This window comes from Bidens hawaiensis, unplaced genomic scaffold (assembly GCF_021521415.1).
Source record: "Bidens hawaiensis isolate Kalapana, Puna unplaced genomic scaffold, B.hawaiensis_p1.1 tig00054765_1, whole genome shotgun sequence".
Taxonomy (NCBI): domain Eukaryota; kingdom Viridiplantae; phylum Streptophyta; class Magnoliopsida; order Asterales; family Asteraceae; genus Bidens; species Bidens hawaiensis.
This window is the reverse complement of record NW_027506301.1, coordinates 35,453-107,541: the sequence shown is the minus strand read 5'-3', so window position 1 is coordinate 107,541 and position 72,089 is coordinate 35,453. Positions and strand designations below refer to the sequence as shown.

The following is a 72,089-nucleotide window of genomic DNA, read 5'->3' as shown; positions in this document are numbered from 1 at the left end:
CTTCAACCAAGTACAAGCCCTAGGACGATTTCCACCATCCCGAAGCCTCCGGTTCATTCGTTCATCGCATGCTTTCATCCTCTCATCAGATAAGCGAATCCTTCGTGATGCCGATGTCAGGCTAAACCATTGTATTCACTTTAGGCTAGGGTTTTGTGTAAACTAACTTTGATCAGATTCTATGTTTTGAATGAGTATGAACTTAATTGATTGTTTTTAATCTTGTTTTACATTATGAATTGATTGTTTAAATAGTTTATGATTTTGATTATCAAACTTTGCATCACTTTTCTGGTTGTGTTCATCACATGTAAGGTTAGCTCTTATGTCATTGAACCAATAATCGTTAGTCATTGCTTATAACTGATTTTCATATTTTAAACTGGTAATTGGGTAAACCGGAGTTCAGTTGTGTCAACAATTCGGTTAGGGTATCGTTTGTCCTCACAACCCAAATATTAGGTTTAGTAATTACTGCGCAATTAATCTTATGAATCTGTGATTAGTCGGTCATCACATTACCTGAACCTGAAGTGAATCGTTTTCTCATTATTGTTTAAAAACTTTTCCAAGTAAACGTGTGTTTTTATTAAATCATCTTTTATAAACCGCTTGACATCGTTTGTCCACCGTAGTTAATTAGTTAATGATTATGAACTTTACTTGCACTTTCCACTGATTCCCTGTGGAGACGACCTTACTTACCCATACTAGTTATAGGTATTTAAGCTTCATAAATACTTGTTTTTGAATAGAGCACGACATCTACGTCAAAATGGCGCCGTTTCCGGGGAATCAACGCGCAAAGTGCTAGTTTAGTGTTTTGTTTACTTTTAGTTTTATTTTATTTTTGTCAGTTTTACGTTTGGTATTTGTGTGTTTCATGGGTGCAGGTAACTCAGGATGACGTGGAGTTGGGTGTCTGACCCACATGAAGGATATAAGTCCATGGAGGACGATGACTCGTACCGTACACATTCATATCATGGCCCTCCTTCACCAAACTCTCAAGGCTTCTACAAGTCAGATAACCATAGGAGCTTCAACCAGCAGGGTCGCAACATGCGGTACCAAAATTATTCATCGCCTCAATCTGATTATAAGGGTTATTATGGGTCAACAACAGGTAACCATGAAAACTCGTATCAAAGCAATTCTCAATCTCAGAAGAGAATTAATTGTTACCAGTTTGAGGATGATTCGGAGTATGATAGTGAAGGGTCCGATACGCCAAGTTTTGTAAGTTATCAAGAGGAGGATGACTACTACTACAATGAACATCCTCAACCAATATACGAGGAAGTCCCTCAACATTATAATCATGGTGGTACATATCAAATAAATTATCAACAAGATCAAGAAGATTCTTCGGGTAACAAAGAAGTGTCTTGGAAAGATGTTATGGATTTTCTGAAGGAGATGAAGAGAGATCAAGAAGCTCACAATAAGGCTTTAAATCAGAGGTTAGAACTCCAGGAGACGTTTAATGACGCTCAAGATAAACTGGTGAGTCAACTATTTGAAGAGGTGGCTCAAATTGAACAAGAACAAGAAACGTTGGCTAGTGGTGCCTTGATGAGGAAGTGATATAAGAGGCTCTTGATCTTTCAGAGAATGAATTTGAGGATCTGGTTTTGGAGAATAATACCGCATCAATTCCTCTAGTTACCGAAGATCCAATGAATGCATCAGTTGTGGTTGATGATGAGGATATAAAGGGGGAGAGTTCGGATCTTTTGGGGCATGAAGTTGAATGTTTAGACCCGATTGAAGACATAGTAACCTTTAAAGAACCAGTGACTGAAGTAACCCAGGTGAATCCTAGTCGTTCTCCCATTTTGGTCACGCATATAAATGAAGATTGGGGTGATGGTGCAAGTTCAAAGAAGAGGAAAGTGAGTTTGTAAGACCTTGAACAAAATATGGTGAAGTGGCCTTGTATTCGGTTTACACACATGTCCACCACAGAGAAGAAGGTATGGGCACAAAATTTTAATTACCGAGCATACACGGGAAATTCGATGGGAAAATGTTCGGTTCGACCACGATCGAATCCTAGTGTTTTAATCTCAAGAAAGAGGGTGCGGGCTCGATGTGTGGATTACCGGGCATATGTGGGAAAACTTGAAGGTAAATGTTCATTCACACCGACTCATAATTGTTTATTAGACATCTTGAACATGAAGGAAGAAGCGGAGCCGAGATGTGTCAACTACCGAGCTTTTATAGGGAATTCGGTAGGGAAGTGTCCGCTTAGACCACCGTAAACGTCATACCAGGTACTGGTCCGGCTGAAGACCTTAACATAAACTTAGCGCTAACCGGGAGGCAACCCGGATTTTAGTTTTTGGTTTGTATTATTATTTTTTTTCTAGTTTTGTATATTTGTAATCTCTTGTCTCGAGTGTTTAGTGTATTGCAAAGATCGAGTGTGGGGAAGACGCAACGCAGAGTGTTTCTCGGGTGTGTTGGTAAGAAAAACATTAGGTAAACAGAGTGCCAGGTAAGTAATTTAAGTTAAAAGGTTGAAAAATGGCTAAGGAATTCAAGAAAATGAAAAATTTTGAAAGATAGAAAATTTTTTCAACATAAAAAAAACGGCCAAACTTTCTGTTAAAAGTACGTTTAGCGCGGTGCTAACATCACTGGGTGAAGCCCTTAGCGCGGCGCTACGATCTTCTCATTTGTGTGCTTTTCGCGCGGCGCTAAAGTCTCTTAGGAGATGTCAGCGCCGCGCTAAGGTCTACCTGAAAAAAAAATTATATTTTTATTATAATATGGGCTGCACGTGGGGCTTACCACTGAGTTTATATCTCCTTTATCATCTTCTCCATTCATTCCACCCAAACACCATCCATCACAAACGCCGTACACCGCTACACCCCACCACCACATTACACCCCACCGCTGTATTTTGTGTTGTATTAGCCGGGATAATGAATCCATTGAAGATTTTATTACCAGGTTTAATGACGAAAGCCTGAACATTGGTGGGATAAGCAAGGACATGCTTCGCGGTGCCTTCCGCAAGAATGTCAAGTGTGACGAATTGATACGCACACTCACTGGCCGTGATGGAATGCCAAAGGAGTGGGATGATCTTATGACCGCAGCAAAGTTATTTGCTAATACTGAAAAAACATTGGGGAACAACAGTTCAAGACAAAAATTCAAAGTTGAGTTTCAAACTCCACGACCCAATAAACTAGCAAAAGGGCCAATTTGGTCAAGACTTCAGCCAAATACAGAGGCATCAAAGCCATTTAATGCAAGATCTCTTATCGGCAACAAGAACAAGGCAGGACCAGCAAGTCGAGGTCCTAACAAATGGACTTCTCATTCAAAAACTCCCGCTGAGATTCTCACCACCGAGAATGTAAATTTTCGAAAGCCACAACCTCTCACAAGGAGATCGTTCCTCGAAAATAAAAAGCATTGTTCGTTCCATAATGACATTGGCCATAATACAAACGAGTGCAATGCTTTAAGAAGTGAAATCGAAGCGGCTGTGAAGTTCGGTAAGCTAGGACACCTGGTGAAAGACGGAAAGTAGGGGACTGGTAAAGCCCCTATGCGGGACAACCATGGCCCATCCAAAAAACAAGTCAAGAACTTGAACGTTCATATGATCCAAGGCGGACGAAAGACGGGAGGAAAGAGAAGAGAATATGACGAAGAGGAATGGAAAAATGAACCAGTAATTTTTCCACGAGTAAAGGGCGGACCCAATAACAAGAACCCCCTGATCATTACCGCCCTCTTCGGTCATTATCGTTCTCAATATGTGTTCTTTGACACTGAGAATACATCGGATATCATGTACGAACAGTTCTTTGAACAACTTGATGATGAGGACAAATAAAGATTGAAACCCATCCATGCTCTAGTTTCGGGGTTTGGAGGGGAAATAATGCATCCGCGAGGGGTGATTTCTTTCCAGTCACCCTAAGCGATGGAACTCATTCAAGGACTGAGGAGGTCGAATTCTTAGTTCTACCAGAAACATCGAAACATGACATCATTCTCGGACAAGAAGCCATTGGGGACTTCAATGCTCATCCGTCAACTGCTCACGGCGCGGTAGGAGTTCCAACACCCTCCGGCGTGGCAATAATTCATGTCAATCGACATTTCTTTGCAACTGAGAGTTCAAAGCCCAGCAAGATTCCAAAACAGGCTCAACGAACTGAGCCTGAAAAGTGGGTTTTAAACAAGAATTTTCCTGATCAAACTGTAACAATCGGACCTGCTATATCCGAGATAGTAAGGACTTTCCTGAAGCAGCTGTTGTCAAAGAATATTGATGTCTTCGCGTGGCAACCCGCGGACATGTCTGGTGTCCCACGGAGCATTGCAGAACACAAATTGAGGGTAAACCCTATGTTTACACCGATCGTTCAAAAACAGCGTAAGATGGGTCCGGATCAAACAAAAGCAATGAATGAGCAAGTTCAGGATCTCTTGCAGGCTGGAATTATCCGACCAATTCAGTATCAAACCTGGGTCGCCAATCCGGTTATAGTTCCCAAAAGCAACGAGACGTGGCGGATGTGCATAGATTTCAAGGATCTTAATAAGGCGTGCCCCAAGGATTGTTATCCTTTGCCTGAAATAGATCTCAAAATTGATGTTGTGGCACCATTCAAGTTCAAATGCTTTCTGGATGCCTACAAAGGCTATCATCAGATCCGCATGGCTGCAGGCGATGAAGACAAAACAGCATTTCGCACCGATCAAGGCACTTTTTGCTACAAAATGATGCCTTTCGGATTAAAAAATGCGGGTGCCACATATCAACGGTTGATGGATATAGCATTTAAAGGACAAATTGGTCGAAATTTGGAAGTTTATATGGACGATCTTGTGATCAAAAGTGTTGAGGAAGACCAGATGTTGAGGGATATCGAAGAGAAATTTGAAACCTTGAGAAGCATCAACATGAAGCTGAATCCAGCTAAATGTTCGTTTGGGATGGAGGAAGGAAAATTCCTCGGAGTAATTGTCATGGGTGAGGGCTTCAAAGCTAATCCGGATAAAGTCCAAGTTGTAGCCCGCATGCCTTCTCCCTCTTCTCCTAAGGAAGTTCAAACACTCAATGGTCGATTGGTTGCTTTGAATCGTTTCTTGGCGAATCATGCAGCCAAGTCTTATCCCTTTATATCAACACTACAGAATTGCCTCAAGAAAGCACAGTTCAGATGGACCGCGGAAGCAGAATAAGCCTTCTTGGAGGTCAAAAAATGTTTGATGGAATTGCCTACGTTGACAGCACCTTATGCGGGGGAATCTTTAACAATGTATTTGTCAGCATCAGACATTGCTATTACGTCAGCAGATAGAAAAAACGTTCAAACACTGATCTATTACTTCAGCAGAACACTGTCAGACCCGGAGACGAGATATTCCATGCTAGAGAAACTAGTCTTGGCATTGGTCTATGCAGCACGATGCCTCCGCAGATACTTTCAGGGGCATCCCATCAACGTTTTAACCGGATACAAGCTCAAAAACGTCCTCAGCAAGTCGGAATTGTCTGGGCGATTGGCCAAATGGGCCATCGAACTAGGTGAACACGCGATAGAATATAAACCTAGACCAGCAATCAAAGGGCAGGTGTTGGCAGACTTCGTCATTGAAGTCCCGCAACACAAAGAGAAAGAATGTTGGATCGAGCAACAACCTCAAGCGCCTCCGGAACAGGGACAGATTTGGTCTTTGTTCACGGACGGGGCTTCAAGCAGTGAGGGATGTGGCGCAGGCCTCAGGCTAGTCAATCTCGAAGGCCATGAGTTCACATATGCCATAAAGTTAGACTTCAAGAGTACTAACAACGAGGCAGAATATGAAGCTTTTTTGGCAGGCTTACGGATAGCCAAAAAGCTTGGGGTTAAACATTTAGAAGCTCGTGTGGATTCCATGTTAATTGCAGGGCAGATTAACGGCACATATGAAGCAAAGAATGACATCATGGCTTCATATGTATCACAGGCGAAAGATTTGATGCTTCAGTTCTCCTCGTGAAAGGTCATTCACATAAAAAGAAACGAGAACAAATCAGCAGATGCTCTTAGAAAATTGGCTTCAACAAACTTCGAACATTTTGCCAAAGATATCCGCATCGAAATATTGGACCGCCCGTCTGTCCCGCAAAATCAAGTTTTAGTGATCCAAACAGGAGTAGAGTACTGGATGACACCCATTACAGCATACTTGTCATCCGGAGTTCTTCCAGAAGGAAAATCCGCGGCTCGGAAGATAAAACACAAAGCCTTGAACTATCAGTTACACGATGGTGTTCTATACCGACGTTCCTTCCTCGGACCATTACTTCGTTATGTGGACGCCGAGGATGCGAATTATCTAATTAGAGAAGTTCATGAAGGCATATGTGGTCTTCACGCTGACCCGCGCATGGTCGTAGCAAAGATAATGAATGCCGGATATTATTGGCCATGAATGCATGTGGATGCTCTACACGAAATCAGAAAGTGTGATTCATGCCAGCGTCATGCTCCTAACACGCTACGACCAAAGAACGAGTTAGTTCCAGTCACTTCGGCTTGGCCGTTCCAGAAATGGGCAATTGACATAATGGGACCTTTCCCCGAAGCCCCCGGGCGTGTCAAATTCTTGATCGTAGCCATCGACTACTTCACAAAGTGGGAAGAAGCTAAACCGGTTGCTTCCATAACAGCAGCAAGTCTTAAGAAATTCCTGTGGGAATTCATAATATGCCGGTTTGGTCTTCCTCTTGAACTCGTTAGCGATAACGGAACTCAGTTCGCGGACAGTGGGCTACAAGAATGGTTAAAAGAGTTACACATTTCTCAAATCTTCACCTCTGTAGCCCACCCGCAAGCGAATGGTCAGGTTGAGAGAACCAACCGGACGATCAAGGAAGGAATCAAAGCAAGGTTAGGGACTAAACGGACGGGCTGGGTTGACGAAATGCCCCATGTACTATGGGCCTTACACACCCAAAAGAATTCCAGCAATTCTGAAACCCCCTTTAGTCTAACATATGGCACAGAGGCCATGATTCCAGCCGAGATTGGAATCCCATCCGCCCTAGTTTTACTGATTGAGGACAATGATCATGAACTCCGGATGAACCTTGACCTCCTCGAAGAGAGGAGAGAACTAGCATCGATCCGCGAGCACAATTACAAACGTCAGTTGCAAAAGTATTATAACTCGCGGGTCCAAAGATGTGAGTTTGATGCGGGAGACTACGTTTTCCGCAATAATGAAGCCTCCGGGCAAATTGGCCCCAACTTGGGAAGGTCCCTATAAAATTCAGAAAGTTTTATCTAAAGGTGCTTACAAGTTAGAAAAGTTGGATGGGACTGAGATCTCTAGAACTTGGAATGGGGCCCAACTAAAGAAGTGCTACATATAGTTTGTTTTTTTTTTGGCCTGCGTGCCTAATTAGATATTCACAACTTATGTAATTTCACGTCTTGTAATTCAGCTTATGCCTCATTTATAGAAATTTTCATTTCAGTCATTTAAGACTTGTATTGTTATGTAATCCTTTATTGGCCTACAAAGAAGATCCTCCAAACACTTATATTATGAAAAATAAACAAAGTGTATCGGATATAAAAATAAGCCTTCTTTATTCATGCAAAAGGGATTACAAGACATGGAAAGTTTAATTACAAAGAAAAAGAAAAAAATCTATCTATGGTGCGACATCATTATATCCCGCACCCTCGCCTCCCGCATCCTCAGCATCTTCTTCATCAAATTCAAGAAGAGATTTTAACTGCTTGATGCTGTCCTCCTTGTCCGCAAGCCCGGATATCTGCCCCGTCAAAGAAAATTTCAAAGAATCAAAATCCTTTGTCTTTTGTTTAAGGACGGCAGTAGTATCCTGGCCAGCCAAAATATACTCCTCAGGAACCCTAGAAGTCGAGCCAAACTTGTAGCCTTCATCAAAGCCTAATTGGTGGCCAGCTTGCTTAGACGCCTTCAGGAGAACAGCAATACAGTTCCCAAGCTCGTCACTCGCCCGAACATCGGCGATGACTTGTTGGAACAATTATGCATAAGTAACTCTAAACACTTAGATTATTTATAATAAAAACAATGTACGTACTTTGGGGATAGCTTCCGCTAGTAGCCATATCTGGTCTGCCTTGGCCCGGACAAGCTCCATCTTATGACCGGCACACTCCAAGGCTTGGTCTCGGTTCCTGGCGTTAAGTTCAGAAAAACGCTTGTCCTTGGTCACCGATTCAGCTCGAAGAGCCTCCATCAATTTGGCTTGTTCATCCAATTGTTTCTGGAGAACAATCCTGGCCTCCTCGGCAGCGGATCGAGCAACCTTCTCCGCTTCAAGATCCTGGCGGGTTTCTCGAGCCTCGTTTATAGCTTTAAGAGCTTCCTCCTTGGTGTTGGATGCAGAGGCTGCCAACTCATCCCATTCCTCATTCATCGCCAACCAGTCCCGAGTTATTTCTTGACTGGTGGAAATAGTATTCTCCAAGTGGTAAGAATTGGAGTTCAGCAATTCTTGGCGAATACTACGACGACGTCGCTCCCTTTCAGCGGGAGGAAGACTTTCCCGCAGATATTCAAAGCATAAGTCCACATCGCGAAATGTCGAATCTCGACGAAGAGACCAACGTGGACGATGCGGAGTAGGATCTTCCTCCTGAGGAGCTGGAGAAGTCTGCGGGGCATGAGGGAACATGCTTACACCTCCTTGATCCCTAAAATGATGGACATTATAAGAAGGCTATACTGACATGATCAGTATAGTCAGCCTCCTTGTCCTTCAAAGGAGAGTCATCCGTCACCTCAATCGAATCCTTCACGCTATTATGTGGCGGTGGCGGAAGAGGAGTTGAACCTTTCAAACCTGTAGCACCTCCAGAAAGGTCATACAGGTACACTGAAAAACATTAACAATGGGTTAGAAACATTCTAATCCACAGCAGCTAACAAATAAAAAGATTTTGCATACCTAACGAAAGATCGTTTGCGTCAAGTTGGTCCAAACGCGTTTCCAAAGCAGAAGGCTTTGCCTTCTTAGACTTCTTCTTAGGGGCGGCCTTGGCAAGATTAACCTAGCGTTTGCCAGCCACCTTTGAAACGTCCGCATCGGCAACTGGACGTTCACCTTCAATACTGACATCATCAGGTTGGGGAAGGCTTTCCCTTGCAGCAGCGTCAACATCATTTTGACCTGCTGCCTGGCTAGTAGTGGCTCTCTGGCGGGTAAGACCTGCAGTTGAGTCCACAACGTTGTTAGCATCGACTGAAAAGCTTCCTTCGTAGAATGACGAATCTTCACTGGAGGAAAAGAGTACAATCACTCGCTAGAAGTAATAGCAGTCACAGGTCAGGGTTTCAAAATTCCCTCACCTCTCTGGATGCAATCTTTAACATACTCCTCACCTTGGGCGTACATCGCCTCGGAAACTATTGGTTCCGGGCGAAACGCGGTGCGAAACACAAAATTGGAGTGGGTGCGCTTAAGAAAAGGCGCATCCCTTTCAGTGATTGGGCGGCGCACCATCATCCCGCCCTCATGATCTAACAAAGTGCTGAAGGCGGAACCCTCACCTACATAAGTAATGATAACAGTCAGAAATCTGAGGCATATTAAAACAAAAGAAAAAATATTCCCAAACTTACTCTTGTCAGTCCGTTCGTAGTAAGGTTCCAAGGAAGGAAATGGCCATAGACAGCTCATCTTCGCACTCACCATTGCCCCCTCATGGATCGGGCGCATGGGAGTTGGAGTGGCAGTCAGGGCTGTAAACCAAGCAAGCCCCTCGTAGGCAGCAGCCGGAACCACGGGCATGGTCTCTTCCGCCTTTCGATGGGTCATCGGAAACGGAATAACTTCTTCCCGGATCCAGAAGAACTTAGGCTTCCAGCCATGAAGACTGCGGATCCACTCCGTGCCTATAACGTTCTTCCCGGTGGAAGCAAAACTATACCATCCATCGCGGAAGGTCATTTTTTAGAATACGACAAACATGCCGACAGACGGTTCGAAGTCTCGAACTTGACAGCAGAATTCAAAGAGATGAATTCTCAACATCCCAAAAGGATGGACCTGGGAAATATGAATCCCATAAGTTGTCAAGACCGACCGAACGAATTTTGTCACCGGAATCCAGAAGTTTCCAGTAGTAAAGTGGTCCACATACACAGCAATCTTCCTCGGCGGCGGACTGGTGGCAACAGAATCTTTTGCCGGACGTTCTGGCTCCCATTCAGGTGCCAGGCCGTATACGTTAACGACATCATCAAAGTCTTTCTCTTTAAGGTTCAAAACGACGTCATGGATGGTAGGGGTACCTTTCTTTTCTCCAGCCATTTAATAAGAAGAAGAAAGAAATCTCAGAAAAGCTCTTATGCTTCGAGTGTTTGAAAGAAGAAGAGTTTGAAAATGATAAGAGTTGAATGAAATCAAAAGTGGTATATTTATACTCATCGCAATTAATGAGACTGATGGAGTGCCAGAGGAGGGAGAAACCGCGGACCGTCAGATGACTGACACGTCAGGTGGGAGATTCAAGAAATTGAATACAGGCTGTCAAAAGCGTCATACACGTCTTGTCAATTACTCCTAAGAAGTCTCTCTACGCCACGTCATCATGATTATCTAATTTTCAAAAATTTCAAATTTCAAAAATTTCTTAAGGATATTTTCCTTAAAACAGTTGGATACTCACAAAAAGACCAGAAAGCCCTTTCTCATTAACTATCCAAAAAATGATTACAAAAGTGGAAAGGAAAATTGCAAGTTACATTACATCTAAACCTATTCTAAAGGGTTTGAAGTTGTTTTGTCTTCCGGATCCTTCAATGACGTGTCTTCCGAAAAGTCATCCTCAGACTCCTCGCCCAAATAGATCTTTAATTGTTGCACACCGTCATGAGCGGAAGCAAATTCCAGAAGCATGTCCTGAAGCGGGAAGCGTAGACCATCATGTTCCTTAACCCGTATCCTCCGCTCCTGCTTGACGTCAAGGCCGTGAAGAGGATGATCTTTGAATGAACGGTTACTTTGAGCATAATTCATCCCTTCTTGAAAGCCTACCACACGTCCAAGTGAAGAAGAGGAAGCCATTACATTGGAAAAGCTGTCAGTAAGCTCCTTACTTCACTTGTTATGGCGGACGACCTGTTAGGGTAAAAATATAAGTTTTCATTATCAAAAATGAGAAGTAAGAAATGAGCATCGAAGTGGAAAAAACTTACAGCATCAACCCCTCGTATGAGGAACCACTGATGGTCCTGCTCCGCGCGTTCAGCTCGCGCCTGAAGTGCTTGAGACCCCGCAGCCATTTCCTCATGAGTCTGCAAGAGGGAGTCATAAGCAGCTTGAATCTCAAGAACAATTTTGTCTTTAAGCTCAGTTTTCTCCCTCTGCATCTTCAACTCCGCCTCAAGCTCCAGGATTCGAGTGCCTTGAAGGGTCACTTGATTTTCCAAGGCCGAGTTTGCATCCTGCGCCCGGGCCAAATCTTCTTTCTCCTTTTAAGCCTTTGCCCGAGCAGCCTCAAGAAGGGAATTTTGCTTTTCACAAGCTTCCTTCCATCGGCGAGCAGCTACAGAATTGCGATCCTGCTCAATCTTGAGGGCGTTCTCCGCGTCGGCCTGCTTCCATTTAGCAGTGTGGGTCGCAACACGGTGCTCCTCAGCTTCTCTCCTCGCAGCTTCAAGGGATCAGGAGGATTCACCTAGCTTCCCGCTCATAGTACGCCATTCATGTAAAACCTCTTGACTACCGGCTAAGGCATTAGCCAGATGATATAGCATCGGTATGAAGGTCATGGCGGGAAAGATCACGCTGGTGCACCATTTCGGCCGGTGGCACGCAGTGCTTCATAAAACTCATACAGACCCCGTGGTCAGTAAACCGGGATCCATTAGTAATGTCCCATGAAGGGACAAACAAATCATGCTTATCACCCAAGTTCGCGTCGCCATAATAGCGGGAACCTGAAGGTTCTTGGCGAACAGGGAAAGACGATGATTGTTGAGGAGGTGGTCGAAGAGGAGGCCTATCGGTCCTGAAACCTTCCTCATTAACAGCAGGGCTGTCCTGCTGGTCTCCAGTAACACTCCCAGTATGAAAAAGATAGTTGAAACGATTATCAGTCTTAGACTGGTTGTTGGGTTCTTCCGCCGAAATATCAACCGGAGGAGAGGTCGGTTGATCTTCCACATTAATATTTCCTGGAGGAGTAGAAGGCTTGTCCTCCGCCTCTCTTTCTAGAGAAGGAGATGGTTGCTTCTCAGTTTGAGGAGTTGGAGTAGGCAATTTCTCAGACACATCTTCCGGAAAGATCAGCGGATATGCATAAAAGTTACACTTAGCTAGCAGCCCAAAAATAGTAAAGCATTTCAAGGGGTAATACATACCTTCCATCATATCAATACGATCAGAAAGACTGTACTGTGGCTTCTTGAGACAATGAGTTTTTCGTTTCTTCTATGAAGGTCCCGCTTCAGCGTCCGCAGTCTTGGTATTCGCTTGGCTTGCTTGTAAAGCCATGAAAGCTCTTTTCTTCTCCAATTCTGCCAATAAATGGAAGACAGAAGAAGACTCAGGGGCATCGTCATCAGACTCACCCTCCACTTGAGAGGTGGAAAAATCAGAGGCATCGCCATCATCATCACTCGATAATAAAATGGCGATCGTCCCATCGAAAGTACAAGCATTAAGCGGATGAGGGTTTAGAACATACGCACCTGTTTCAAAGGTCGCGTCCGAAACAATGGGTTCAGCCCGCACCTTCTTGGGAAAAAGGAATTGGGATTTGGTTTTCTCAAGGATGGGTAAGTCCCCCGCATCACGAATGCTCTTGTGGACAACAGAGCGTTAATCATAGAACTCCGACCTGAAAAGATAGAAGATAAGTCATAAAAAGGTCCAAGGTAAAGGAAAGGCAATAAAAGTAACTTACGTTCGTTTAGATCAACAAAGATGGGCTCTATAAATTCCAATGGCCACAAGCGGCTCATACCTGCCCACACCAGGGCTTCCTCAGGTAGTGCCTGCATCGGTGTTGGTTTCGCCATTAGAGTACGGAACCAATCGCGCCCTTCATGGGTAGCCGTGATAACATCCGGATGAGCACTGTTAACTGGGCGACAGACCATAGTAACAGGTACCACGTCCTCGGAGATAAAGAAAAACTTATTACGCCAGTCGGCAGACCCCTTTTCAACTTCATAACCAAGACTTCTATCGGAAAAGCCTTGGCATGTAAACCAACCGTCACGGTTGGCAATACGGTAAAAGACCGAAAATCGGTCAACATGTGGCACCAGGTCACGTGCTATACATACAAACTCGTAGTGACGAATTCGCATGATAGCACGCGGGTGCAACTGGGAGAGATGAATCCCATAGGCAGTTAGCACCTTCATGAAAAATTTCGTTATAGGTAAATGGAAATTCCCATAAACAAAATAATCTGAATAAACGGCCATTTTACCAGGCGGTGGTAAACTGGCTATGGAATCGGGAGAAGGAAACTCCGGCTACCACTCTGGTGGAATGCCATACGTCTCTAGCAATTTTTTGTATTCTAAATAGTTCCATGAAACTTCTATCTCATCAATTTCAGTTTAAACATTCGACATTATCGAAGGATTTGATAAGAAAATATGAGAAAGTTTAGTGATTTATCAGAGAGAAAGCAAATGAGATAATCAACAAATAAAGGCGACAAACCTTTAATCAGAAAATTTCTCTCCCTATTTATACCCATCGCAATTAATGCGATAGGATATGAACAGTGGAAAGAGAAAGTCATCGCCTAATCATCAACCGCCACGTCATGCGGGAAATTTGAAAAAGAGAAAAGGTTGAACAGTCGGGTATAGTAACAGCCGTAAAAAACGTTCCATCACCGGTTCACGCGCCTGCGAGTGTCCAACTTGTCCTTTTTTCATGATTATCTATACCAACAAAAGATATTTTCTACCTAACTTCAAAATTCAAAAAACCCCAAAATACATTAAGTCCAGAATTTCACCCGCATAAAGATTTCACACGGAAGAAACACTGGACTGGGGGACTTATAGAGGTAGGGTACCAAAAAGACACAAATACCCTTAAGTACCACCCGCGGGTCATAGAGGAACCTCTTACATATCACCCGCGGGACATATGGATCAACCGCATATCACGGTAGAGGAAGAACGTCCTCATACCACGCGTGGAAGCATCCTGGCACCTTCAGAAGTCATCCGCGGGACAAGACATCGGTCCGCCAAAATGACCAGGGGGCGATGCCAACTGGACAGCTGTCAATAACTAATTATCCTCTAGAAGAACGCTCACGATTGTTACGTGAAGAATACGTGACTTGTCTACCAATGAATGAGGGACACCTGGCTAGGTTGTTATAACCGTGCACATGGCCAAGGTGCAATCCGTTCTATCATTGGGTGACGCGTGTCCAGGTTGTTATACCCATGCACATGGGACGTATAGCTCAACCTATCACAAGAGGAAACGCGTCCGGACGGTTATGAAGATATTCTAGAAGAGGACAGCTGGCCCAATCACCTTCTTATATCCTTCGGCTATAAATACCTTGTTAACCTGCATGAGGTATACATTCACTCACCGGTATTCTAACTCACATATATTCTGACTACCCTTAGTCTGTTTACTTCAATACTTCTCTCTTTACGAACGTTACTAATTCTCACGCCGGAGGGTGGTTATAGGAAGACCCCCCTCTTGTCCTTCCTGTAACGAGACTCACAGTGTCTATTTTGCAGGTTCCAGTCATTGGACTTTGGAAAGTTGTGCTCAAATTGTGTTAGTAGTTATCGTATTTCACCATGTGGACTTATTGGATCCAGGACCCATACCAGAGAATCGGATCCGTTTTTCTTCAGTTGGAAAAGAAAACTAAATACTAATCATGTTTATAATTGTTTCAGTTCGACCTTTCTATCTAAACAATTAGAAAAAAATTCATAACTAACACAACATTACAAAACATGAGTGATCTTTATAGTTAAAAAATGCAAGTGACTTTATTAGAACAATTTGTTATCATTTCATAGTTTTACCTTATTTAATTTAGTAGCTAGCATAGAACTGAATGTTTTGGTTAGCTACTAATAATTAGTTAAACAAAAGTCACGCAATTAGTTTTTTTTTTTCTTTTCTAAGATGTACACAACTATCAAATTTTTTTTAAAAAATAGTTCTATCTCATGAGTCACGACTTGCCCATGATGATAGCGATATTAATTAATGTTGTGTGAAATATGCCGCTTTCGACTTTTGGTTCACTAAAGAAAAGTCAGCATTTACCACATAGCTAAGCTAACTATAAATTGACAAACTAAACTAATGCTAAAATCTTGTAACACGTTGCATCTTTAAAACATTTATTATATTTGCCATACCAAATAAAAAATCAAACCACGGTCTTTATACCATTTGAAAAACAAACAACAAACCATATAAATATTTGTTTCATCGTTCATATTGTTGATGAATGATGATCACTAATTCTTGTTGGCTTTGGGTTTTAAAATAATGTCCTAGGTATAAGTATAAAGCATTAACCACGTCTAATGTTTGTTTGTTTCATAAAGAGTGTTCTGTCACTTAAAGTTTAGTGAAATGCTATGTGCAGGGTCTTCTCAGTTTTATTTGTTGTAAAATACCTTAAATTGTTAACTTAAAATTTGTGTTGAGTTAGATGTCAATGAAGACCATGTATTTTCATTGAACTATCTAAAACATTTGACTTAAGTATATTTTCTAGATACAAAATTGCTAACTAATTCTGGTTCAAATGTCTGATAAACTTAAGTTATACATTGGCATGGTCATTGCTAGACTAGCCCGTATGGTAGTGCAACCCTCTTAGACGGGAGGTATTCAGTCAATCCCAACAAGGAGAAAATTATTGTGTTATTTATGAGTCAGTAGGGTACTAAGAGGCTCATATACAGAACATCGAGAAATAATCTTGGGAGCGGGTGATTCAATTAACATATATTCAGAAGATGAAATTTCACCTCTACCATCAATAGGTTTAGCCAGGGCGTGTTGATAACACGACCCAAATATGCCTCACTCACTGGTATCTGAGCAATTCTTCCTATTGTTTTTACAGAGCTCCCTTCTTGTATCAGCAAACCATCACCTACTAAAACAAAACCAACATTAGTTGATTCCAAATTAAGAGCAATACCTGTTGTACGTTCTTGGAATGCTGCTAATTCACCCGCCATTACTTCATCAAGACCATGAATACGATCAATACCACCACCAACTTGAAGTACGGTACCGGTATTTACAATCTTTACTTCTCTATTATATTTATCAATACGTTCACGGAAAATATTACTAATTTCGTTGGCTTGAATGGTTACCTTGAGTATTTCTTAATTCTGTTTTGAAAAAAAAAATCAAAAATAATGTCTAAACTAAAGTAGGAGTAACATTCGCCGTTCAAAAAATACATATATTGGCTCAGTGAAGTCTTATGTCGGGGCGTACCTACATGCATGGAATGAAAGGAGGACAACTTCTCACTATAAAAAATAAAACAATGTTATTTATGCGTTAAAATTTTAATCACCTCTCACAAAATTTTAATTAAGTCTCTCGATTGTCCCTATGAACATTTTTTTAGGTCTACATGTGATCTTATGATGTAGTCTCAACTTTGTCAACAGGTAAAACTCACACTTAAATAGCTAAAATCCATTCATCAGAAATTGTACTCTAGAGAGAAAAATGATTTCACCTTAACTGGATTATGTTTAACATGGACGAGTTCGGGGTTATAATACTTAGATAAATATAAATAATTTTAAATAAAGTTCTAAGTTACTAATAGTTGATGCTTTAAATTTGATTGGACAAGTCCTACTTTACATATTTCTACGTAACTCACCAAACTTTAGAAATTTTGAACACCATCCATTGCTTCCTTTTCAACAAATTGCTTTTTATTAATTTTACTTTTTTTCACGATTGAATAAAGATATGAACACGTTTAAAGTCCAAGATCTATAATCAATATCCGATTCAACTAACTTGATTGGATTGATCCTTTCTGTATTCATTTAGATTTCATATGTTTGTTTAGTAATTTTTAAATTCAAGGTTGTTCCTGAGAATGTGAGGGCCAATACAACGATGAGTGTGATAACATCTTAACATTAAACAAAACAATATTATTGTAACACAACATTTATTTTAACTAACTGCATGAATCGCAAGGCTCTTCTAGCCCTTTTTTTATAACAAATTTGTTGATCACCTCTTAATATTTCAAGCTCTTTAATAACTCGTTCTCGATAGCTATCAACACCAATCTATTAAGTCTTTCTCAAGACATTGTGGATCACAAGTATTCAACAACATCTATTTTGAAAAGCTTCTTTCTACAGATGACACCGTAATTAAAGTTGTCAACAAAAATCTATATGCAACTAATGCATTAAGAAAATGATCGGTTTCTTTCAGATATTCTAAAGCATCAAGAGGGGTAACAATTTCACTTGGTAAAAATAAGTTCATCAACTTCAACTACATATAAAGTTCATTAACATCAATAGCTGATCCTCCTCTATACTTCAATGCTTCTTAAATAATAATATAGTACGACTTAAGATTTTTGTCTTCAACTTCCTTCAACTTTTTAGGAAGTAAAAAAACAAATACTATTTAGTACTCAATATATTGTTCAAATTTTGTTTTAAGAGAAACGATTGCCTGATCAACAATACATAAAAAGTAATTTACTTTAAAATCCTCATTGGATGAAAATAAACTTCTTGTTCATTTGGTGTCTTATCAAATTGTTATTTTTTCTACAAATCGGTCGTCTTGAGGAAATTACGGATCAACAGCCAATTCAATGGCAATTTTCTTAGCTTCATCAATCACCTCATTTAGTCACATTTCTCTAAACTCCTTGAAAAATTAATCATAATATTCACTTCTCCAATAGCAACATCAAAAGCATATTATTTGATTGCCATCTTTTACTCACAACATTCACCGTGTATAGTATTCGATACCAAATGACAACTAATAACGAAAAACTCAAAATCTGAAAATCACAAATTTAATTTCTCAGAATCACTATACACTTCCTCAACTTCAATCAAAGCTTCCCCTATATCTAATATAATATATTTGCTCCTTTTTAAATTCATTTGTATTCACTACTTTTGTATTATTTAACTTTGGTGTCACAAGAAAAAAAAAAGGGAAAAGAAAAACACACACGCGACATGATCGAAGAAAATAGTAGACATATAACGAAAAGTATATTTTCTTTTTATTATAAAAATTCGATAATTTAAGCTTAACGGATCAAATAGGTTGACTAACATACGACAATATACAAAGGTAAAATATTATTATTAATTAATTGCATAAGAGCTAATGACTTTGAAAAGTTCAATTCGGCAATCCAACCATCTAGAAAAGGAAACAAAAGACCCAAATTAAGGGCAGTTAAAATTTCGATTTCTTAATTATGACCCTCGTTTACTAGCTTTAATAAAAAAGTTGATCCAGTCCAAGCATTTACCAATTTAACAACATTTTGACTTTCTCTTAGTCAATTCTCCAAAATGCAATCTGCTTTTAACTAGTTAATATCTTTAATTTAGCTTTCGCTTTTTTGGACGTTAGTTTCATCAATTTCTTTTATTTTACTAATAAGAAATTACATAATTTTTCTACGAAATATGTTTATTAGGCATCTTAAAATAAAGAGTGTTGTAAATCATATGGGGCGAGATAAACATATCTTATAATAATGTGTTAAGATCTAATACAAATAAATTTAACGTGATAAACGTACTGTCACACCCGGCCGAGTCATATGACCAACAGTTTGTACACGTTTTAGTTTTATTTCGAAGTTTAACAATGAAAAAACATTTCTCTATATGACTACTCGTAAGTTAAATAAAATATTCATTTATAAAACAGGGAATTAAACACCCTTACTATTACACAACATTCTTTTCTTTCCAAAACCCGTACAACAATTTCATAATATTCAGCCACAAAGTCTTACTAATCCATAGGGAATCCCTTTCATGCAGCTTATTTCCTATCTTTCTGTACGATTACCTAATCAGTGTCAAAGGGCAGGTAAAAAATATTAATAAAACAGTGTCCCTAATCACTTTAAACTAGTTATGACAAGTAGGGTGTTGAACCACGGAAAGTATGTGGTCAGTATTCAGTGTAACTGATTTTAATCACTATGAAGTTTATTATTTTATGAAGTAATGGTTGAGTGTTTATCACACTAGCAATAGTTTTAGATTGAAATAATGATCACTTTAATAGCTTGTAAACAATTTATGAAAAGGAAATCACACCGAGGATCAGAATTTTATAAAACTAGATTAGCCTACACAAATGACTTGATTTCAATTAAACACACATGATGTCACACTCCCAGCCTAGGAGTATGAACCATAGTTGGTACCACATTTGTAAATAAATCAGAGTAGCTGGTTAATGCGGAAGACTTTATATAAACATAAGGATCATATTTATAAATATTCACAATACAAAAGACGAGACGAATGTCTCGTTTAGTTTTACTTGTTTTATAAGTTTTACAAAAACCACCATGTTTTAATATTTACATAAAGTTATCCGAGCCATCGGATTCTTGAGCTTCTTCGTCTTTCAAGCTCTAGTCTTCGTTACCTGCAAAATGTTATAAAAATACGTCAGCAACGAATGCTGGTGAATATGCTGACGCTTAAAATATTTTCTTTACTTAATTATCCCTCGAGACCACGTAAGCCTCGGCCCATCTTGGCTTAGGAATAATCAAGTTAAACAATCATCATAAACTCGAGTCTCTACACTAGGTCACCTCAGCAAGACACCGCAGCGTCTCGACATAACTTAGGTACCATAAATATACACAAGGTCATTCTCACTCGGACATACTTTGGTTCGGCCCATCGTGGCTGGAGGTAGTGACCAGGCTTGGTGCGATGTGCCCACCGCATACCACATATGTAAGGATCCAGACAAACGTATACCACAGCTTGAGGGCAAGGCTTATACTCTTATCTACAATGTTTTTAGAGACACGTAGCCTCATGTAAAGTTTTACATATAACACGTTTGTTTATTTGAAAACAAGTTTGTAAAAGTGGGGCGTATTCACCTTTTGATAGGGATCGGTTTCCAACACCGTCCGTGAGTTCTCCTTTTGCTATCTCGCACCTATAGTACGAGTATAACTTTTGTTAGTCGGATACACGATCCGGCTTAAGACCTTTAGTCTTATTTATCTCGATGAACCTTTAGTTCATAATCTCTTTTTTACTTTAAAACCTTTAGTTTTAATAGTAATTTATAAACCTTTAGTTTATTTTTAAAACCCGACGTTTCTTCTTCTTTAAGAAACGTATTCTTTTCTTTATTATTTAAGTATACTCAGTATACTTAAATAATATATTTTATAACAAAGAATAATCTTATATATATATATATATATATATATATATATATATATATATTTTATCTTTCTTTTCTTTATTTTCTTTGTTATATCTTTCTTTGTTTATCGAGAATAACATCGACTTGGGCATTAAGCCTTTATAATATTTTATTATTATTTTGGTCGGGCATCATGCCTACCTTGCTTGGCTTAGAAATACCCTAGACACTTGGGCAGCACTTCGACGCCGCTCAATCAACCCTTCTTTCCTTCAAACTCTCCCTCCTCACTTGGCACGCTTTTCGAGATACCTTTACTTCGAGGTAATCGTCAGGACGTCGGGACAACACCTTCTTTGGAATATCGTCGGGATGCGGCACGAATATTGAGATACTAGGCACGGAAAACGAGGTTTTGGGATATGTTTATCAAGACGAATCGAGGGCACGCTTTATGAGGTTTAGAGAGAGAGTAGTGAGAGAGTAATATGCAAGATTTGAGGTGTGAGGGATCTGAATTCGTAGCTGCCTATTTATAGGCTGAAATTGGACCCTATCGCGATACACGATGGGTCACTTGGCAAGCCTATCGCGTATCGCGATATAGGTCTGATGTGTCAGATAGTAGACCTGCCACGTGCTGACACGTGGAAGGCGCCGAGTCCATGTGGCGACACGTGGCGGACGTGTTGCCACATGGTGACACGTGGCGGAAACCGTTGCCACCGTGTGCCACGTGTCACAATCTGTCAGGCACCCCATCACGATACGCGATGGGTGTCTCTCTTGACCTGTCGCGTAACGCGAGGGGTCAAGAAAACAATTTTTTTCATTTTAGTCCCTGGAGTTTGAAAATTGGCAGAATTGGTCTCTTAACTTTGAAAACTTGACATTTTTGGCCCGAAATTTACGTGATGTTACATCCTCCCCACCTTGAAATAAATCTCGTCCTCGAGATTGCTTACGAGAATAAGTGGGGCTATTTTTTTCTCATTTCGGACTCGATTTCCCAAGTATACTCAGGTCCTCGTCGGGAATCCCATTTTACTTTCACGATTTTCAAAGTTCGTCTTTTAAGTTTCTTTGTTTTCGAATCTTCAATTTGAATGGGTTTTTCAATGAATTTTAAGTTCTCGTTAATTTCAACATCTTTTAGTGGCATCGAAAGAGATTCATCGGCTAGACACTTACGTAGATTCGAAACATGGAATACGTCGTGTATCCCTTGCATTTCCTCGGGTAGTTGCAAACGGTATGTGACAGTACCAATTCGTTCGAGTACTTCGAAGGGTCCAACGAATCGTGGACTTAGTTTGCCTTTCTTGCCAAAACGGACTACGCCTTTCCATGGCAAGACTTTCAAAAGAACTTTATCACCAACATTGAACTCTAACGGCTTACGGCGGATATCGGCGTAACTCTTTTGACGATCACGTGCCGTCTTAAGTCATTCGCTGATTTGAATAACCTTTTCGGTGGTTTCTTGGACTATTTCGGGTCCAGATAATTGATTATCTCCGGTTTCAGACCAGCATACGGGCGTTCTACACTTTCGACCATATAACGCCTCGAATGGTGTGGTTTGAATGCTTGTGTGATAACTATTGTTGTACGAAAATTCCATTAGGGGTAAGTGGTCATCCCAACTTCCACCTAAATCTATTACACAAGCGCGGAGCATATCTTCCAACGTTTGGATTGTCCTTTCGCTTTGCCCATCGGTTTGTGGATGATAGGCGGTGCTAAGGTTTAGCTTTGTGCCGAGTTCTTGTTGGAAGCTTTTCCAAAAGTGAGACGTAAAACGGCTGTCTCAATCGGAGATTATAGATAGCGGTACTCCATGCAAAGCAACGATGTTATTCATATATATACGCGCTAATCTATCCATTGAATATGACTCGTTAATAGGTATGAAATGTGCGGACTTAGTTAAACGATCCGCTATTACCCATATTGCATTGTGTTGTCGAGTCGTTTTCGGGAGTTTAGTAATAAAATCCATAGTAATCAACTCCCACTTCCATACGGGAAGTTCGGGTTGCTGAAGCAAAGGCTTTTGGTGTTCAGCCTTAACTTTTAAACAAGTGAGACATTTCGCAACATGCGAAGCGACATCCTTCTTCATTCCATTCCACCAATAATTTGCTTTAAGATTTTGGTACATTTTGTCGCTTCCGGGATGCGTCGTATATTAAGACTTATGACCTTTATTTAAGATTTTCTCACGCAATCCTTCAACGATTGGTACCCAAATCCTATTTCCAAGTCTAAGGATACCATCTTCACCTTTGACCAACGAGTCAATGGTTCCGTTACGTTTTTCATCGGAGATTTGATTTTCGTTGATCGCTTGAGTTTGCACGGATTTGATTTGGTCATTAAGATCAATTTGAAGTTCTAGCCTTAACGCTCGGACTCTTTTTGGCTTTTCATGCTCTTTACGACTTAAGGCATCAGCCACAACGTTGGCTTTACCTTCATGATAAACGATTTAGCTGTCATAGTCGTTTAGAGTTTCCATCCAGCATCGTTGGCGCATATTAATCTCTTTTTGATCGCAAATATGTTTTAAACTTTTATGGTCGGTGAACACGGTGAATCTTACTCCATAGAGATAGTGCCTCCATATCTTGAGTGCAAAGATTATGGCGCCTAACTCTAGATCGTGAGTTGTATAGTTCTTCTCGTGCACCTTGAGTTGACGAGAGGCGTAAGCGATAACTTTCTTGCGTTGCATCAATACACATCCCAAGCCGGAATGAGATGCGTCGCAAAAGACCACGAAGTCTTCAATACCTTCTGGCAAGGCCAATATAGGAGCTTGGGTAAGCTTTTGTTTAAGTATATCAAATGCCTCTTGTTGCTTTGTCCCCCATTCATATTTAATGTTCTTGCGAGTCAAAGAAGTTAAGGGAACAGCGATTCTAGAGAAGTTTACAATAAATCTTCCATAGTAGCCAGCCAATCCCAAGAAACTTCGAATCTCGGTTGGCGAATTTAGGATTTCCCACTTAGAGATAGCTTCAATCTTAGCGGGATCCACTTGAATTCCATTTACATTAATGACGTGACCAAGAAATTGCACTTCGTGGAACCAGAATTCGCATTTCGAGAATTTGGCGTACAACTTCTCGGTTCTTAGAATTTCAAGAAACTTTCGAAGATGACTTTCATGATCGTTCTTTGTCTTAGAGTAAATGAGTATGTCATCGATAAAGACGATCACAAATTTATCTAAGTAAGGTTTACACATTCGGTTCATCATATCTATAAATGCGGCTGGCGCATTAGTGAGTCCAAATGGCATAACGGTGATTTCATAATGACCATACCTTGTTCGAAAGGCAGTTTTCGTAATGTCTTCGGATTGAACCTTAAGTTGGTGATAGCCGGAACGAAGATCGATTTTTGAAAAATAGCTAGCACCTTGGAGTTGATCGAATAGGTCATCGATACGCGGGAGTGGGTAACGATTCTTGATTGTAACTTTGTTAAGAGCTCGGTAGTCGATTCACATCCGCATGGATCCATCCTTCTTCTTGACAAATAGTATTGGCGCTCCCCATGGTGATGAACTAGGTCTTATGAAACCTTTCTCAAGAAGTTCGTCCAATTGCTTCTTTAGTTCTTTCATCTCGGTTGGCTCGAGGCGATATGGAGCCTTGGGGATCGGAGTAGTACCAGGAATAAGATCGATTCTAAAATCTACTTCACAATCGGGTGGAATGCCGGGAAGTTCATCGGGAAAGACATCGGCATACTTGGAAACAATGGGAACGTGTTGAAGTTCTTTAGGTTTTGATTCTTCGGTGACGTAAGCCATGAATGCTAAGCATCCTTGATTCAAACATTTGTTAGCCCTTATCATGGAGATTAGGCTAACTTGGCCAGCGTCTTTATCCCTTTCAATTCGTATGGTACGTTTATCGGGGGCTTGAAGTTCAACAGTCTTGGTATTGCAAAGGATACGTGCATGGTTGTCGAATAACCAATCCATACCCAATACAACATCAAAACCAGCAAGAGTCATGGGTAATAATTGAATAGGAAAAACATAACCGGCTAACAAGATTTTTCCGTTTTCTAAAGCTTCGGAGATTTTAACAATGTCACCATTAGCGGTTTCGACGCTTAGAGTTTTATTAAGTTTGATTAAAGGTTCGTTTAATAGACTACAAAATTTATAATCTATAAAACTTAAATTGGCTCCTGAATCAAACAAGACTCTAGCATAGGCGTTGTTAACAAGGAACGTACCGGTTATGGTTTCCGGCGTGTCAGCCGCTTTCTTGGTGTCAAGGACGAAGACTCTTGCGTTGCCTTTCTTAGGCTCATTCTTCTGACCGCTACCACCCGCACCATTAGTCGCGGGCTTATTTTTGGGACACTCAAAGCTAAGATGTCCCATTTCCTTGCTGTTGTAGCAAGTCATTTTATTCTTCCAACAATCGGCCGTGGCGTGGCCGGGCTTGTGACACGATTCACAAAGTCGTGGATTCATATGGCATCTACCCCTATGGTATTTCTTACAAATTTGCATTGTGGGATGCCAAGGTTAAAACCAGATCGTCGTTGATCGACTCCTTTACCCTTAAAACGGGTACTTCCCTCCTTCTTTGGGTCTTGTGTTGGTACGACCCTCTTGTCTTCCTCTTTATTGCGGATCATTCCGCCCATCAGATACCCAGCCAACTCCATCGCGGAGTCAGCGGTTTGTGGCAAGTGTGACCTTACCATATCACGGATCTCACGTGGTAGTCCCCAAATATAACGAGTGACTTTGCTGGATTCGGGGGTCACCAGCTGGGGTACCAGGCGACAGTACTCGTGAAATTTCGTGTTATACTCACGAAGGTTTGTTCCGACAACCTTGTGAGCTAAGAACTTTGTTTGAATTTGATCTGTCTCGTGCATCGGACAGAACTTTGACATCAGTAACTCCTTGAACTCGTTCCAAGTCAGGCTATACATCACCTCCCTTCCTCTACTCATGATCAACGTGTTCCACCATTCTAACACTTCACCTTTGAACATCAAGGCGGAGTATTGAATCTTTTCTTTCTCCGTACACTTACTTGTAACCACAATCGTCTCCATCTCTTCAAGCCATCTTACGGTGTTGATGGCTCCCTTGTCCCCGTGAAACTCCTTCGGTCCATAGTATTTAAAGTCTTTGAATGAGCAACCATCGATTTTGAGTTTCTTAAATTCTTGTCCCATGCCTCCATCTGCATTTGATTCATGCATGCTTTCATCCATACGGGAAGGTCTAGATCGGGGTTTGGAAACAGACTTTCGAGAAGGATTTTCAGAATGAGAATGTTTTGTTTGGGATCTATTTTCTGATTCCTCCCTAACCGCTTTTCTAATCATTTGTTGTATTTGATTCATGTACTTGTCGGGAATTGGTTCCTCTTGTGCTTTCTCGGGACCTTTCCTTTTAGTGGCATGTTTCTCGGCTTCATTTCGGGAAACCTCACGATAATCGCTTTGTCTAGACATTCTCTTTAATCTTTTTATCTTTTTATCTGAAATTTTTACACGTTTTCCTTATCAAACATACTTTTTTTTATACCACAAGTGATATATATTTTTACAACATTCTTATATATTGTTCAAGCGATATATAAATTCCTATCCTTACCACATCATATATTACACATACAAACTATATTACACATAAACTTCATTTCTTTGATTCACGCCATCCACTTGTTCTTAATTCTTCATATACTTCTTAACAACCTTTGTTAGCTTGTTGCATTTACGGAGAAGCGTTTCTCCCATCTTTTTCTTCTTTTTCCCATCAACATCAATTTTCTTCCTCAACTCATCTATTTCTTGTAGGGCTCGATCCAAATGTTCCTCTTGGGACTGAGGTACATCGGTAGGATACCCGTATCTTAGAGGTGAGTCGCGGTAACCCATTATCACAATGTCGTAGTGGTTCTTAGGATCCGGGTATGATGCTGCAGTCATATCGGAGGGATAATTGAAGAATGCATTGGCTGTCTCATTTTGCTCACAGATCTCCTTAGCTTGTTCTTCAATGGATGGAATTTCTCCTTGGTAAGGTGGAAAACTTGTTGATGCCTTACCCTTGAGTTCATGGAGAAATTGCATATATGGATCGACTGAGCCATAACTTGGGGTTGAGTGTTGTTCCTCCACTGGTGTAGCTACTTCATTTGGATTGTCAGGAAATTCCTTTTCAGGGTCGGTCTCCTCCTCAGGTTCCTCTTCCGATTCCTCCTCTGGTTCCTCTTCTAGTTCTTCTTCGGTCATTGCAGGCATATGGATATTTTCATACGGCATAGTCACTCTCATCTTGGGCTTGTGAGACGGCCCTTCATTGTTGATGTGGGAATTAGCGGAATCCATTGTTGATGTGCCGGTATGCCACCTCCGTTGATCGGAGTGACATTGCATCCAATTGGAAGAAGGAGAATTGGGTTCCTCCTTTACTTGTTTGTTGGAAAGAATACTATGACGGATGCGGATTTGGCGGTACATATGTTGGATCTGAGTAATGTAGTGGAGTCTCCATGGGTTGATAAGTCGGAATCTCGGAAGGATAATACGTCGGTACCTTGGATGGTTGGTACATTGGCAGACTTGTCGGATGATAACTTGAGTGCCTCGGTAGTTGGTATACTTCGTGTGGAGTGTTATCCAAATGATAGATAGGACTTGGTTCCATGTTGGGTTGTTGGCTAGATCCTTCGTTGAAATTGAAAAATGACTCGAAGTAATCTTTGCTCATGATGTCCTTGGGGAATTTGTAGTACTTCTTTGCTCTTCTTGCTTCATTATCATAATACTTTATTAATTCTTCGTATGACATCTCTTTGGGTGGTTTAGAATGTAGAGAGGGAAAGAAAGGGTTACCAACCAATCTTATCCCTATTCAATTAAACAAGTAAATATTTCCTACGCTTGGATCGAAGCATGGGTATTGTTTTATGATACCCAATTCTCTAAGATCGATGGCTCTGATACCAACCTGTCACACCCCCAATCTAGGCCTAGGAATATGAACCATAGTTGGTACCACATTTGTAAATAAATCAGAGTAGCGGGTTAATGCGGAAGACTTTATAAAAACATAAGGTTTATATTTATAAATATTTACAATACAAAAGACGAGACGAAGGTCTCGTTTAGTTTACTTGTTTTATAAGTTTTACAAAAACCACCATGTTTTAATATTTACATGAAGTTATCCGAGCCATCGGATTCTTGAGCTTCTTCGTCTTTCAAGCTCTAGTCTTGGTTACCTGCAAAATGTTATAAAAATACGCCAGCAACGAATGCTGGTGAATATGCTGACGCTTAAAATATTTTCTTTACTTAATTACCCCTCGAGACCATAAAAGCCTCGACCCATCTTGGCTTAGGAATAATCAAGTTAAACAATCATCATAAACTCGAGTCTCTACACTAGGTCACCTCAGCAAAACACCGCAGCGTCTCGACATAACTTAGGTACCATAAATATACACAAGGTCATTCTCACTCGAACATACTTTGGTTCGGCCCATCGTGGCTGGAGGTCGTGACCTGGCGTGGTGCGATGTGCCCACCGCATACCACATATGTAAGGATCCAGACAAACGTATTACACAACCTGAGGGCTAGGCTTATACTCTTATCTACAATATTTTTAGAGACACATAGCCTCATGTAAAGTTTTACACATAACACGTTTGTTTATTTGAAAACAAGTTTGTAAAAGTGGGGCGTATTCACCTTTTGATAGGGATCGGTTTCCAACACCGTTCGTGAGTTCTCCTCTTGCTATCTCGCACCTATAGTACGAGTATAACTTTTGTTAGTCGGATACACGATCCGGCTTAAGACCTTTAGTCTTATTTATCTCGATGAACCTATAGTTCATAATCTCTTTTTTACTTTAAAACCTTTAGTTTTAATAGTAATTTATAAACCTTTAGTTTATTTTTAAAACCCGACGTTTCTTCTTCTTTAAGAAACGTATTCTTTTCTTTATTATTTAAGTATACTCATTATACTTAAATAATATATTTTATAACAAAGAATAACCTTATATATATATATATATATATATATATATATATATATATATATATATATATATATATATTTATTTATTTATCTTTCTTTTCTTTATTTTCTTTGTTATATCTTTCATTGTTTATCGAGAATAACATCGGCTTGGGTATTAAGCCTTTATAATATTTTATTATTATTTTGGTCGGGCATCATGTCTACCTTGCTTGGCTTAGAAATACCATAGACACTTGGGCAGCACTTCGACACCGCTCAATCAACCCTTCTTTCCTTCAAACTCTTCCTCCACACTTGGCACGCTTTTCGAGATACCTTTACTTCTGGACAGCACCTTCTTTGGAATATCGTCGGGATGCGGCACGAATATTGAGATAATAGGCACGGAAAACGAGGTTTCGGGATATGTTTATCGAGACGGATCGAGGGCACGCTTTACGAGGTTTAGAGACAGAGTAGTGAGAGAGTAATATGCAAGATTTGAGGTGTGAGGGATCTGAATTCGTAGCTGCCTAATTATAGGCTGAAATTGGACCCTATCGCGATACGCGATGGGTCGCTTGGCAAGCCTATCGCGTATCGCGATATAGGCCTGCTGTGTCAGATAGTAGACCTGCGACGTGCTGACACGTGGCAGGCGCCGAGTCCACGTGTCGACACGTGGCGGACGTGTTGCCACGTGGTGACACGTGGCGGAAACCGTTGCCACCGTGTGCCACGTGGCCCACGTGTCACAATCTGTCAGACACCCCATCGCGATACGCGATGGGTGTCTCTCTTGACCTGTCGCGTAGCGCGATGGGTCAAGAAAGCAGATTTTTCATTTTAGTCCCTGGAGTTTGAACACTGGCAGAATTGGTCCCTTAACTTTAAAAACTTGACATTTTTGGCCCGAAATTTACGTAATGTTACACATGACAATTCAAATTTACCAACATACATTCTTAATCATAGGTGTTAACAATCGTCTATCATATGTAACTGGTGTAAGAAAACCTTCACTCTATGAATCACAAACAAATGTACACTTCATAAACCAGAAACTGTTAACAAACCCTGGTATGAATCAGTCTTAATAACAATCCTCATTTCACAATGTTACTGACGCAAATAAATATCAACAAATATGAATCTAAGACAATACTAACAACTTAATTTAAACCATTCATTCAATTACAAAAGACTAATAAAGAAAAATGCGTAGAACAATAAACCTAGATTACATAATCTGGTATGATTCGAAGAGATTAGCCGCTCATATTGTTAATGAAATTTTCAATCTTCACAAAATTCAGAGTTGAATCGATGAAATAATATTTGTTTTTCTCTTCAAGAATGGTCTTCAGCCTCCAAAGATATGATATTTCTTTATGCCTTATATAGAGTTTAAATTTACGACTTCTGTAGTTTAATTCGGTTCAAAAAATGGTACTCTGGCTCAGCAAATGGTACTTTAACTTTAGAGTATGATACTTTAATTTAGCAAATCATACTTTAAAAACTCTAGATGTACGCGCATCTTATGCTCAGCATATGATACTCTGTTTCAGCAAATGATATGATGAAACCAACTTTTACCCAAATTCTTCAGTTTTGATCATGTGCTATCACATATTATCCCGGGACTTCAGTTTATTCAGTTACATGCTTCCAAAATGTATATTTTGTCACACCCCGACTTAGGGCCTAGACGTGTGACCAATAGTTGGTACATGTTTTGTAATATATCAGAGTTGCGGGTTTGGTTTAGCGAAAGTCTTTAATATAATTTATTCATTTATAAAATAACAGGTTAAAATACCCAATTAATGTTTACAAAACTTTATTTGAGAAGATGCATTCTTTTCAGCGGAAGTCTTTTATAAAATATTATTATATTGAAAACTCGGGTTTAAATACTTGTTTGTTAATTCAAATACCTATCTTTTAGAAAACATAATTTTTTATAGTACTTTAAAATAAAATATCTGAGCCACCAGATAACATCTAACTACTATATCTCGAATCTTCTATCATGTCTTGTTTGTCTGTTCTAACCTCTCCGTTTTCCTGTAAAATGGGTTGGAAAATACGTCATCACACAGCCGATGAATGACGTTGACTCTTTGTAAAAATCTTTTCAATACCTTTGTGAAACCAACAATAATACATTTGTGACTACCCATTAGGCACCCAACTCAATTGGGATAAAATTACCCTAAGTACATATACAATTAAAACATATACACAATATTATTTATCTGAACAGTCCCGTAGACTTCCAGAGGCATTTTGATGATATGCATGGCCTCGGGGAACTTCGAGTCACCATGTATGAATGGATCCAAACACATGTATACTTTTAATCAGAGTGTCTGTTTCTTATTATTGTAACACAAGGTTTAAGGATTCATAAATCCTACGCAAACATTATGACTCTAAAAGAGTTTGTAAAAGTTTAGGGCGTATTCACCTTTTCTGTTTATGATCAGTTTCTGATACTGATTTCTGTTTTCTGATTTTTGCTTCTTGATTTGTTACCTCAGACATATAGTACGAGAATAACATTTGTATAAATAACTAGATAAATGATCTAGCTTCAGACCTTTAGTCTGTTTTGTATAGCTTTAACCTTGATAAATCATTTGTTTATATAAAACATTTAGACTTTTAGTCCCTTTCTTTATTTACCAATTATATGCTATGTTTTTTCTTCAAGAAGAAATATCTATACTGAGTGGTTTTTCTTTATAACTAAGAAATATAATATTCATATAAAAGGATATTATTAAATTAATGTTTTTACTTGAAGAAGAAACTCAGTATAGATATTTCTTCTTCAAGTAAAAACATTAAGTTAATAATATCCTTTTATATAAATATTATATTTCTTAGTTATAAAGAAATACTATTTTGACTATACCCCTTGTATGTACATGCTTACATTTCTTAATCAAGAAGAAGCAACATTTTGACTATAACCTTTGCTTAAGAAAAGTTATATTATGCTTAATCATAATCAAGGTTTGGGTTATACCCCAGACTATGGTCTAAGTTATAATAATAAAATAATAACTTAGACAGAACCCCTACCTCACATGGGTATTCGGAGTTAGATATTTATCACCTATCGTGCAGCACTCATACTCAATATCGCGTATCGAGGCTTAAACCGTCAGAACTTCAGAGTTTGGCACGTACTACAAGACTTGCACACAAAATGATGTAGAGAGAGAAAGTTTTGGTGTGGGGGAAATGAGTAGTGAGTCCCTCCTTTTATAGATGTCGTGCATCATAATGACAGGTGATTGACACGTGGCATGGTGACTCAGCCCTAACGTCTGCCACGTGTCACCCGGATGCGACACGTGTCGCTGAGTCATAACGGACCATCGCGTATCGCGATGGTCTTGTCTTGAGCTCATCACGTATCGCGATGGGTTTCTGGATTCATATTTTTACTTTAGGTCCTTCATCTATAGTAATTTGTTGTGTCTTGGTCTAACTTTCATTTTCCAAAAACAATAAGGCGACTCGTGTCAATGCGAGCGTGCGAAGTGCGCCATCAAAGCGCCACATTGCGCCCTTCTGATGACCATCGTTTGAGTCAATCAAAAACCTAATTATTCTAAATAGTTAGAGCAAGTAGGGTATTGTATCACAAGGAGTATGTGGTCAATGCTATTCGTGTAACAGATTTAATATTATGAAGTACTGGTTTTTAGTGCTGGTCACACAAGCAATAGTTTGAATTAAGAGAACTAAGCAACGAGCAAGCAAACGAGTATTAAGCAGTTAACAAAGCAAATCACACCCGGGAATTCAAGTAAGCAACCAAACAGTATCTCAAGCAACCTAACAGATTGATCATCAACGATTAACTGAAAACAGATCAACCAGACAAAACCTTAGACGTCAACAATTACTTTACACACGGCACTGGTTATCAAACAGTCCTTGCCAGTGTGACTCAGTTAAGGGTAATTGTACGTTTTATCGTATTCAATCTAACCAAACAGTTATATGACTAATTACCTAGCAACTGGTAACATATCGTTCAGACCAACGTAAACCTAAACCGACCAAACACACAGAAATACTAAATATCAATAATCATATATCAATCATCAATAACAAAACATAAGTATTCTTAATCACATGAGAAAAACTGTAAATGGTTACAAACTATACATCCCGGGTGCGATTCTAGGAGATTAGCCGAGCCTAGACATCATCAAATCTTCGATACGGAGGATATGGATCATGCGGAAGGTCTTGGCACAAGCTATGGTGGTCAAAATCGCCTCTATGGACTGCTGGAATCGCCTTTGGTTCGTAAAAACGGAGTTAGGGTTCTTGAGAATGAAAAATATTATTTAACCTAAATTTCCCGTCTGAGAATCCCATCGCGATACGCGATGGGGTCTTCAACGGTCCATTGCGTATCGCGATGGACCAGGAAAGTCAATGAACAAATTAAACCCATAGCGATACGCTGTGGGCCTTCAGCCAAGCCCATCGCGTATCGCGACGGGCCGTGTCATCAGCAAACTTCTTACTTTGTCTAGTTTCGCGTGCTGGACATCCCGGGTCTTCATACCGTGTCACCACATGTCCAAATTATGCACTTTAACATCTGTGACCTGAAATCCAGTAATACACGTATGAAGTATCGAAAGTTCTAGAATAAACAGTTAAAACTAAACAATAAACGAACTAAAACATAAACAAATTAACCGGCCATCACATCCCCACACTTATCTTTTGCTTGCCCTCAAGCAAAACTCTAAAGCAAACATCGACCTCCATAATAGGTATGTAGATTATCGCCATTAATACTAGTAAGGTTTAAGGTCATACCCAGTTTCCTAGACTGACACTGTTTTTAGAATGACATCTCACAAATACGGTTAAATGCTATAATAAAAACAATAGAGCCGCCCAGACAGGTGTACTTTGTTTCCGGTTAAGGCACACATGCTCATACCACTCGTAATATAACATCTCTCCTCTCGGTTTAATATATGGACTAGCAAAAGATGTGCCGGTATCACTCAGCTCTCAATATCACTCATAAGTACATATTAATCCATCAAGCTGCTTTGGCACAAATGCAAATCAAAAGATCATTAAAAGGGTTGTAATGGGGCCAGGTGTAAGGGTATGGATGGGAAATATTTAAGTAGCTCAAACGATCCGACCCAGCTTATTACAAAACATCTAAATAAACGAAACTAAAGTACAACTAACTGACTGGTTAAATACATCTAAATAAACAAGCTATCAACATACTGATTTCACAATTTTTTTTTACATAAACGAACTACAGAATACATAACTGAATATAAACAGACATCTTTTTGTCTTTTTCTCAATTTTTTTTAAATGCAGTTTTTGACATCCCGACATTACCCTGCACCTAATCCCAAACTCAAAATACCTTTACGTACCTGGAAAGAGGTATAATTTGACCAATGCTTACCGAACTTCTCTATTTTCCACTCTACAATGAACTTACCCACACTTTGCGTTTACTACACAAAACTCGAGACTACAATTGATACAAGACTCAATAAAAGAAAAACAAACTGGAAAGACACTTACCGACCCCGGGTTGCCTCCCGTAAGCGCTGAATTTAAAGTCTACAGCTCGACAATGTCTCGAACTCAGTTATCTTCATAAACCGGTGAAGTTACAATAAAATTCACCGATTCCTCATCCAGCTCGTGTATGTCCTTCATCTCCAAATATGGCTTCAGTCTATAGCCATTTACCACTTGTCTCAAATGATCATCAAAATCTTCAATCTCGTACTGACCATGATTCCCGACTCTTACAATCGAGTACGGGCCCGTCCACTTACTTCTTAGCTTGCCCGGGAAGAGTTTCATTCGCGTGTTGTACAACCACACTCGTTGACCAACTTCAAAATTCTTCAACCGGATATTAGCATCATGAACTTTCTTCATCTTTGCTTTGTAAGCAGACGCGCAATCGTATGCCTCGTCTCTCAACTCCTCCGTCTCGCACAAAGCCAATTTCCTCGCTTTACCTGCATCATCATAATCCATATTAACCTGTTTAGTAGCCCAAAACGCTCTTTGTGCAATTTCAACTGGTAAATGGCAATCCTTTCCATACACAAGTCTATAAGGGGTGGTTCCAATTGGCGTTTTATAAGCAGTTCGGTAGGCCCATAGAGCATCAGTCAACTTAGTTGACCAATCTTTTCGGTCCGCCCGAACGGTTTTCTGCAAAATTTGTTTAATTTGCCTATTAGAAACCTCCACTTGTCCACTTGTTTGTGGATGGTAAGGAGTTGCTATTCTGTGATCAACACCATATCGTTTAAGCAATTTCCCGAATTTAAAATTCTTAAAATGAGATCCCCCATCACTTATGATAATTCGGAGGACTCCAAATCTCAAGAAAATATTACTTTGAACAAAATTGCAAACGACTGTATGATCGTTTGTCCTAGTGGCTATTGCTTCGACTCATTTAGAAACATAATCAACGGCCACTAGGATATACAGATTACCGTGCGAGTTAGGAAACAGGCCCATGAAATCGATCCCCCAAACATCAAAAATATCAACAACAAGGATCGGGTTCAAGGGCATCTCGTCCCTCTTTGAGATACTCCCGAGTTATTGACACTTCAAACAGTGTGTCACAAACTCGTGAGCATCCTTAAACAAGGATGGCCAAAAGAAACCACTTGTTAAAACTTTTCGAGCAGTTTTATGGCCACTAAAATGACCACCACACGCAGACGAATGTGCGTGTTCCAACACCGCTCTGACATCCTCCTCGGGTATGCATCGTCTGATCATCTGATCTGCACCGATTTTAAACAAATCTGGATCGTCCCAGATGTACTGTTTAGCTTGGGACATCAACTGTTTCTTTTTTCTCCTTGGCCAATGCTCTGGTAAATCACCTGCAACTTTAAAATTAACAATATGAGTAAACCAAGGATTTTGTGAAACTGCCAGGATATGTTCATCCGGGAAGGGCTCGTTAATGGGCCCATCAGTGCTCCCATTTTCCACCATAATTCGGGACAAGTGATCTGCAACAACATTTTCACTCCCTTTCTTTTCCCGAATCTCTAGATCAAATTCCAACAACAGCAAAACTCATCTGATAAGCCTTGGTTTTGCATCCTTTTTATCCATGATGTACCTGACAGCAGAATGGTCAGAATATATAATAACTTTACTACCCCAAATATAAGACCGGAATTTATCTAGAGCATATACTACTGCTAGTAACTCCTTCTTGGTTGTTGTTGTATAATTTAATTGGGCATCCGAGAGGGTTTTACTTGCATAGTATATTGCAACGGGTTTCTTGTCGACCCGTTGACCCAAAACAGCCCCGACCGCGTAATCACTTGCATCACACATTATTTCAAAAGGTAAACTCCAATCGGGTGATTGCAAGATCGGGGCTTCAACTAATTTCAATTTCAAAATGTCAAAAGCCTTAGCACATTCATCATTAAAGTCAAACGGGGCATCCTTAAGCAATAAATTACATAAGGGTTTGGTAATGTCACTAAAACCCTTAATAAACCGTCTATAAAACCCGGCATGCCCCATAAATGATCTAATGCCCTTGACATTGGTGGGATGAGGTAAAGTGGAAATGACTTGGACCTTAGCCCGGTCCACCTCGATCCCACGACTCGAAACAACATGGACCAAAACAATTCCCTCTTGGACCATAAAATGGCTCTTTTCCCAACTAAGAACCAAGTTCGTTTCGAAACATCTTTTCAACACTCATTCGAGTTGGTTTAAACATGACTCAAAAGATGTGCCGAAAATTGAAAAATCATCCATGAAAATTTCCAAAGACTCCCCTACCATATCTTAAAAGATACTCATCATGCACCTCTGAAAGGTGGCGGGGGCGTTACATAGCCCGAATGGCATTCGCCTAAACGTGAATGTGCCGTATGGGCACGTAAACGTAGTCTTTTCCTGATCTTCAGGATGAATAGCTATCTGGTTATACCCGGAATACCCATCTAAAAAGCAATAAAATTTTTGACCAGATAGCTTTTCGACAATTTGATCGATAAACGGAAACGGAAAGTGATATTTTGATGTTGCCGCGTTCAGTTTACGATAATCAATACAAATGCGCCACCCGGTTCCCGGCCGGGTGGCGACCTCGTTACCTGAGTCGTCCTTGACGACTTGGATGCCCGCCTTTTTCGGTACTTTCTGTGTCGGGCTCACCCACGTGCTGTCTGATATGGCAAAGATAATGCCCGCATCCAACCATTTCAGCACTTCCTTCTTCACCACTTCCCTCATCTTTGGGTTCGACCTCCGCTGAGCATCGTGCGCAGGTTTGACAGCCGGATCTGTTAAGATTTTGTGCATCACGATTGAGGGATTGATTCCTTTCAAATCCGCTATCGTTCACCCGATTGCTTCTTTATTAGCAACCAGCACCTCTATCAAAGCATTTTTCTGTTCAACAGATAAATTAGAAGCTATAATAACAAGCAATGTATTATTCTTACCAAGAAAAGCATATTTTAAATGCTTTGGGAGCTCTTTCAGCTCGACTTTCGGTGCTTCAAGCATTGACGGTTTCAACCCGGTATCAATCTTCTCGGGAAGCGGTTCCACCTGAACTGACCATGGTGGATGGACTCCTCGCACAGCTGCGATCTCCATTTGTTTTTCTTCTTCTTCCAGCAACCTGTCTGTTTCCACCTGTAACCTGTCAACCATAAAACACGTCTCCGTTGTGCCATCCGAGCTGACAACAGAGTCGTATAGCGGGATGCACTCGTCAATGACATCAGCCATGAAGCACTCGTCATCGACCGGAGAATTATTTCCACGTGTGAAAACATTAATTCTCAACTTAAGGTTACCGAATGCCATGTCAACAGTACCATTTCTACAATTAATGTTGGCATTTGCGGTAGCCAAAAATGGTCTACCGAGGATAACCGTAGGCTGTTTGGTCCTTTCACCCGAAACATAATCAAGGACCAAAAAGTCAAATGGAAAATAAAAGTCTTCCACCTTAACAATAACATCAGTCAGTATTCCTCGGGGAAGTTTCGGTGTCTGGTCAGCCAAGACAACCGTGGTGGCAGCCGCACGAAGCGGGCCAAAGTCATACTGATCGTATAAACTGCCCGGGAGAATACTGATGCTAGCTCCAAGATCTAGAAGGGCCCGAGTCATTTTAAAATCAACCACTTGAATGGGTATAATGGGCGTTCCCGGATCTTGTAGCTTCGGTGGAAGCGAACCCGAAAGAATTGCACTCACATTATCGGTAAAATCAATTTGTTTAGGAATCTTATGACTCCTTTTTTGTTTGCACAGCTCTTTCAAGTACTTGGCATATGCGGGAATTTGTTTAATGGCATCTAAAAGAGGAATGTTAATTTTAACTTGTTTAAAAGTTTCCCACATTTCTTCTTGTTGCGGGCCCCGTTTTGATGCCATCTTCGCCTTTGATGGCGCCAACAAAGCATCGGGATATGGAACGGTTTTCACCTTTTCCTTATCCTTAGAGTTGTTGGTGTCATCCTTTGGAACCGATTTATTATTTTTAGTTTCACTTTTGTTAGGTTTATTTAATTCAATCGGTTCTGGCTCGTCATCACTGACGAGAGTTTCATCTATTTCTTCCACCACCCCATCAACCAACGGTGGTGGACCCCAACTTTATTATCATATTTCTTACCATTACGTAAAATACTTACCTGGTTGACGTGCTTTTTCGAACTTGAACCGTGATGATTCGGGTTGACTGTGGTGTCACTCGGAAGTTGGCCCGCATTCTTTTGTAATTTCGCCATGTCTGAAGCGAGCTGACCAATTTGCTTCATCATTGCCTCCGACGATTTATCCCTTAACTCGAACTGTTGCTTCGTCTCAGCCTTTTGATCAGTCATAACCTTCAATAACGCGTCCAACTTTGAGTGTACTGAGTCGTCCGAATTACCCGAGGACCGTTTTTGCTGATCCTGGTTACCCGAAAAATTTTTACCCCGGTTACTGTCTCTGTTATACCCCAGATTCTGATTACTCAAACCCTGCTGGTAACCGCTCTGGTGGTAATTACCCTGCGATCTGTTCTGGCTCGATCCTTGAAAGTTCGGGTTCAACTGAGAAGACGCGTTCCCTTAGCGAAAATTCAGTTGGTTCCTCAGGACCGGGTGATATGTGTTCGAATTGAACCCTTGGCCTTTGGAATCCCGGTAAGTATAATTACCTTCCTCGGTGTCATCCTCCTCATCATCATAATACTCGGGGCAATTTTCTGCCTTATGCCCGAGTTCACCACAATCTTCACAAACCGGGAATTTAAAACCAACTTTCCCGACCACTTTTTTCTTACCCTTTTTCAACTCAGCCAGTTCACGTTCCAACTCAGTAATTCTTTCAGACTCACTCGCAACTGACTTAACTGACCTTGATGAATTACCCCGTCTTCGTCTTTCAGCTGCTGCTTTAGATTTCGAATCTTCACACATAAACTCTAGAAAATCCCAATCATCTTCCTCAGGTTGATTAAGCAACAGACCATTACACGAGGCCTTAAGATGCTTTCGGTCCTCGTATGTCAACCCATCAACAAAGCAATTTACCGGTTCCCACAGTTCGATTTGGTGATTTGGGCATTTCCTGATCATGTCTTTAAACCTGGTAAAGGCTTCATGAAATAACTCACCATAGAACTGTGAAAAGTTGCGAATGTCTGAACGGGCCTCGGTAGTTTTCGACTGTGAATAAAACTCGTTTAGAAACACGTGCTGCATCTCGGCCCAATTTCTAATACTGTGCATCGGTAGTGAATTAAACCAGAGTTTCGCTTTGTCTTTCAGGGAAAATTGGAATAATCGCAACCGGACTTCATCCTGATCGAACGTACCATCACCAATAGACCCGCAAATAGCCGAAAAATCGGTCAAGTGCGAATACGGTTCTTTCGAAGCCAACCCGTGGAAATGAGGAACTATGTTAATGTAAGATGGCTAGGACTTGAAAGTTTGTTGTCCCTGCACTCGTTCCTATGGGACCAACGGGGATGCTCCGTCCGAGATAGCCGGTCTGAACCGACTGTTAGCACCATGAACTGGAGCCATATAATTCCTCCTAAGCCCCCCAGGGTTTCCCAAACTACCCCGGTTAACCTGAATACCACGAACTCTTTCGGGTCGTTCAGCCCGATTCACCCTGTCTCGACCCCTTCCGTTTCCGTTAACTGGTTCAGCCTGTCTTCGATTAACCGGCTCTTCTACCTCTTCACCCCGATCACCATAACCCACATCTTCCTGCTCAAAACCTGCGTTTTCAGGCTCAACTGCCCGATTATTTCTAACCCTTCTGTCTACCTCATTATCAATCTCCAAACCTTCGTTTCCATTATTATTTTCCCCTTCTTTTTCCTCTTCTGTCGGAATACTCGGTTGAAAATCATCGAAATTTATCCGAACTCGGTGGTTGGGGTTATTAGTTGGAGCGGATGGTCCGGCTCAGTCAAAGTTGAGGTTTAGGTTTCGTCTTGGGTTTTGGTTTCGGGTTCTGGAAGCACGAGCTGAGTGATTTTGGTCATTTTGGTTATTGAAGTCTGGTAGGTCAGGTATGTTGGCTGGGTGAAACGCGTTGGTTTGTGGGAGTGGGTCTTGGTTTTGGTTATTGTTCTGGTTCTGGTTTTCGTGTTGGTTCTGGTTCTGGTTTTCCATCTCTGAATTTCTATTCTGAACTCGGTTCTGCCGAGCTAACCTCTCTATTTCGGGCTCGTAAATTAACGGAGACTGTCGGCCCGAATGGCGGGTGTGCATAAACCTGTAATCTGCACAACTAACACAACATGCGTAAAATATAGACAAATAAAATTTAAACTAAAAATTGAAAACAAAATTAAAATTAAACACAAAAATCAAATAACACGAAAAACACTAAGCGCACTAACTCCCTAGCAACGGCGCCATTTTGATGACCGTCGTTTGAGTCAATCAAAAAACCTAATTATTCTAAATAGTTAGAGCAAGTAGGGTATAGTATCACAAGGAGTATGTGGTCATTGCTATTCGTGTAACAGATTCAATATTATGAAATACTGGTTTTTAGTGCTGATCACACAAGCAATAGTTTGAATTAAGAGAACTAAGCAACGAGCAAGCAAACGAGTATTAAGCAGTTAACAAAGCAAACCACACCCGGGAATTCAAGTAAGCAACCAAACAGTATCTCATGCAACCTAACAGATTGATTATCAACGATTAACTGAAAACTGATCAACCAGACAAAACCTTAGACGTCAACAATTACTTTACACACGGCACTGGTTATCAAACAGTCCTTGCCAGTGTGACTCAGTTAAGGGTAATTGTACGTTTTATCGTATTCAATCTAACCAAACAGTTATATGACTAATTACCTAGCAACTGGTAACAGATCGTTCAGACCAACGTAAACCTAAACCGACCGAACACACAAAAATACTAAATATCAATAATCATATATCAATCATCAATAACAAAACATAAGTATTCTTAATCACATGAGAAAAACTGTAAATGGTTACAAACTATACATCCCGGGTGCGATTCTAGGAGATTAGCCGAGCCTAGACATCATCAAATCTTCGATACGGAGGATATGGATCATGCGGAAGGTCTTAGCACAAGCTATGGTGGTCAAAATCGCCTCTATGGACTGCTGGAATCGCCTTTGGTTCGTAAAAACGGAGTTAGGGTTCTTGAGAATGAAAAATATTATTTAACCTAAATTTCCCGTCTGAGAATCCCATCGCGATACGCGATGGGGTCTTCAACGGTCCATCGCGTATCGCGATGGACCAGGAAAGTCAATGAACAAATTAAACCCATAGCGATACGCTGTGGGCCTTCAGCCAAGCCCATCGCGTATCGCGACGGGCCGTGTCATCAGCAAACTTCTTACTTTGCCTAGTTTCGCGTGTTGGACATCCCGGGTCTTCATACCGTGTCACCACATGTCCAAATTATGCACTTTAACATCTGTGACCTGAAATCCAGTAATACACGTATGAAGTATCGAAAGTTCTAGAATAAACAGTTAAAACTAAACAATAAACGAACTAAAACATAAACAAATTAACCGGCCATCACCTTCGCCATCGCCATCTCCATCGTCCTCGCCTGAGCCCGAGTGCGTCGGGTGCTCCGCACTCTCCACTAGGACCACTAGGTGCATGCTAGACATAAAAGAATATTACTATGAAAACTTTTTTTTCTTATAAAGAGCTTCCAAATTTATCTCACTTTCCATGTGAGATGAAATTTATCTTCCTTCTTATTTCCTTCCTATGGGATTATCTTTCTTATGAAATATTTTTATTTTCCTTATTTTTTTAACATGGAATGATTTTATTTCCTTATTTTATATTCTTATTATTTATTTTGAAAATATTTTTGGTCCTTTATCTTTATTAGATTGTTAAACTTGAACCGAAATTTTGGGGATGTTACATCTTTAATGCATAAGAATATGAAAGTCAAAAGCATGTATAAAGTACCATAATTCTATCAAAAAAATAATAAAATTAATAAAATAATACAAATAAATACATGATTATACCCGACCATCATTACCTGAGAATACTTTTAAAATAATACATCAACGTATACTATTGAATAACAGCAAGAGACCCAAATCATTTTATTTTATTAGAATATAAAACTCATTTGATCATAATGAGTAGAGTTAGTCTACACACTCAACAAGACTATTTCACCTGAGGATATAACCACGGAGCACACTAGCATTTCCACTCAGTTTTACGCATGCCTACTATTTTTAACATCTCAAAATTTCTAAAAATAATATTAATTATATTATTTAATATTGATGGGGAAGTTTACTCGGGTTAATGGAGAAATAATGAAATAAATTATGGGTTATTATGAGTCGGGCTTGTGTTGGGTTAAGTAATATGGGTAATGGACTTGGATTAGAAAGGAAGGAATATAGATCATGGGCTCAAGCCCATGACCCATAATATATAAACCATAATCACCCATTAATCCTTTCACTTTCACATATTCCATACACCACCCAAAACACACACTTAGCTCTCTCATCCTACTCTCTCTCTCTCTCTCTCTCTCTCTCTCTAGCCGAATCACCAAAAAGAATCAACTCCCGACCCGAGGTAATGATAGTATGATATAATATAGATCTAAACCCATTAGATCTAGTTGTGAAACGACGAGCCAACACCTTAAACCGTTAAAGTCACGAGATCCGAATGGAATCGGGTATAAACCGATCAAAAGATGAGCTTAGGAATCACCCTAGCTCAGATCTGGATCAAACGGGATGAAAAACGGTGAAAATGGTGGTGAAACAAGCGAGATCTCGCTTTTCCGGCGAGATCCTGTTTTTCCGGCAATGGCGGCTCCAGAACAGTGGGGAATGTCAGAGAATGTTCCCTGACATTCTCTGACTTAACCCAAATTCGTTAGCGCGGAATTAACGAATTAGCGGTAATTCGTTATGTTTATTCGCTAAGGAAGAACAACGAAATAGCTTCAATTAGTTAAGCAATTCGTGATGATCATTCATTAAAGTCAGTTCGTTATGGAAATCCAGTTCGCTATGTTAAGATGACGAATTAAGTGATTCGTTACTCACCCAGTTCGTTATGTTAAGATAACGAATCAGGTGATTCGTTATCCACCAATTCGCTATGTTCAGATAACGAATCAGGACTGGTGTTCTGAATAACGAATTAGACTTTGAAGTAATGACAGAAGTGGTCCCTGGACTTAAGATAGAATGATTTAATTACTTAGAAGCCCATAGACTTTATTAATTATATAAGATACCTTTAAAGATTAGCGAGTAACGATTAACTAACCGGGTAAAGATTCAATGAAGTATAACCGGCTAAGACGTTTAAGATTAACTAAGCAAACAGTTAGGCACGTCTAGAGCAGTATTTGATATTGTGTTTATTAAACAGTTGGTCGCGCACAGCAAAAGAAAGAATAACCATAAACGGAAGACGTAACAAAGTTCAGGTGAGTTTCTAGCCCCACTTCCTTGTTATGTTTTCGAGGCTGTGTGCATACTCGATGTGACAGTTAATACACTTATCTTAAAAGGTAAGTGTATGCCATGTATGATATATGTGATAGATACGAATGATTGCTTGTCGATACGTGAACGATCTTCGGATATTGCATGTATTGCCAAGAATAGTGATTATCTCCTTATATGGATATTGAATAATAACTTGTTATAGAGTTTCCTTCTACGGATAATATATATAGAGTGTTCCGTCTATTAATAGCATAGTGTTCCTTTAACGGATAGCATAGCGTTCCTTTAATGGATAGCAGAGCGTTCCTTTAATGGATAGCCTAGCGTTCCTTTAATGGATAGCATAGTGTTCCTTTAATGGGTATTATAGTGTTCCCGCTATGAGAAGTATATAGGGTGTTTCTTCTACGGAGAGTGTGTATATATATATATATATATATGGAAATGGTAATAGTTCTTCTAATAGATATTCGGTGACGTTCCTCTTATGGATATTTATACGCGGTTAAGATATGTATGTATGTACGATATGTGTATGTATTGTATGTCTCCTGTTAAACTAAAACTCACTCAGGGTAGCTGACTTTTAGTATGCACGCAGGTGATCAGACTAAAGAGCTAGCATGAGGACGACACGTGGCATGGATTGAACGGCTGGCATATGAAGACAAAAGAAATAGTGTTTTAAATATGATGTTTTAAGTTGATTTTAGAGAAAAGACTAAATGTTTTTTAACAAATGATTGAAGTTAACGTTTTCGTGAAAGTTTTAATTAACTCTGATTTGTAAGAACTGTGTTTATGAGTAAATCCGACGTAAAGTAGGGCTACCGGTTACGGGGCCTTACACTATTGAACACATACTAGCCATGACACGACGTTTCATTTGTAACGCGTGTATTCCTTAGATTCAACTAGCCTGAATGCTTTTATCTATAGACTGATGTTATGCATAATGTTTTGAAAATCTATTCAAGCCATTTGATGTGTATGAAATCATTTTCACGTTTAAAAATAGTTAACGAATTAAGCCTATACTAATCTTTTGAAATTCAGCTCTTTGCATGTTTCTTTAGCATGTAATCAAATCATAGGTTTGTATAGATCACCTTATCTAATTTTGTAATACTAGACCATCACACGTTCACATTTCGCTCAAACCTTGTTTATAATGTTTATCGGATTTAAAACCTTTTTATTAAAATATTCATTTCGCTTTCTGATAGACCATTATAACATAGCTAGACTACTAGTTCGTCTGTCTAACTAGTCTATCTTTATTTGAAAGTCATTTATTCATCATTAAGAAACGCTCATTTTGTCAAAACCTTTTAAGATTATTTTATATAGTTTAAATAGCTATTTTAAGGTTTGATTATACCTTGTTTAAGACTAAAGTTTAGATCTAAATAACATGTATAATGCTATAAACTCGTAATATTTAACTCATATAAGCTTAACACTAACAATATGCAGAGCCGGCTTTGGGTGGGGCAGGGAGGGAGACCGTCCCCGGCTAGATCACCTCAGTAGGCTCTAATTAAAAAGAATTACATTTTTTTTAAAAATAATATGTAATCTTAATGTTTAAACTCAATTACTCAATTCATTTAAGTCAAATTCTATAAAGAACAAAAATCACACAACCAAATCATAAAAAATAGCCCATTTTAACATTTAATTGTTTAAACCCAATAATTTTATTTATTTATTTTACTAAAGGCCTATATTTTTGTCCCGTTTCAACTAAAACTTTTTTTAACGGTTCTCAGATATGGGCCATGCCAATTTGAAAAATTGATCATCTTCACTATCACATTTGACGGTAAATAATAAATTAGCTCAATGTTCTTATCCTTTTGCTAAATTTAGGAGTTTTTAGCAATATGAGTAGTATCAATCATGTTTGAAGAGAATAGGAGTAAGACCATGAACTTGAATGCAATGATCTTCAATCTCTGCAAAGATAAAAGAAAATGTAAGTCCCTGGTGCGATGGTGATCGATACGAGATCCGCTCGAGGTCTAGGTGTGCGGAATCCTCCTAGACTCTTTTATGGTGTTGGAGACGAAGAACACGAATAAACACAAACAAACATACGAATGGGATAAACGAATCTGCAGATCCTTTATATAATATTCAAAACACATTACATACCGAACAAAAACAAAATACGGCCGACCCGAGGTGAGCTCTACCTCGGGTCTGCCCACGCGACTCTCCCTATCTGTTTTCTCTAGACAACTAGTCTGCTCTCTCTCTCTCTCTCTCTCTTTTTCTGATCAACAACATTAACCCTAAACATAACACACATATATATAGATATATATCTTCGCGGGCTTGGGCTTAGGCCTCAAGGTGAAGTTATTCCTAACTTCACCAACACGTGAAGTTGTTCCTAACTTCACCAACATGTGAAGTTGTTCTAACTTCACTAATGACGAAATTGGCTCCCTCCACAACTTCTCCCCAACTAGTCGGAATTGTATAGCGACGGTCACAAAATGCACCAACAGACTCCCCCTTGACCGTTGCTCTCAATTCTAACAAACACAAAAGACCATCTGTTACAAAACATGCACCAACAGACACCCCCTTAACTGATGATCTTCTGTTTTCTTCTTCTTGTAGGACTCGATCTTCAGACATTGCACTGTGATCTTCAAGGTTGAACTTCACATATACATGCAACATAAATCCTGTCTTCAACCAGCCGTGTCTGAAACTGTCTTGTAGCTTCACAAATCTACCAATCACCCGGCGTCTTCCATATCAGATCTCCCCTTCAGTGTAAGCCCCTCTGAACTATATCGATCGAGATATTTGACCTGCATCCTAGTGCCTAATCGATCATCTCAACCATTCGGTTAGTAAGATAAGGTTCAATCTTCAACTACTCAACAGCAAGTGATCAGTTTCATCACAAAACCACCTTGACAGAATCTAACACACTTGACCATAAATATATAACGGGTTTCCTCATTTGATATCGCAAGCCACAAAAATTGGCCTTACAATCACCCCCTTGACTTATTATATCAAAAACTTCGTTGAACCATGTCTCGCATCTTCACAAATCAACCCTATAAAGCCGAAGCATCTTCAATCACCAGGGATAACGATCAAATGACTTTCTTATTATTTCCGAGAATGAAATTATTTAAGTAGCTCACCCCTAATAAATAAGTATCACAGATACTCGTAACCCACGTTTTCAGGTTGAGAGCTTAAACAATTTAATTCCTGATTAAATCAAACTTTTTCAAAAATTTTCACATTAATATATAAGCATCTCGGATGCTCGTATCCCACGTTTTCAGGATCCAAGTCTCGAACGCCTTGAAAATAACATAAATAATATGCTTTGAACACGATCCAATAATGACGAAAACCCGAACAAAATTTGACTTTCTTCAGTTGGTCAACTCCAAAAAAAATATTATCTCCAAATTTTTCCTCAATGATCCTCTCTTCATATGAATGACATATGAAAATTTTCGTTCAAGAAAATTTCCCGTGTATATATATATATTATTTTTTGGATAATCATATCTTGAACGTAGGAGGAAAGGAAAACATATCGTTAGACTGACCTACGGGTGAACATCGCATAACTTCGCCTGTGAACTTCACCTGATAACTTCACCCCTCTTTAACTTCACCAACTGTTAACTTCACCACCAGATAAATTCACCACCAGATAACTTCACCCTTCATTAACTTTGCCTAGCATTAACTTCACCTGACTTTAACTTCACCTGGATTTAACTTCGCCTGGCTATAACTTCGCATGGCTATAACTTCGTCTGGCTTTAACTTCACCACCTACTAACTTCGCTAAACCCTAAAATTCGATCGACAACTTCGCCAAAACCCTGTAACTTCGCCGTTTCCGTCTTCCCCAACTAAAATCAGATCTGAAACGTGCCAAAAACACCAAAACACAGATCTCGAACCATAGCATAAGAGCCTACGGCTCTGATACCACTTGTAAGTCCCTGGTGCGATGGTGATCGATACGAGATCCGCTCGATGTCTAGGTGTGCGGAATCCTCCTAGACTCTTTTATGGTGTTGGAGACGAAGAACACGAATAAACACAACAAACACACAAATGGGATAAACGAATCTGCAGATCCTTTATATAATATTCAAAACACATTACATACCGAACAAAAACAAAATAAGGCCGACCCGAGGTGAGCTCTACCTTGGGTCTGCCCACGCGACTCTCCCTATCTGTTTTCTCTAGACAACTTTTCTACTCTCTCTCTCTCTCTCTCTCTCTCTCTCTCTCTCTCTTTCTGATCAACAACATTAACCCTAAACATAACACATATATATATAGATAAATATCTTCGCGGGCTTGGGCTTGGGCCTCAAGGTGAAGTTATTCCTAACTTCACCAACAGGTGATGTTATTCCTAACTTCACCAACACGTGAAGTTGTTCCTAACTTCACCAACACGTGAAGTTGTTCCTAACTTCACCAACACATGAAGTTGTTCTAACTTCACCAATGACGTTGTTGGCTCCCTCCACAACTTCTCCCCAACTAGTCTGAATTGCATAGCGACGGTCACAAAATACACCAACAGACTCCCCCTTGACCCTCTCAATTCTAACAAACATAAAAGATCATCTATTACAAAACATGCACCAACAGAAAAATGTATCACGTTTGAAGGAAATAGGAGTAAGACCATGAACTTGAATGCAATGTTCTTCAACGTTTGCAAACATAAGAGAAAATGTGGGTTGTTTTTTAGACTTTCAACAGGTTAGGTATTGATAATCTCAATTTCATGCCTAGTTAAATAAAACTTTTTTTAACCATTATAATTTTTATACTTTTAATACTTTGATATATGATAACTTACATGCATATTGTCATTAACATATGTAAAAAGTTCATTATGATATATAAACCCATAAAAGATAAGCAAACATTTGGTATTAAAAAAGAAAGTAAAATATAGATAATGTTATTAAAAACCTTAAAAAAAGTTCATTTATAAGTTTTCGAGTATATACTTCGGGTATGCGAGTAAATGTTTTCAGGTCGCTATCAACTAATCCCACACTAGCAAAAATTTTAAAACTAATTATAAACGCAAATGAAAAACGTTTTACCCGCCCAAATATTTTTAGTTTCAAATTTTACCAATCAAGGGTTTTAGTGCATTAGGACATGAAGTCCAATCACATAGAGAAGAAGGTTCATTTTAAAATTCAAAACAATTTAAGAATTCTTATCAATTACTAAATTATATTAGTGATTATTTTAATATATTTAAGATTATTTAAGGCTTGTTTTCTCACTTCTTAAATATATATAAACAAAACCTTTAAAAGCTGTTTAGTTGTTCCCTACATTCTCTTAAGCCACAAGATTTCTTTATTTGTAAATGGATGATTATATCGCTTTTGACCCGAATTCATGGGCACGGGTCTCAACAAACCCAGATAGTCCTTAAACGGGTTATAACATCTTATTAAATTAAAAATTAATCTTATCAATATTTGATATGAAAATCCTATAAAATAAGGATATACTAAATAATAGTATCTAATTTTTTTAAAAAAAAATATATTATTTATAATTAAGAAAACAATTTTATAGTAAAAAGAAAGCGGGTCATAGGTCTCGCCAATCCCATATAGCTTTTAAACCGATTATAACATCTCATTTATTTGTGAAACTTTTTCATCATAAAATCCTAGGTATAATATTAATTTCCTTACAATAAATAAAATTAAAATCCAATATATATATATATATATATATATATATATATAATATTAGAAAAAAATAATGTAAAACAACTCCGTAATACGGAGGATAAAAGCTAAATTATATATATTAGAACTCTCAAATAACTTAAGAACTATATATATGAGTGTTTTTGGGGTTCATTTTTCTATCCATACAGGACACTCAAATTTAAGGACAACCCTACTTTATCTCCCTCGACTATGCTTGCAAAATGGATATCTACAAGCATTCAACATATGATTAGTCTATAGTTAACAACATAATAAAGCAGTTATAAATAATTTATTACATAGCACCACTATTTAAGAGAGAGAGAGAGAGAGAGAGAGAGAGATTCAAATGAATTTCAAATTGTCATGTTCTTTTCCATCAATAGGAGATGAGAACTTTATATTTAAGCATGCCCGGAATAGGCAATCCAAAGATTGGTGATCTCTTGGGAAGATTTTGCTCTAACAACTAAGTATGTATTAAGCTCGTTGTGATAAAACGGACAATAATGATAGCTATAATAGGTAGAATGTTACAGTATACACACACACACACACTCATAAGATAGTAATGATTAGTCTAACCTATTTTTGCTCAATGGATAGAATTGGTTCATGGTAAAACTTCATATAGATTCGATATACTTTTATCCTTAACGAATGGCCTGCCATTTGATCAAGGTCGAAGCATATGGTTGCCAACTTGGTTAAACGTAGGTCACATAAACTTTTTGGCTTTGCAATCAACTACGTTAATCTTAGTAAAAGATACATTAGATGCACGTGGTACCAAGTTAATGCCTGATAAAAAGGATATTGATTATTGCTTAACTAGTTTGAGACCCGTGCATTACACGGGTAATTGATAAAAATTGTAAAAGAGAAAATTATGATTTGCCTCCATGTGCTTTAGTGGCACGCAACACGCAAAATCGGACTCGGGGCCTGTAAAGTGCTCCCGCCCATAAAGCATAGGGAAGCAAATTATAATTTTTCTCATTTTAAAATTTAAACATTAAGAAATATACAATCAACGATGAATTTATCATATATTGTTGATACAATTACAACTTACATTGAAATTACAAGAATTACAAAAGAAACATTACACAAATACTTTACAAATAAGAACATTTCCTTGTACACTACATTTGTGCTTGTATTATATTATCTTGTTTATCAAGAATCAAATTCTTTAGCACATGTCTGCTTGTAACTCTTGACAAGGCAACATATAACCATCCATGTAAAAACACGGATTCTTTCAAGTAAAAAGATATATGTTGGTTATTTTTTTTATTAAATTGGATACTTTTAATAATATTATACTAACGGACTTTTAATTCAAAGTATTATACCAATTGAATCGGAAGTTGAATGAGCATGATAAATTTGCTGTCACCAACCGATCTGTATTGAAATATTTCAAGTTTTTTTTTAATTTATTACAATTAAAAGTCATATAATCAAAGAATATATGAAATAGTTGAAAGTATTACACAAGGAATGCAATTGGCATAAATATGAAAAAGGCATACTAACCTGTTTGCCATAGTTGTGAAAACATTGATCACTGTATGAGTTAGCAAAGTACCACAGGTTGTTCTTATATATAATACTTGAAAATACTAGATAAAGAATGTTTTAAACTTTGAATACTAATCCCGTGTGATTAGTGATAATTTTAAGAAGAAATTGCAATATTTAATTATATTGATATATCTCTATCTCTATAATTATTTAAAACAATTAAAAAATCATGATTGTAGTTTTCAAAATAATGAAAGAATTCAAATTTAAAGGATACAATCATGGTAAATGAGCTGACCAGATTAAATAAAAACCGTTATTATAGCTTGATCATATTAGACCCTTGATTTCTTTCTTAAAAAAATCTACCTAAAATAATCTATTGATTTATATTTAGGAAAAACTGAAAAATCAAATCACACACATTTATATTAGTTAAAAGTGTTAAATAATGAATATCTATAATTTGATACACCCCGTGTGATTAGATAATTTCATTTGGAAAGTTGTTGAAATATTAAACACATAGTAATCATGATTGTTTTCATACTTATATAGTTATATACTAGGGTATAGCCCGTGTTACACATGGGTGGAAAAACATATCAATAAATCATATAAATATAGACAACATATTCAACCAACACAAATATGTTTCGAGGAAAATGATACTTTTCGGCTGACAAAAGTAATAAACTAATTATTAATCTTAATACAATAGGGTTTAAGTGATCAATAAGAAACTTTAAAAAATAAAACCAACATACTACAAATGACATTGTCATTTAACAATCCAAACATACTACAAATGACAAATATTGCTAATAAATAAAAATAACATATTCAAAAATATTTATAAAAATATATAGGAAGAAAAAAACATAAAGTAATTGTTAACATCATTACTTTATTTAAAATCAATTTCATTATATAACTTTTTTTAATTGTATACATTAATCTTGATATTTATGCGTAATTAAAAATTATTCAAATATTAATTAAATGATAACTGCATAATTTGAAATCAAAAGTACAACTATAATACAATTAATATGTTATAAACAAAATGGATTCATAAGTTATAAACAATTACAAAAGTTTAAATACACATACATATCTACCTATACTATGAGTTTGACAACAAAACATTGTCATTTTTCATAATATACATATATAATATGCAAGTAAACATAAAAGTAACATTTATAAATTTATCTAACAGAACAACGAAAAAGTAAAATTTATATAATATGAAATCAAAAGTACATTTATAAATTTATCTAACATAATATACATATATACTATGAGTTTGACTTGCATATATAATATGCAAGTCAAATTTTTCATAATTTGACTTCCATAATTACTCGGGTCTTTTGGAAAGCGTTAATAATTTGACTTCTAAAATTAAGTAATTTAATTTGACTTCAACAATTAAGTAAATGGAAATCAAATTGTAAATTAATTAATTATCTTAAATATCTTTAAACAAAAATCAACTGTCATAAATTGAATTAAAGGTAATTAATTTGCAATGATTTACGTGAACTTAAATGTTGGTTATTACATTTTTAATTTAATAATGGTTACCATACCAAAAAACTTACCAAATAAAAACTAATATTTAATAAACGATTATATGAATAAAATACATTTAATATTAATCAGAAATAATATATAGACAATATAAAATTGTGAATCACCAAAGGAACTTCACTTAATACAAGTAACTTTTGAATAAATTTTTAAATAGAACTTGCCCAATAATCAAAATCATGGAAATGTGAAAATAAGTGAAAATCATGGAAACTTAATAATTGTATTTATGTAATTAAAATCATGAAAATACATTGAATATAGAAAATATAATGTAAATGCTTATTTGCAATAAATTATTATATTGCAAATCTTTTAATTAAAATCATGGAAACTTTATAACTTATTTATTGGGTTTTCTACATATAACGTAATTGGTTATATATAGAAAATATAATGTATCTTACAATATAATAACAGAATAATGTTTAAGTCAAAGATATTGAAATATAAAAATAGTAAGGTGGAAATGTTATTATTTCTGTCAAAATAAGATGTAACAATAAATTTGAAAAGATAATAAATTAATAATAACAAAACTAATAAACTTATAATAATTGTTATAAATTATAGAGGATTATCATTAATAAAAAAAAATATATGATACAAATAAATTTTTCTTTAAATGGACTTTGACCAACAACAATATATGGTTGATTATATAAAAATCAGATAAATTACATGAATTGCGAAAAATAAATAAATACATGAATAATAACAAAAATAATATACATCAATATTAAACAAAAAATAAGATATCTTATCAACAAATCTTCAACCGACGAAATTAGCTATATCAAGTTGGTAACATAACCTGAAATGAGAAAATTAAATATTAATATTAATATTACATAATAAACAAATTACCAATTATGGAAGATTTGAATTATGTAAACAAATGTAAAATTGATGTTCTAATTGATAACCAGAATATTTGAATCGCGTTACCGGAAAAACGAAATAGGGATAATCTCCATTGTATCTTAGATTTTGATATATAACCTAAAGAGATTATAAGAAAATCATATAATAATTAATATAAATACAAACAAAAACGGAAAACAAAAATCTTACCGGAAACTTTACCGAAAAACATTAACGGAAAACCGTAATAACTTCAAAAATATCAATTCAATCTTGGATTTTGATATAATAAGAGATTATTACAAAATCATATAACAATTAAAATAAATATAAAACCATATCGGAAAACCTTACCGGAAAAAGATATAACCTTGCCGGAAAATCATATAGCATTGTTGGCCATTAGAGTATAGTATATAACCTTACCAGAAAACAATTAATCCCGATCTACATTACCAGAATATAAAAGATGGTGGATGGTGGAGTTAGTAAACCGAGAGAGAGAGAGAGAGAGAGAGAGAGGGAGGAGAGAGAGAGAGAGAGATTAAAATGATTAAGATGGAAAATCTTAAGGTTTAAATATAGTGTGTGAGATGATTTGACAATAATAGGCAATGTTTTCAGACCCGGCCCGGACGTCGACCCGGAAGCCTTGTCGGGTCAAAGGTCGGACCGACCCGGGAGGGCGGACCGGTGTTTGACCCGGATGACATAATATATAATTTAAATATATATATATATATATATATATATATATATGTATATATATATATAATCTAAAGAATTTCTTTTTTAATTAATTTTCATTGTTTAATATTTTGTGAAGATTTTGTTGGACATGCATTAATATACATAGGATTTATTTCCATTTTTGAGTTAATTTTCATTGTTCCCTTCCAATATATATATATATATATATATATATATATATATATATATATATGTATATATATATATAATCTAAAGAATTTCTTTTTTAATTAATTTTCATTGTTTAATATTTTGTGAAGATTTTGTTGGACATGCATTAATATACATAGGATTTATTTCTATTTTTGAGTTAATTTTCATTGTTCCCTTCCAATACAATGTGTTTTTTTTTAATATATAGGATATATTTTTCATTTTTAAGACATCAAGATAGCTTACTTGGATGGTTTGTGTGCTATGTATTAAGACTTTCATCTCGCTCAAATCCCAGGTTCGAATCCTAGTCCACACAACTAATTTTTGATTTATTAAAAAAATGTTTGATGACTTGGCAATGATATGATATTGATGTAGAGAAGATAGTTGAATGACATGTGGACAACTGATCTGGAGATGCAAGTTGAATGACATGTGTATAAATTGTATTGTTTTAATAGTATGTAAAAATGTATTAATAAGGAAAAAATATAATTTAATACTTGGTTTTAAGGTTTAAAACTAATAATTATTCGTATGATTAGAGTTTTAGCAAGAAAACCAGAATTGTAGGTTTCCAAAGTTTCAGCTAAAACTAATAATGGTTTTAATATTTACCTAAAATTCACTTAATTTAAAAAAAACTAAATTTAGTGATTTTAATGAAAATGTTAAAACTTTGCACATTAAGCAAAATATAGTCAACACAAATATGAATAACGAAAAAACAAACAACTAATGGTATCTTAGTTATGAAAAAAAAATACATAATGAAAAGTTTTAAATATCTAATAAATCGTGATTGTAGTTTTCCATATAAACAAAGAATTCGAATTTTTAGGAAGTATTGCAAATGAGTTGACCAGATCCAAAATAATGTTTGTTGAATTTATGTTTTTGAAAAAATGCTAAAAAATAAGAATGGCTAAGGGAGTGACAAGTATCACAAGTAAGTAGTCTTTTATTATAATAGTAGATTTTTCGAAAAATAGAGGATTTTTTTAGAAAATGTGGAACTTTTTTTAAGCTAATACATTTATTTTTTCCTTTCGTACTAAAAGAAATAGAAGGTTAATAAGTGTTTACTAAAAACTTAAAGTGCACTTCTTTTTTCAGCGTACAATATGTCAAACTCTTGCCTTTATTCTCTCTCCATTAACCTAATCTAACTTTTGTTTTTCTTGGAAGATGATGCATTCGACTATTATTGCAAAAGCTTAAAAGAATGGGTTTCATTTTCTTTTTATTAGATAAATATACTAGTTAGGATTTATATTAGATAAAATATATTAGTTAAGTACTAACCAACACGTTAACTCGATATATAGTAATAATTCAGGATGTAATCTGTTTTTATCAATTTAATATTCCCTAAAATACCTAATCAGGTTATTATTGTCAATTTGCTAACCGTATATATGACACGTTCAATGTGCACCAACTCTTTTAGTTAATTTGTAGATAAATAAGTACTCGTACATACTCTTGATCAAGTTTAGTGAAAGAGAGACGATCATGCAGTTATATAATTGTCTTATGTTTCACGTTTAAAATAGTAGGGACTTGGGAGATGTATATATATGCATAATTAATGCACTTCTTTACTTAAAATTTCTTTTTTTATTCAACGTGTTACATTATATCTATTTAGATATTACAAAGAATACTTCAATATGTAAGAATAAACCGACACTTGGAGCCTAGTTTTCTAGAAAATCATCATTCAGTTATTCAAATATGCTACATGGTGAAAATCACATCTTTTATTTCCTTGCAATTGTCAAACCTAACTACCAACATTACATCATAATCATGTAGCTATCAGTCTTAGTTTTCATTATTTAATTGTCTCACTTTACTTATATTTGATTATCATTCTGTTAGTTAAGTACGTATTATATTTAATTACAACGTATGATTTTCAGGGATGTGACTGATCAATCCTTCTTGATGATACATCCTCTTTCATCGGTGAGAAACGGGCAGCTCCTAACTTTAGATCCGCTAGAGGGTTTGAAGTCGTGGACAATATAAAGTCGGCTGTCGAAAGTGTATGTCCTGGTGTCGTCTCGTGCGCTGATATACTTGCTATTAGTGCTAGAGACTCGGTTAACATTGTAAGTTCTGTTTTTATCATAATACTTATCTAGTATTTAGATTGAAAGCTAATTAATCCAGCTACTAACCAACTAAACTAAAGTTTTAAAACGTTATTTATGTACTAATACATTACTAATCTAGTGTGGAATGAATTTTATGAAGCTTGGAGGACCTACTTGGGGCGTAAAATTGGGACGTCGCGACTCAAGGACCGCAAGCCAGGCTGCAGCCAACAACAGCATTCCTCCGCCCACATCGAACCTCAATGCACTCATCTCTTCCTTCAGCGCTGTCGGTCTTTCGGCTAAGGACATGGTGGCTCTATCAGGTTAACACCTCTCTCTCTCTCTCTCTCTCTCTTATCCATATATGTATAATTTCAAGCTCTCTCTATGTATATTTTTCAATACAAATACATATGATGATAATATTTCAAAAGCTCATATTCTATCTTATTTTAAGTTAACTAATTATATAACCAGTCCGACCAGTAAACTAGTAAGATGTCTGATTCGACATTTTCTCTTTCGGTTTTGACCCAAACTTATTTTTAAAACTGATTCAATATTTCTCAACACGTGTGTTATTATAAGTTGACTATATATTTTTTGCAACTGAATACAGGTTCCCACACAATCGGGCAGGCAAGGTGCACCAGTTTCCGAGCCCGAATTTACAACGAAACCAACAACTTGGATGCCTCATTTGGTGCCCAAAGGCGGAACAACTGCCCGAGAGCCAGCGGCTCTGGGGACGACAACTTGGCACCACTTGATGTCCAGACTCCAACAGCCTTCAACAATGACTATTGCAAGAACTTAATCAACCGAAAGGGGCTGCTACACTCCGACCAACAGCTGTTTAACGGCAGTTCAGCCGACTCTACCGTCAGACAATACAGCAGCAACCCAAGTCAGTTCAGTGCCGATTTTGCTGCAGCCATGATCAAGATGGGTGATAATAAGCCGTTGACTGGATCTAGTGGTGAGATCAGGAAGAATTGCAGGAGGCCTAACTAAGGATTTTAATAAAGATTGGTGTGTTTTGATAATGAGTTAATTTTAAGATTTATATATGATAACTGTGTGGATTGAATGTTGAAGTGTTGGTTTTTGATTTTTGTACTTTTTTTTATGTGTAGAATCCTAAAATATGTGTTTCCCTTGTTTAAAAGTACCATGTAATGAATAATATTTTAAACTTTTATTGAGTTTTGTCATTATATAAATATAATGTTTTCTTGTTGGGTAGTTAAATGCGTGGCGCACATAATCATTTCTTTTATTGTGCTGGCAACAAAAAAGAACGATGAATGTGATTTTCTTTTATTCTTATGTCATTGTATAACCATCGGTTTGAACAGGTAAACAAGACGTCCGGTTTAAAAAAACAAGTCAACGGTTAAAAAAGGTTATATAAACCTCCCGTTAAACCGAAGGAATGATTAATCTACTACTAATCTGTTTGGCAAACACTAAATTGCACCGATGAGTCTTCCTGTAGTTTAGCAACGTTTGGAACTAGTCTTAATACCAGAATGGTTGAATGTGCAATTTAGCAACGTTTAAGCAAATCACTTGCAACTTAGCAAACTCAAACGTAAATTCAGTTATATCATCTTAGTTAAACAAACTCATGATAATCAAATTAAACTCATGCATTCTATTCCGTGTACCTTTGTTAAAAGTTTTATTTTGGGGCCTTGCAAGATAATTTAAAGGGCACCATTTCTAGAAGAGACTAACATTTGACAATAGGAAATTCTCCTTAGATTAATCACATATTCATCCAATAAAAACGTTATAAGTTTAAAGTTAATTATCAGACAAAGATAAGCGCAAAGTGTGTAAACTAATTCAAGCTACAAAACTTTTACTCCGATCCTTCCCGAGCCTCGAATAATATTTCTTCTTGAATCAGGCTAATTTACATGAAGTATGCAATATTCACCTACATTAGCTAAGCCAATCTAGTACAAATTTATTAATTTAAAAAACTGGTACAAAACCTCTTTTTAAACTTATAGCCGGAGTTTATGCACACGACTAAGCTCTAATAGTACATAGTCATGTGTTGAGCTTAAAGCACATGTCTATGTTCTCTCTTTATAGATAGTCATATAGATATGGGGCGGATTTCAGACTCCATCATACGGTCGGAGGCAAGAGTTTTGAAGCGTGATTTTGTGATGTTTCATCACCGATATGTAGATGAAGAAGGGGAAATAAGATACACAAGAGCATGGTCATGTATAAACAAAACATATGCTTGATGTTGTTGTATAGAGACAAATAAAAAAGAATTTACGAATAATGGCATTATGTGAGAAAAAAGCAATTTCATAATTCATAGTTTTCAATAGGTGGACTAGATTTTGCATGGAATGCCATGTGTTAGGCCAAAACCTGCAGGACCGTGCCTAATTAGGGGTAAATTTGCTTGTAAGTATGACGATTAGGTTCTTTTTAAATTTATATAGAGTTCCATATAACTATTTCGGAATCATAAACACACGTAAGAATAAATTGACAAGGGATACACACCATGGTCCATTAATTCCCCGTATACCCTCTCATTGATTCTCGATCAAAAGTTGTCTTAACAATAAAAGTGATTTTATTCAAACTAACGATTCTATTCCATGCACCTTCATAAAAATTTCATTTTCGGGACCAGGGGAAATCTAAAGGTGCACTGTTTCAATAAGTGGCTAAAACTTGATAATGGGGCCTCCAACAGAACCGTCATAAGTTTAAATCTGATCACAGACAAACATGTATGTAAGGTGTGTAAAATAATACAACTCAGGGGCGGATCTATAGCATAAATGGGTGGTTCCCCGGAACCACTCAAGAAATAATAGTGTATTTGTATATAGAATATATTAGAAGAACCACCTTATAAATTAGGAAGGAACACCCTATAAACATTTGAAACGTTGGTCCAGCCTGTAAGGTGTTGGTTTTGTAACCTGAAGGTCACAGGTTCGATTCCGGATTTCCAAATAATTTTTTGAACTTTTTTTTAACTAACTGCTGCACAACCCATTTAGTAAAAACACAGACACTGACATAACACAACGGCGCCTACTATCTCCCCTGACCCCTCGTCCCTGTCGGCCGTTCTCTGAAATCACCTGGTTATTGAAATCGCCAGTGGACCGATAAGGGCTGGTTCAATGATTATGTAAGTTTTGGTTATGAATTTCTGCCTTTCTTTGCCAGGAACTTTAAGTTAGTGATCTGCAAGAAAGTAGAAGCGATATATATCTGATGTGTTGTAAACACACTTTTTTGCCGCACATTTTTATCATATTTAAGTGCTTAATCGTATAATAAATAATAGTTTTGGCTTGTTTTTGCATGATCTTACAAAGTTTAATACTTGTTGTAGGTTATGAGTTTTACAAGAGAAAAAGTACGGGTTTTGGAAGAGAAAAAAAGGCTTTTATGATCGAGTTTGAAGACTAAAACTCAAGGCCCAACCCAAACCCGTAAGAACCAAGCCTTACATGCAATATTATATGGTAACTAAAAAAACAAAAAAAAAAAACCCCTAACACTCCCCCCATAGTCCGATCGGCCAGCTTGATTGAGAAGAAATATTATTCTTTTGTTTGGTCGGCTAGCATTAGGACGCCATTTGTTGGTGTTTAGGAGAAAAGTTGATTTGTTTTTGTGAGGTGGGAATTAATCCCACGGCAACAATATCAAACAAATATTATATAAAAAAAACAAACCAATGTAGCCCCTAAGAGTGCCAATCGCAATCTGCAGACAAGAAGAAAAGAAAGAAAAAGGTTGTGGCAGGTTAGTGGTGGCCAGGAAAAGAAGAAGAATAACATCAAGGAAGACTTTGGACAGCAGCTAGGGTTGATCTTCATCAATAATCTCAGCCACAATTGGTAGTAAACTTCCATAAACTTTGTGTTCTTGTTCAAGGTTCATAACTTGTTGATTTGATCTTTAAACTTGAATTGTTTTGCAGTTGAATTGAAGATTGGATTATGTTTGATTAATATTGATTATTGAATGAATTTGATTATGAATTGGTTGAGTTTATGATGTTTATATTGATGTATACCTGTTGTCCAAAAATCATGAGAGGCTAAACTTGTTAGTTCTACCTAGGTTTGATGAATATTGTTAGGTTTTAGTGAGTTTTATGGATTGTTTGATCATCATGACTTGATTTGTTAATGAAAGTTTGGTTTAATATTGAATTAGGTTGTGTTTAGTGGCTGTGATTTTATTAATTATACTCATAAACTCCTTGCTTCGATTGATTGAATTAGTTTGATTAATTGTTGCTTGTTTGATTCTTTACTTTGTATTTAGAGATTGTTTGCGGAGTGTACAACCGTAGGGTTTTGTTGAGTGTGTTATTGATTGAATTCAGCGGGTTAGACACCTTCTTAGAGACCTAGAGGTGATAGGAAGTAAAGTTGTCTCATAGCTTTTATTTGTTAGGATTAGGATTGCGCGAGAGCGGGTTCGGTTCTTGCCTGGTTTGGGTTTGTGAGCGATTAGTTGGTCTAGTTTAAGTTAAACCAAATTGTTCCTATACCCTTGGTTGCGTAGTATTCGTTTCCATTGGGGTCGTGCGTCGGTGAGTCCGAGAGGAGAGTCGACATTAGAACACCTTAGCAATTCGTTTCCCGGTTTGTTCTTAAAATCAATTAAGTGTAAGTTAGGGTTGGTTAGTGAGACCGGGAGGTGATCTAGCTTTCTTGAGCGAACCTTAGTTGTGTCACCCTTAGATACCGGTGTCGTGAGAATATTCAATCCATTAGCTTGTTAGACCTTCAATATGATTCTTACCTAGGTAGACGTTTTTCTCCATTGTCAGTCTCATTCGTAAAGTTTCGTTAAGTCTTGTTAAGTTAAGTCTTTTAATTTAGTTAAAGTAAGTTAGGTCAAGTAGTTAATTAATAAAAATCATTTAAAAAAAGTATTATTATTAGGAAGGTCTTGTTTAGGATTAGTGATCATAGACGTTTTCACGTGTCCTCGTGTTCGATACTCGGACTTCCTTAGTTCTATATTACTTACGATCGGTACACTTGCCGGTTGTGTGTAGTTTTATTAGGAAAATCCGTTTTATAAATTTGAAGCTTAGTTGTGAATTCCGTAGAAAGAGACACCCTTTAAACACACATCAATATCCCAATTATATTGTTATTTAATAATCTTAGAATAAAGTGGTATGGTCGAATAATGATATTTCTTGCAAGCAAACAAAGCTAGATGATGACCACAAATGCAGTAATTGGATTAAGGGCAGGTGAAAAACTATTAACTTCATCCTCTTACTACTCTGATGTCAACGAAAAGCTTCCAAGCAGTTGTGAACTCGGGTTTGTATCTGTCCCGACTAAGAGCACGATCACTGCAAAATAGTCAACCAACTACGGTAATGGTTTCAAACCCAAACAACATAATCAAGACACACGTTACATTAGAGCTGTAAAAGAACACGTTATCGTTGCTTCCGATTAATTTCAAGGGTTTGAACATTTAGTAAATGAAGATTCTGATAAAGAGTTTTCAGTTGAATCCTTGCTTTCATTGCCTGAACCATTGACGGGTGAACCGTAGGAAAGTCGTTAAGCGAGCTAAAAGATATAAATGCATATGCTTAACCAATTAATTTCATGGAATTATTTGACTATGGTTACTCATATAATTTAGGTATGAGGAGATAGAGGATGAAATCACGATAACGTGGGCGAAAATGGCGAAAAAAATAGAGTTGAAACGAGAAAGATATGAAGAAAACAAGAAATTGAGAAAGTGTTCCACCGTTGCCCACGGTCAAAATCGTGGCCCATGGTCAACCCAGCTCAAAAAACCAGAATCCACCGTACCGTGGCTTCCATGGTCACCATAACTGGACCATGGGCCACGGTGGGCACCGTGGGCCACGGTTCGGAGATAGTAACTGTTGAATTCCCTTGTTTTCATTCCGTTTTTGGGTGTCTTTTCATCTATCTTTCAATCAAGAATACCCTATGGACGAATTTGGGAGTGCAAGAACAATATTTTGGTATTGGTAATCATTAGTTGGGTTATGCGATTCGTATAATTACTTTAATCGAAAGGATGATGAACCTAATGATGCTTGGCTAAATCTCTTTGTGTTTTCCCTCGGATTGTAAGGTTTTTTTTATGAATGTTGATTGAATGTTTATGCAATTTGTGAGATAATAGTTTGATCTTGTTGATTTCATTATTATGGTGTTATGAACTGATTGTTAGATTGTTATTTTATTGAGTTCGTGTTCTAAACCATCAGTTCTTGGTTCTGTAAGCAATCGAGATTGATCGGGAGGGATTCGGGGTTAGATAATCTAATTGATATTTGAGTGATTACCTTGCATTTACAATCCAAGTACTTAGTCTTCAATTATCACAATCTCTGCATAAGCACGGACTATATCTTTATCGTTCATCTCAGTTAAACATTTATTTTGACATTCGTAGAAACCTGAAACCGAGGGAAGGCATATTTTCTCGTATTGATTTAAAACTCATTAAATTGTTTTCAGTTCTTTTTGTTAATCAAACCAAACAACCAAATTTTTGAATTTATTTTCTGCACTTAGTTTAATATATATAAATTGGAAAGCTACTTAGTAACACATTTTTCACAAACTCCTTGTGTTCGACACCCACTTACCGCTATCTAATTAGTTGTATTTGGTTTATTTTTGAGTAAGTCTTCGACCTCACGTCAACCATCGAACCGACCTGAACCTCAAACCGACCCGAAATCTTTTATACCTGACTCTATGAAATTGAATCATCTAAAAAGTTATGCACCACCTAAAAAATATTCCTGGATCCGCCACTTATACAACTTACCAAATTTTAAACCTAAAACCACTTACATAAACAAAAAACTAACTTAGTAGTTAGTACATAGATTAATCATCAACAAAAGTAATTTGAAATGACACACTTGATTCGAGATAACCACTCTTCAAGAACATAATAGACTAAAGAACATATTACACATTTTTATTCTTCATTGCTTTCTCTAGTTCCAATTACAAGACCATCAATACAAAAGAAAATTAGTAATAGAAAAAATGACCATTAAAGACAGGACTAATATTATGACGAAATAATTTAAAGACAAATATTAAACCCTTGAATTATATATTATACTGATTATTCTTGTTATAAAGCAGATCATTGACGTTGAATTAATGTCCTCAACATCATATCAATATCCCCCGGATGATATCATAAAACCTCTTTTCTAAAGACAACATAAAACTGAACTTTATGACTAGAACATATTCTATTGAGTTAGTCATGTGGTGAGTTTGTAGCACACGTCTATGTTCTCTATTACTCATATCCACATGATCATATTTATGGGACCCTAAACATAATATTATGCAGGCCCCACAAGTGATTCGGACTCCAATCCAATCCAATCCAATCCAATCCAATCCAATCCAATCCAATCGTGTTAATTAATATTTTAATATTAATTAACAAAACCATAATAAAAAACAAGTGACCAAATTACTAACCACTTCATCATCATCTTCTTGTTCAATTGTTCCGAACACATGGAATCAGCTTCCGGTTTCCGCCTGATTCCAACTTCATTTCTTCCACACCATCTACCGATTCACCTCAAATTACCGGTTAAAGTTTCATTCTTTTTTTACTTTTTACATGTTCTTGACTTTATATACTTGTACCCTGATGAATCAATCTTGTGTCTTACAGAGCTTACAACGTTCGAACTTTCTTGACCTACATCGTAATCGAAAGAACGTGATTAGGGGTTGTTATGGGTCCGATGAAATCGGCCCAATTGATGGGTTTCAGCTCACACCCACCAAGATTTTTACACAAGAGGTAAATTTATTGATTCAGTATGTGAAAGTTTGAATCTTTTTGGGATGATTGTATTAATTTAGCCATTTAGGGGTTAATTTGGAATTTGGGGTTCTAGGGTTTGAGTTTGATTGTGGGGTTTATGAAAATTGTGTTTTTAGGCGATTGGAGCTGAATATGGAGAAGGGTTTGAGACGTTTAGACCGGACGGGCCGTTGAAAGTTGATGTTGTAAGGATTTTGTTTTATCACTATTTTGTGTGAATTTGGTTCTTGAAGTTGAAGTGAATAAGATTATGGTGTTTTGTATGTAGGATTTTTTGAATGATCGATTGCAAGAGGGGTTTTTGAAAAGGATTCGGTATGCTATGAAGCCGGATGAAGCTTATGGGCTTATTTTTTCATGGGACAATGTGGTGGTAAGTATTTGAACGTTTGTGCATTTATATGGTATGATGCAAACTGAGTTAAATGGTGTTTTTTTATTAATGCAAATGATAGCTTTTGTTGTATATTGATTTGAATCATAAAGCTTTAGCATTATTATATCTGGTTTTTAAGATTAGTTTGTTAATGGTGATTAGGCGGGTACTCAAGCTCTGAAGTTAAGTGCTTGGAAAGAACTTGCACACGAAGAAGGTTTGTGGTCATATTTGAAAAATGTGTAGAAAATATATGATAACGATATTAGTAACATTACATTGTTTTTACTAGTTTGTTAAAAGGCATGCAATATTAATATACATATTGCGTATTGATAAACGAGTAAAAGATGCTTACTTGACGATTATTTTACCAAATAAAAAATTTTCTTTCACGCTTTGTGATATTTACATTTTTTTAGATCTTTGTTAAACCTTCTTTTGCTCATTTTGTTTTGCAATCTATGTAGGAAAGCAAATTCCTGATGATGATGATGTGCAAAGGCTTTTGCTTCATGGTGCTCCAGATCATGTTTTGCAAAAGGTTTTATAACCGTTGAAATCCAAGCTTCCCATTTTCATAATGATCAGATTTATATTTATGCCAATTTTATAAATTCTTTTTATCATTTATTAAACTCTTAGGTGTTACTGTGGGAGAACGAAGCATGTGAATTGGAAAGACTTGAGTCAAAACTTTCTCAGTTATATAGCAACAATCTTCTCAAGGTTATATTTTTATTTCCTTGATTGCTTTAATCATTCAGTTTCTTTAATAACCACAAATAAATTACTCAAAAGTATGTTTTTGTTTTTGTTTTTGTTAATTAGCTTGCGGAACCAATGGAAGGTTTAAAAGAATGGTTGGATGCGGTATCAACGGCCCGGATTCCTTGTGCTGTTGTTTCAACTCTTGATAGAAGAATTATGGTTGAAATATTGGAAAATATGGGACTTATGAAGTATTTTCAGGTACTGTATGTATGAGCTTCGGTTTATTGTCTTATGAACCGCTGGTAGTTTTAAATGACCAAAATGCCCTTGTATATGCACTTATAGGCAATTGTAACTGAGGAAGATGGCATGGATTCCATGGCTCATAGATTACTTTCTGCAGCGGTAAAGGTAAGCTTTGTTCTCAATGCCATTCTGTAATTATTAGTGCAAATATTAAACTTGAATAATCTTTATATTTTCATGTAATTTGGTGGTGATTTATCTTAATACCGAAGTTTGACAAAAATGAGTGTGGTATTATATAAGCATCTATGTAAACTTGTTTTACTCTTTAAATTAACACTTTTGTATAAGAAGTGGTAAATACCACAAGAAACCACTATACTTTCTTATTTTTACAAAAAGCCCCTCAACTTGTAAAGTATTCATATAAAGGTCACTAAACTAATTTTTGTATATTTAAGTTCCTTAATTTTGTCTAAAATGCACGTAGTTGTGATTCTTTTGTTTATTTAGATAAAACCTTTTAACTCTTTATGTTGGTCAAAATTTGATGAACTGAGATTCCAAAGTTTTGGCAAAACGAAGTTTGTACCAGAAGAATTTGACCAACTTAAGAGTCAATAAGTCATTAAATTAAAAATATTTCAAAAGTAGGTGTATTTTAGACAAGTTTAGGGACTTCAATATTCAATAGTTAGTTTAGTGACCTTTATATGATTTTTTTTACAAATTGAGGGACTCAGTATACCAAAATTATGCTGAGTAATTTTTATCAAAAGTTATCCCAAATTGTTTTTTTACCTATAAATTATGTGATAATTAAAAGTCAACCTGTTTATCTGAACATTCAGTTTTAACAAATTTTGAAATTTGTTTTACAGTTGGATAGAAAACCGTCCAAATGTGTGGTGTTTGAAGATGATCCGCGTGGCATAACTGCTGCCCACAACTGCACTATGATGGCGGTTGCACTTATCGGTGCACACCCAGCGTAAGAACTTAATCAACATTAAACCTATTATACTAAAGATTAATTTCTGCAATCAAATTTTGCAGGTACGATCTGGTGCAGGCTGATCTTGCTGTTGGTGGTTTCAATGAATTATCGGTTATTAATCTGCGAAGACTTTTCGCTCACAAGGGTTCGACTTTCATGGAGTTACAAAAGCAAGTTGCAGAGAAAGCACCTGCAAAAAGGAGACTTACAGTTGACACCATCTTTTGATCATACTTAGATTCTTGCTGTAAATCTTTGTAAAGTTTAAAAGGTTTAATCTCCTTACCATTTTTTTTTCATGCTTGATGTCAGTTGTATATAAACAGGTTGCATGGATGTAACTAGAAAGCAGTTCTTAAAACCATGGCAATACAACCACTAGGGAGTGACTTGTAGTTTGTTAAAAAGTAAAAATAAATAAATAAATATATACATAGCTCAAGTCTTATCTTCTCATCTCATTTTTGGGTTTTATTATGTGTCATATTTGTTGTAGTTAGGGAGAATTGATTAGGGTTTTGTTTTTGTTGAGTGCAAGTTTTTTTTCCTCTTTTTTTTTTTTCTGTTTTTGCAGGCCATTTTTTATTAAAAAAGAAAATAATAAAGGATCACTTACCAGAAACAAGAGGCCCAAAAGTACAAGAAATAAAGATACAACCGAAAACTAACCATGGAACAAACTACAACTGAAAATTAACAAAATTGAATTGACTCGGTGAAGAAACACGAAATCCCCCCTTAGGTCTAATGACCTAGTTCAAGGGTAATGATCTAGTATTTTCCATGATGGGTTATATTTCTTCTTGGCGTAAATGAGTAGCACACCTACAAAACAGAATACCGTGAGCTCGTTACGAAGGATATGGGGGGATTTTTTCGTAACCACCCTCTAGCGTGAGAATCAGTATACTATTTGTGATAAGTATTGAGAGAGAGTTGAGAGTATTGGATGCCAGATCCTTTACCGTTTGGAGGTACATTGGAATTTATAGCCATTGGAGGGAGAGAGGGTGTGACCAACTGCCTTGTCAGGCTCTCCACCAATTATATCCCTTGCACGTGTGTTCCAGGGAGTTGGTGGACATCGTGGCCATTTGATGTTGGCATGTCGTACTATGTAGTACTATTGACCATGTGTTGTTTATCCTTTATTGGTTGGGCATCATTTACGATGAATATCATTTTTGTCCCATGCTTGTGGAGATCTTTGGCGCTACCATTCCCGATGTATCATGGAATGTTTATTATATAAGGCCGTATATCTTTTCATTGTTTTGACGCCATGGTATCTGCATGGCGCCTGACCCTTATAACCAGCGGGAGTGTATACTACTTGCTTAGGGGTAGGTTTAATACCCTACCTCTACACTCGGCTTCTCCCGCACTAGTCCCAACCTCTTGTTTTGATTGCTAACCTAAAGGAATGACATGGCTTTAATGTCACTAATTAATTTTTCTGTCGAAAAAGCCTTATTGAAAATCCTCTTATTCCTCTCTACGACAAGATGCTGCTCTATTCTTTCCACTTGCCTCCTCATGTATAGCGGTTGAGTTCTTTGCCTCATGGTTTGGCTACTAAATCATCCAACAAGTTACCAACACGAGAGCTTGAATCACTTCACATTCCTTCTTATTGCTCTTGACGGCAAGTGATATTCTATTTTTTGCTTAAGTAAACCGAATTATTCTATAAGTTTACAAGATGTTTCGTGGTAACTTTCAGTTTTAACTAGTTAGAATAGATTGTTTTAAAATGTGACTTGGTGAAGATATTCAAATTTTGATAATTGATATCTGATGCAACTATTGTTAACCCTAGTATTGATGAAATATCTATTGACTTCATTTTAGTGTCGTACACATGATTAATAAGCAACTCCATAGTCCACACATTAATGGTTTAAAAAGTTCCTTTAACAAAAGAATGTAGCCATAAAGTTAGATAAGTTTAATTGATGAAATTTGATATCTTACCACAAAGCTAGATAAGATTGGTTGGTGAAATAGTGATGATTGTTTGATGATAGTTGATAGGTAACCACAAACTAGATAAGTCAACGGCATATTTAATGTCATTGGTGAAATGTTGTTGTGGAATTATTAATCATACTAAAGAAATAACCACATGAGTAATGGATAATGCTCTGGCATTTTCCATCACATGATCATCACTTTTTTAGTTAAAAAAACATGTGTATCGGATAATCTCTTTTCAGTCATTACCTCTTTAAGACACATATGAACTTTATTATAAAAACATTCATGACCTTATAATCCTTATAATGTCCCTAGTGTTAATGTAGGGGCTAAATCCACCCATATAATGCCTATAAATTATCATGCTCCATGACACCCAACTTAGATAAGATGATGATATTAGTTTTGAAAAAGAAATTAAATATCACAACTGGAAAGACCACTCTTATCATTAGGTGGTAAAACGGAAGCGACAACACGAACGCAAATGATTAAACACGCAGTTGCTGAATATATAGATGATACAATAACTTTATTGTGGTTCGCAGGTTCGGTCTCAATGAGGGACATGTATCCACAGCATGCGACCAGGTTATTTCATTATGCTCGGAACCACTAATTACAATTACATAAATCGGTTTATATACAGGGAACAAGAAACATATATATGGGCCCTAGTTAGAACCGTCCACTTTGTGCATCTACCCATCGACGTCAATGAGCCCAAAATCGACCCGAAATCTTCACAAATCCTAACAATGATGACATCATATGTAGAAAGAGTTTTAACATGAAGGAAAGACCAACTTGTTGGTCTATTGTATTGTTAACAAATCTCCGGATTCACTTTCATGGAACACACGATTTAACAACTCATATGCGCTTCAAACCTTAAAGAATCGACTCTAAACTCGACAATATTGTACTCATACCAATCCTATAGAATTGTTTTCATTGAAAATATCCCATTAAGGGTTACACAAAACACATTGTCATGTGTGTTACAGAAATATTTTTAAACACTAAGATCATGTCTAATGTCTATGCTCAAAACCTGATAGAGAGATTTTGTGACTTTGCAAGTTGCGTTTGTCGCCTTCCTAGTTGAAATCCTGTTAGTATCCATAAGAAGCAGACCTGTTGTACATTCAAATTATAAGAATCAGAAATAATATTCAAATCCTTATTAATTTAGACATTAGCAAAGTTCTTAAAGTACATACAGGTAATGCATAGAGAGAAATGGTAGTTGTTTTCCCATTCAAACTGCTATATAACAACCTGTACATTCCGGCTGCAATAGCATCTCCAACCCTTTGAACAAGAACATCTATGCATACCTGTTACATATGTTGTCAAACACATGTTATGTAAGGTATGTGTTGTTGGTAAGAAGAGGGGGGGGGGGGTGGATACCTTAGCTTTGTATTTTTCATCCTGTGATACAACGGTGAAAAGCAGTTCTCTGCCTGGTCTGGTTAAAACATATGTTATCACCTGTAAATTGCATATCATTACAATCAGATACAGTCAAAAACTATCCAAATAAGTTTTAAAAGGGGGTCGATAGCAAGTCGAACCTTCCGGAAAGTCTCCAACAACGCAACTGACCAATAAGTTGGCCATATTGCAATAGCTATCAAATTCAAGAAAGAAAACAGCGGTGTTGAACAAAGCGCTATAGTGACCCCTGCAACGGTAAGAATTCGCCCCTATAACCAAAACAAAGGTAACAAAAAGTTAGTTATTGTTAAAATGTTACCGTTGTATAACTAACTTTCAACAGATATATTTAGCATACCGTCAAAGTAAGTTGACCAGTAAGGATAAACACAGCAACAAAACTATTGATTTGTGCAAATGAATGTCTTCTTTCAGTAGGGCTCGTAACAGTTGAGGCAATTATGGTTACTTTCTGTAAGCACAAATTAATACAATCAATTTCATTTCAACTTTTTAAAAATAACTAAATAAGACAACTTATACCTGAAAATAGAAGAATGAAGTGGTCATTGCACTTAGCCACAAAAACAATGACACGTTTAACAAATAAGTTGATGAGCATATAAGCCTTATTCCTTCCAGTAAAGCCCAAAACCGAGACTTTTTACTTCCGCTTCTTCTATGAAAGAATACTAGTAATTTAATCATATTATGTGAGATTTTCGTGCCATATAACTTAGCTTTATTATGTACCTAAGGGTAGATGATGATTCTTCAGAACTATGTGACATATCCTTGCTTATCTTTTCTGAAAACCGAGCCGCAAGTTCCATCAACAAAGTAGCAACCAAAAGCAGGCCTGAAAGCGCAATAAACACGTGCGATAAATGAGCAGAATAACTGCAATCACACTTCAAGATACGAAGAACACGAGTACACATACATGGGCCCAAACAAGTCATTGTTGTGGCAAACAAGGACCCAAAAAGCTGGCCTAATGTGGAGCCAGCACCAATGAATCCAAACAATCTTGAACCTGACTGAATTGAATCGACCCGTTTATAAGCAAATGGGTCAAATTAGCCACCTGTATAATGCATACATTCTTGATGAATGAGTACACATACCTCATTGTCCATTGCATCAATAACTCTTGCCCATGTTGAAGATATAGATATTAGATTTAGCAGAGCAACCTATAGAAACATGAGAAGTTTACTAATTTAAAACTTATATACATATATAGTTGTGAACACAAGATAATAGTTTGGTACGTACCCATAAGAAGAATGCAACTCTAACTGAAATGTAAAACCATCCGTGTTCCTCAACGTTGACTTCCTCTTTTACAGCTGATGATGTGGAGAAGAAGCCCTATGCATGTTCAGTGAAAAGGTGAAAAACATTATAATGAAACTGGTTTATTGTGTGTTGTGATTGGTTCTATTGTTACCCTTGATTTTGCAGGAGATGATAATATCCATAATATGAAAAACAAAACAAAACTTGCACTGAAAAACCTGTGTACCAACACCAAAGCCTGGAATTCAACAAACAAGTAATAGTATAATTATTTGATATAAATTAAAACAAATAATAACATAAACCTACCTCTGGAAGTTAAACAAATTAGGGAATGCATGTACCTTAGCTTTAGAAATATTAGGTGATGAGAAGATGAGCGTTGTAACAGGAGCCGCGATCAATGTCAATACCAGCGATCCGATAAAAAGGCCAGGGAGATTACGTATACCTAAGGAAATGGCGCCTTCGTCTCGTAATGGCAGGACCACAAAATACGCGCTCAACGCCTGCATCAGATGAATTTTAGGGATTGTAAAAGCGGAAAGATGATGGAATTAGAGGTGACTTACGAAGAAGAAAGAGGAGGTTGCGTAGAAGACGTTGTAGGTCTCATGAGGATGAACTGTAACGAAGATTGATATGACGGAATGTAATCGTTGCCTGCTGATCATCATATCGATCTTCGCGGTGAACAAGGAAGAGGAGACCTGAATCAATTAATGGAGGGAAATTAAGAGTTTTTAAACAAACTAATGGATGGATTTTAAATATTATTATTCAAGGGTTTAGGATCAGTTGGTTGGTTGATTGTGTG

General features: G+C 37.3%; 2 protein-coding genes and 1 pseudogene across 3 annotated transcripts; 2 read left to right on the top strand and 1 right to left on the bottom strand.

Annotated features, from left to right (window-relative positions):
- The first annotated feature begins 26,935 nt into the window (after nucleotides 1-26,935).
- Nucleotides 26,936-57,411, top strand: LOC143617416 (peroxidase 52-like; annotated as a pseudogene). Its single transcript, XR_013150829.1, has 4 exons — nucleotides 26,936-27,091; nucleotides 56,142-56,333; nucleotides 56,479-56,644; nucleotides 56,941-57,411. The product of XR_013150829.1 is annotated as a peroxidase 52-like (transcript).
- A 6,420-nt stretch (nucleotides 57,412-63,831) lies between these two features.
- On the top strand, nucleotides 63,832-66,911 carry LOC143617417 (5-amino-6-(5-phospho-D-ribitylamino)uracil phosphatase, chloroplastic-like). Its single transcript, XM_077089984.1, has 11 exons — nucleotides 63,832-63,976; nucleotides 64,062-64,193; nucleotides 64,334-64,402; nucleotides 64,486-64,590; nucleotides 64,756-64,810; nucleotides 65,064-65,137; nucleotides 65,239-65,322; nucleotides 65,425-65,565; nucleotides 65,653-65,718; nucleotides 66,435-66,544; nucleotides 66,610-66,911. The coding sequence occupies exons 1-11, from the start codon at nucleotides 63,899-63,901 to the stop codon at nucleotides 66,776-66,778; spliced, it is 1,083 nt and encodes a 360-aa protein (XP_076946099.1). The 5' UTR covers nucleotides 63,832-63,898; the 3' UTR covers nucleotides 66,779-66,911.
- A 2,462-nt stretch (nucleotides 66,912-69,373) lies between these two features.
- LOC143617420 (uncharacterized) lies at nucleotides 69,374-72,088 on the bottom strand. Its single transcript, XM_077089986.1, is given in 13 exon segments — nucleotides 69,374-69,664; nucleotides 69,751-69,867; nucleotides 69,944-70,024; nucleotides 70,108-70,239; nucleotides 70,329-70,442; nucleotides 70,514-70,732; nucleotides 70,735-70,829; nucleotides 70,914-71,010; nucleotides 71,098-71,166; nucleotides 71,249-71,344; nucleotides 71,388-71,510; nucleotides 71,617-71,781; nucleotides 71,845-72,088. Coding segments are annotated over 13 exon segments (1,503 nt in total). The 5' UTR covers nucleotides 71,950-72,088; the 3' UTR covers nucleotides 69,374-69,574.
- Nucleotide 72,089: the final 1 nt, after the last annotated feature.

Excerpts from the sequence above, each read along its gene's own strand:
- LOC143617417 (XM_077089984.1), top strand. The coding sequence starts at position 63,899 with ATGGAATCAGCTTCCGGTTTCCGCCTGATTCCAACTTCATTTCTTCCA. Across the intron at positions 65,138-65,238 it reads CAGATCATGTTTTGCAAAAG|GTGTTACTGTGGGAGAACGA; the intron begins GTTTTATAACCG and ends TTAAACTCTTAG. Across the intron at positions 65,323-65,424 it reads ATAGCAACAATCTTCTCAAG|CTTGCGGAACCAATGGAAGG; the intron begins GTTATATTTTTA and ends TTTGTTAATTAG.